The 72,089-nt window shown below is 37.0% G+C and overlaps 2 protein-coding genes and 1 non-coding gene across 3 annotated transcripts; 2 read left to right on the top strand and 1 right to left on the bottom strand.

The window, feature by feature from the left end:
• Positions 1-14,811: 14,811 nt before the first annotated feature.
• TRNAV-CAC lies at positions 14,812-14,885 on the bottom strand. Its single transcript has one exon. It is a non-coding gene; the product is annotated as a tRNA-Val (tRNA).
• An 8,024-nt stretch (positions 14,886-22,909) lies between these two features.
• LOC113274937 (myosin-11-like) lies at positions 22,910-28,418 on the top strand. The gene is made up of 9 exons (XM_026524359.1): positions 22,910-23,592; positions 23,875-24,075; positions 24,173-24,295; positions 24,452-24,489; positions 24,588-24,627; positions 24,707-27,319; positions 27,404-27,523; positions 27,706-27,767; positions 27,892-28,418. Exons 1-9 carry the CDS (start codon positions 23,515-23,517, stop codon positions 28,130-28,132), a joined length of 3,516 nt encoding a protein of 1,171 aa, XP_026380144.1. The 5' UTR covers positions 22,910-23,514; the 3' UTR covers positions 28,133-28,418.
• A 3,438-nt stretch (positions 28,419-31,856) lies between these two features.
• On the top strand, positions 31,857-34,441 carry LOC113273614 (low-temperature-induced 78 kDa protein-like). Its single transcript, XM_026523271.1, has 5 exons — positions 31,857-32,045; positions 32,138-32,356; positions 32,463-32,825; positions 32,913-34,139; positions 34,233-34,441. The coding sequence occupies exons 1-5, from the start codon at positions 31,964-31,966 to the stop codon at positions 34,316-34,318; spliced, it is 1,977 nt and encodes a 658-aa protein (XP_026379056.1). The 5' UTR covers positions 31,857-31,963; the 3' UTR covers positions 34,319-34,441.
• The last annotated feature ends 37,648 nt before the right edge of the window (positions 34,442-72,089 follow it).

Here is a 72,089-nt window from a genome sequence, read left to right on the forward strand (position 1 = left end):
AGATGAATTTAAAACCCTAGTTTTACTGTTTTTGGGGGAAATTTAGGGATTTGGTTTGTAAACCCTAATTGGGTGTCCTGGGTATAAATAGGGGATATGTATTATGTGTAGAAGGTGTTCTTGGACTAGCCAAGTAACCACCCAATTTGGGTTAGGTTCACTTCTAATTTCTAATTTCAAATTCCAAATCAATTTAGGGTTCTTGTTTCTAATTTCAGTTTTAAATTTCAATTTTACTTTCAATTTATGCGTGTTGTTTAATTTATATCATTGCATGTTTCAATTCAGTTTTAGTTTAAGTTAGCTTAATTTGCATTTTCAATTCGAAATTAAATTTTAGTCTGTGTTAGTTTAATTTAATTTGTTAATCTATGTTAGTTTACGTTTAGTGTTTCAATTCAGTAATTGTGTTCAAATGCTTTGTTTAATGTTCACTGTTTTAGTTCATGTTTGTTAGTATTGTGCCTGTTTTGTGAGTCATGTTTAGTGCCTGTTTAGGCTTAGTTTTGTGTTTAATCATGCCTTAAGTCACTGTTAGAGGTGGAATGTTAGGTTATAATTCTTGTAAATTGAGCTAATTGAGAAATGGAGGAATTTAGTGCTCATTAGCAAGCTTCTTCTCCTTCTATTCCATTTATGTATGCCCTGGAACATAGGCAGGCTAGAACCTCCACCTAGCTCCATTAGGGACAAGGATTTAACCAAAAACAGCCACTGCCTAGCATTTTTTTTCCTGCTCTTCTTTGTTATCTATCTGTTTTTGTGGCTTCTTATCACTGTTTTTATAACTGTTTTTATAACTGTTTTGTGTGAATGTTAGGCTAAAGCCTTTGAAGCATTGGATTGATTGAGCAGTGGGGAGAAACTAGTGCTCACTAGTGACTGTGAGCAAACTGGTTCTCTTCCCACTCTAGTAGTATGCCTAGGCTCCCAACTTTGCCTTTCATTTTTTTGATCTTGCTCACCTTCACCATCTCCACTGCCCTTGGCTAAAACAGCCTTGGTTTGTTCCATTTCCTCCATTGTTTCCTTGTTACTTTTGTTTTCCTCCACTGTCATTGATGTTCTTTGTTTTGTTTTCTTTGCTATTTTGTTAGTCTTCTTTACTTCATTGTCTTTGCTTCTTTACATTTTATTTATTGCATTGTCTTTGCTTCACTGACATCTCTTCTTTCTTCCTTGCCTTGTCTGCTGCTGCTCCAAACAGTTAGCTTAGCTCCCAAAAGCCTCTGAGGCTCAGTTCAATACCAAGCCCAGGTTAGAACCAAAAGTTGAAGCCCATTTCATCATTGGGTGAAGTTAAGCCCAGTCTACTGTGTACATAACTGAGGCCTAATTCCCAAAAGCCTCTGAGGCCCAGTTCAGTCCAAGCCTAGTCAAGCCCAACTCCAAGTCTGAGGTCCAGCTAGAGTTCTATTAACTGAGGCCCAAGCCCAGTTTATTGTTTAAAAGTTTAGTAGGTTAAGGGCCCAGTCCACATTTACTTCTTGGGTTAGGCTAAGAGTTCATAAGCCCAACATAAGGTTTTGAGACCAATAGACCATATTTTCATGTTCTCAACCTTAAGACCATAGTCCATTTCAAGGCTCAATAGCATTTTAGAGCCCAAAATAGCTAAACACTACAAAACACACCCAGTCTCTGTGGATCGACCCGTACTTGCACGAGCTACAACTGACGACCGTGCACTTGCGGTATTACTGTAGGCCCGCGTTTTCATTGCTCTTCATTTTTACGCACGTTCCCGGGTCCACCAGTGAACACGAGTTAGACAAAGTTAAAAGAAGAAGCAAAAATTGTTTAAGGGTTGCAAATGTTGATGTGTCGGCTGAGTCTTCACCAAGGTTCGAGAGTTTAAAAAGAAAAAGACGAGTCCGTTGTTGTGAGCAAGCATGAGGAAGAAAGCTATGTCGCTGCTGTGGTTGGAGTTTTTTCATCTCAAGTTTTCGGACATGAAGATGAACTGTTGTTGCTACAAGGTGAGGACGCTGGAGATATGGGTATACTGGAAGGATGTTATTTCGTTGCTGCTAGGAAATTGTTTGGAGACAGAATATGGAGCTTGTGAAAGCTGTTGTTGACATTGTCATCAATATCAGGGAAGAGGTTAGGCAGTCAGAGAAAATATAGAGTTTGAAAAAGAGGTTATTGCTGCTCTCTTAGAAAGATGAAGATTGAAGAATGCAGCAGGTTGGCGTTTCTCAAAAACTTTGAAAAGACGAAGAAGAACTGATACTGCCCTAGTTATTGTTCGAAAGTTTTAATGGAGTTTACATCTGTTTTGTGAGGAAAGTGCTGAGCTGATGCCATGATTTCTGCTGAGTGCTCTGGGTTAAATCAATGGCTTGAGTTAAGTGTTTTGTTGCTAGAAAGGTTACTGACGTTGTTGCAGTCAACAAGGAGAGGAATTTCAAATTGAGATGACGAGTTTTGAGGTGATTACTACTGTTGATTTCAATTGGGGAAATCAAAGATGGTTTGCTGCTGAGAAGGTAAGATGAATACACACATGTTTAGGTGTTGTTCTCGGAAGCCTGAGACAAAATTTGGAAACCAACAGGGACCGTAAATAAGGATGGTTGCTGTCACAATTTATGGCAGTGGTGATGAAGGTTGGTGATGATAACTATGGTTGATCACGATGGTGATTACAAAGAAGAGAAACTGTTGTTGAAGTTAATAGAGCTGGTTTTGCTGTTGATGGCGGTAATGGAGTTAGCCGCGGAAAAAAGGAAGTTCTGAGAGTTGGAAGTAACGCTGGGCTGTGAACAAAGGGCAGAGCTTGATCGGGTTTGTTCCGCATTAAAAAAAAAAAAAAAAAAAAAAAAAAAGGAAAGAAAGTGTTATTGAAAATTTGTAACAGTTTGGGTGTTACAAAGAAGAATCGTAACAGAAGCAAGTGTTACAGTTCTGTCAGAGGTATTGCAGAAAGCTGTTAAACATGTTGGAAGAAGTGAAGTGTGGTTGAAGAGTTTGTGGCAGAAACTTGGAGATCCTACAAAGTGTGGCAGACTTTGTAAAGACGACAGGATTGTGAGAGAATCTTGAAGAACAAAGAGGTGTGAAGGTTTCGCAAAAATAGCGTGACTGGAACAAGAGAAGAAGAAACAACATTCATGTTGTGAAGAAAGAAAAAAAAAAAGAGAAAAAAAAACAATCACAAAGAGGTGATGAGAAAAAGAACAACAATAGTAGGTTAAAATCCTATGAGTTGTCGAGAGAGTACAAAAAGTATTCTATCGAAGAAACCAAGAAACCAAGAGTACAAGAAGTATTCTACCAAAGAAATCGAAGAGGACCGAAATGTCCCTAAACTTCCGAAGATGGGACCGTAATGTCCTTAAACTTCCGAAAATGGGACCGTAATGTCCTTAAACTACGAAGAGGACCGTAATGTCCTAAAACTATAAAGGGGACCGAAACGTCCTTAAACTACAAAGGGGACCGAAACGTCCTTAAACTACGAAGATGGGACCGAAACGTCCTTAAACTACGAAGATGGGACCGAAACGTCCTTAAACTACGAAGATGGGACCGAAACGTCCTTAAACTACGAAGATGGGACCGTAATGTCCTTAAACTTACGAAGGGGACCGAAACGTCCTTAAACTACGAAGAGGACCGAAAGATGTCCTTAAACTAAGAAGATGGGACCGAAATGTCCTTAAACTACGAAGGGGACCGAAACGTCCTTAAACTACGATCTGAAGATATTTTTTTCACAAAAGTGTTGAAAAAAAAAAGAAGAAGAAAACTGAAGTTAAATTTCTTTTATCCAAGATGGGCATTCGTGATCTACATGCTCCATCTTGAGGGAGGGTATTAGGAAATAATATAGGAGTCTATATTTAGGAGATATACACTTTAAGGAGTTTGAGTTATATTAGGAAAGTGTCTATGTTTAGAGTTTGATCTTAGGTAGGAAAGTGCCTTAAGCGGTCGTCAAGTTTGTGAACAATATAAATAGGTTGTTAAGCCATAAAAATTATACACCAAGAATTATTATCAATGTAGACGTTCAATGCTTCCGCGTTTATGCTCTCCTCTCTCTTGCTCGATCCTTAACAAATACCAAGGAATGGGGAATTAACTATGGACTTGGAGTTTGTTTCTGAGATGATTAACTATGATGAGAATACATGGAATCTTACCATTCTTAATGATAACTTTTCCCAGGATATTGTGGAAAAGATCACTGCAATTGTTCCAAATGTGGAAGATGAGGATATCTTAACATGGAAGTGCACAACGGCAGGTAAATTCTCTACCAAGTCTTGCTATCATATGTTGGCAAATGATATTCCGGTATCATCAGCAATAAGTGAATTCCCTTGGAAAAAATTTTGGTCATTCACGGAAATCATTCCAAAAATTCACATATGTATGTTGAAACTACTGCATGGGGGTATAGCAGTTAAAGTCCATGTCAACAGATTTAACTTGCAGAGGGATAATTCATGCACGTTGTGTAAATCTAACGATGAAACTATCTTTCATCTTCTTTTTGACTGTCCCTATTCCAAGATGGTGTTCCTGCAAGTATCAATGGAGTTTGATTGTGCAGGATTTAATGATTCTCCTCTTAACATCATCAAATGGTGGATGGAACAGAACATTGATAACAACTTTATTCAAAGAGTTTGTATCATTTGAAATATATGGAAGTTAAGAAATGACATGATATTTTCTGGGCACGTCTTCTCTCAAGCAGTCATCATCCACAAAGCAATGTCGGATTTTAATCTCTGCATGGAAAACAAATTACCTTCTTCTATCATTCCTTCAAAAAATCTAGGGAATCAGCATTGGTCTCCTCCAGAAACAAATTTTGTGAAGATTAATGTTGATGCTGCATTTATTCCAAATAATGGAGCCGCTGGTGCAATTGCTCATGATTTTGAAGGAAGATTCCTAGGATGTGAAACATCGACGTTTTGATGTTACGTCCCTCTATTGGCAGAATCGATTGCTTGTAAGCTTGGTGTTTCGCTGGCAAAGAGTCTTGGTCTGCAAAAGGTGGTGATTGAAGGGGATACAAAAAACGTTACTGATGATGTTAATGGTGTCTCGAGGGAAATTACGTGGAGCATTCGATCAGTGATCCTGGAAGTAAAAAGAGATGCGTATTGTTTTTCCAGTATTAGATTTGAAAATGTTCCTAAGAATGCTAACTTTCTAGCTCATAATTTATGTCAACATGCCATGAAAGAAAATGTAAATTGCAGGTGGCATGCTAATTCTCCACCAGATTGTATTGCTTCAAACCTCAACTTTAATGAGGTATCTGAATAAAAGTTGCGGGCTTCTTTAAGCCCGTCCTCCCTTAAAAAAAAGGTATCAAAATGTATACAAGACAAAACAACCTTCACTAGAGTCACTACATTATTTATATCCTCTTAAGCAAATTAGTACCCCTATGGCAGCAGTTATGGCGAAATAAAACAAATAAACATGAGTAGGATAAAAGTCTCTTATATTCTTTTCAAAGAGATTGTAAACAAAGAATAATATAGAAAGATTTGGACTTGGAAAAAGAAAGAACTCGAATCTGATAAGAAAGGCACAACTATCTCTATAATAGTGTAAATGTTAATTGAATAGTAACTCGTCCCTCTTATAAATAAATAAATTGATAATCCATTTTATGTTGCTAATTATTTAGAGAAATTTGCGTCCGTCTAATGAATAAATTGATCATCTATAATAAAATAGACACGTGGATAATAATAAATAGAAAAGTGATTTTGGTAATAATTTTTAACAAGCATTTACAAATAATTGATTGTATCCTCTTTCTTCCTCTACACAGAACATTTACAGAAAGGGGAAAACCATCCTTCTCTAGCTTAACTGCCCAGATCTTTTCATATCTGGGCAGTACGTTTAGTTTTCCTTAATTATTAGTTTAGATTGATTGTGTAGAACAGAAATCAGAAAAGAAAAAAAATCTATAAACCTAAAATAGCCGCCATGGATTTAGCTTTCTTCACCGACTAAATCCCTGATCCATCACCCCTTCAAAGCCTATTGGGTCGCCTGCTTGCTGATTTTTGTGATATCCCCTTCTTTCCTGATGTTTCTATACTTGCTTAGATTTTGCTGATCGATGAGATTTGGATTTCGTGGAGATTTCTATGCCCTGAGCTTCATCGATATCATATGAATCATGGGTTGTAACCAATTTTATCACTTCTTCTCTTCATTAAGAGGTAATATTTTAGGTCAATACCCCCTCAATCTCCTCTTCAGAAAATTTTAAGAAACTTTTTTGCCATCTATCTCATATATGGATGCTAGATCTGTTAATTAAGCTATAATCCTCCCTGTTTCCCAGAGATTAATATTTTGATTTGCTGATTTATATAGACCCATTGAATTTAATTGTTACCGGACCTATATCTCAAAATAAACCAAAAATTTTCGTTTAACTAGTTAAACCTTGATTTTAAGAGCTTGTTTGCTGCTTTGATGTTGGTTGTAATTAGTTTCGTTATAATCAGTTTCAGCTTTTACTTTTGTTGCCTATCCTTCTTAGATTCTTTGGGTTAATGAAGCCTAGTTGTTGTTTCCTGTTCGGTTTCTTTTGACTGTTTTGAATGTTGTAAGGCATATAGCTCTAACCACCAGTTTAGCTTCAGTCTTAGAAGTTGGTTTAGTCATGTTGGTTTTCTTATCTATGCCATGTGTTGGTTTCTCCAATGTGTTTTTTGAAATTCTGTTCTGTTGCTAAGGTTTAACTGATTCTTTTGGTTTTTAGTTTTTCTACCATGGATATATTGTTATCCTGGTAGTTGTCTCTTCTGATTTGATTGGTCTTTTTGGGAGATAATTTTGAACTGGATTTTACCTTAGTCTCTGTGATAACATTTTTGAGATTTAAATTAGCATCCATGATATTAAGCTCAGCATATTTCCACTTTTTCACCAATGCTCGGAGTCTTCTTTCCTAAATATTTGGTATCCAACATCAGCTGGAAGTACATACTGCAACCTCACATTCACCTTCATATTCCTATGGCAGCAAGCACAAAATCCAATTGGTATGAATGGGTCGATGAATCCATCACCTTTACTTAGTTTTTGTTGGTCTCATTGTATTTTCCTTTCAGAAAAATATTAGTGTAGTCGAGTCGTATTTGTTTCTACTCCTTTCAGTTCAGTATCTTTAGTATCTATTTAGCAGTAACAGTCTTTCGTTGTATTTAATATCTATTCAGTTTAGTAAAATTTTGTATTAGTAGTACTAGCTTTTAAATCTAGATCCCAAAGGGAAGAAGTTTGGATACTACTTCAACTCAAATTCAAGACTAAATATCAGGTTGAAGATATGGATAACACAGGAGAACAAAGAGGTAGACAGTCCTCCTTCTCGGATAATTTGCATCGACACCGGTCACCAACATCCAAGCTCCGGACTCATATGGGTCCATCAAAAACACAACTTTTATTGTGGAAAGCATTCGTCGAAGGCCTACGAACTTTTGACATCCTCATCATCTATCCCCGATGCATTTATAAGCCGAAGAATGATTATCACATTTTGTTTCTCTGTCATGTTATCGTAATTTATGTATTCCAATCTTCGGGTATTTAATACCTTCTTGTAATAGACCCTTAGTAGATCAATAAATATTATGCTTCAAAAAAAAATTGATTGTTTAGAAGAACGAACTTAAAGATGAGAGAACATAACGATAATATTGGTCTTTATTTTCATTCCACATTGTTTCTTTGTCTCTCTAACAATTATTTATCGAAAAAATAAGAAGAAAAACATATCCAATTTTGTTAAGAAAAATATTTGATTATGATAATTATTAAAAACGACATTTTCCTATTTATAAAGGACAATAAAGAAAAATCAACATTCGCTCTCACTAATCAGAAACGAAGATCAACATTCACTCTCACTAATCCTCCCTAACATGGTTCCCATCTGAACCTAGTAAAAAGCTCGACTTTTATTTCTCTGTCTTTCCCGCCTCCGTCATTTCTTTTTCCGACTTTTTTTCTTTCTTTTCCTTCTTTACACCCTTCTGTTTAGTGATGGTCCGATTGAAAAATCCTTTTAGTTTGATTACTCCACAACAATACGTCTTTTCAAAATCACCATCTGTTTCATCAGAACTAGTTTTAGTTTGGATAAACCATCCATAGTAGAAGAAGAACTAGAACTAGACATGATCAGAAAGATGAAGTCGAAGAGAAGTGTGTTTGTGATTAGAAAAGAATTGTGTTTTTACCTATATATATATATAAAGAATTACATTCGGTTCGAATAAAAATCACATGAGACCATTCCGACTCATACATTTTGACCAACTCACACTTTTGGTGTGCATGCAGGCCATGCACATAGTACCATTCCAACTCGCACTTAAAATGAGGGATACACCCTAATAATCTCGCGATATTTCGATATCTAACCCATTGTTCAATCTTGAGGCGGAGAAGTAGAACCAAAACGTGCACAACAACTTACAAGCACACTAGATAAATCAGAGCCCAACGAAAATGTCGCAGAACGTATGAATTTCCATCCATTGCTCCGAGTAAATGATTGTTTGTAGTCTCCCACAATACGAGAGTGCCTGACAGTTTGTCATAATCCAAGGTGCTTTCTTTATGGACGCATTTGTTTTCGTATAATTAAGTGTTTCCCACCATTGCACCTCTCTCATCTCCACAAGAACATGGATTCATGGACCACAAATTTTACAGTCTAAATGAGACGATTAGCTTTTGTATATGATGAAGTGATCTTCAGAGATTTTGGTAGAAATCCATATATTATTTCTATGAAGCATTTTGGATGTCCAAAGGCCAATAAGTGAACTTAAGATGGTGAGGTTAGAGGGGGAACATTTTGTAAGGACCAAGCTTCTTTGTCTCTATAAAAATGCCATCCCCACATGCGTGATTTATCATAGCCATCATAAATCCCTCCTCAAATCCCAAACTACCCATTTTCCTAAAACAGTGATCCCCAGGCAAGTTTGATAATGTTTTAGGTTTCTCAAACTTGAACTTGTGCATGCCATAGTCTTGTGACCAAATCCGTAGGTGGTTCAAAAGAAAATGTCGTGTGCATCGATAAGCATGGTATAAAATCTTAAATGACGATATCAGTGACCCGAATTCAAACTCATTAACACCAAATTATTTACCGATCAAAATAATATTAGAGAAGTATCAGCACGATAGAATTCATTGTATGGAAAATCATGATTCAAGATTTGAACTGACCAAATTCTTTTGGTAACATGGATCAACCATTTGTCCACATGGTCAGCAGCTAAAATTCAACTTCTATTTTGGGTCCTTTTCAATTTATATCCACAAAACGAGTGTACCAATCTAAAGCTAAAATCCAATTTTATCAACAACTAGTTCGGATCGTGCGAACCCATCTGGTTGTTGTTACTTGTTGCCCTCAACGAACACTAAAACATGCTAGTATTATGATTAAAAATGCTTCGTCAGTGGACAATAGTTTTTGACAGCTATATACAACAACTACACAAAAACACACTGAGAATAAAATAGAGGGAGCGGAATTGGACCCACAGAAATATCTTGTTATTCGTGGGACCCATTTATGTATTTGTCAGTTAGAATTACAGTTGTACTCACGTGAAATGGCGGGTGTTTTTTCTTTTAGATATGCACAAAATTGGTTAAAAAGACCGAAATCAATAATTCATGTGTGAAATGGATAGTTAGATTTTGATACTGTTTAAATGGACAAAAATGTAAAAATAGCCAGGATGTAACCAGTTTCATCGTGACCATTTTTAAATATTTTTTCTTATTTTTAATTTACACAGGATGTATACATTTTCATCCTTACTACTTTTTCTTTGGCCATTTCACCTAAACTATTTTTTACTCGTACATTTTAATCGTGATTTAAAAATATTTGGACAAACGATTCATTTTCCGTTTGATATGTCGTCCATGTGAAGGTGCTGGAGGGTGTAATCGAAGAAACAATACTGTAGAAGGAAAGGAGATGCTCGTGGTGGTTCATAAAGACACCCCACGCCTTTGTGCAGTTTTTGCCAAAGACCAGCTTTTAAGCCAAGTTTGTACTGAGAAGAACATTGCCATGAATAGAAAAAGAAGCTCAAGGAAAGCTGTCTTATGTCGTGTAAGCTCTACAATAAATATCTTATGATCAAGAGATATGATTGTGACTAGATGGGTAGATACAAATCAACAGGTAATGGGCTAGTTGCGGTTATATATATGAACCTAGCTTCGAGTAACACTAGGTTTCATTAAGACTCCAAGGTGATGCCTTAGAATTAGCTCAAAAATTGGTAAGGAGTTCGCGTTGCAAGTAGATAACTCATTATGAGTAGTAGAACTCTAGACAACCAAAAAGGATTTGTTAAATCAAGATTGTTAATAGGGGTATCGGATTAGTTGGAGATGTACCAAAATTATAATAAGACAAAACAGATTTTGCCTTGGCTTGATACACCCCTACCAAACCTGACACCCCCATTAGCAGCCTTGTGTTAAATAGATCAAATTTTTTCGAAAGATAAATAAATCTAATTGAAAAAGATATAATATCTTTTTCCAGAGCTGGATAAATTATTTTTTTTTTAAAGATTATAAAAAGTTATTTTAATACGTTGTTTTCTATTTAGCTTTTCACTTTTCAACTTCGAAAAGCCACTTCTTAACCGATAACCAGACACACTCTTATAACAAAAAATAAATCCGCAAATCTAGGAAAAAGAGAGGTTTAAGTATAAGAAGCCTAAGACATATCAACAAATCTTTACTGGCTAAGTGGTACGGGAGATAAAAACATCATTTTGGAGAAAGATTGTTTGTGAGAAGACAAAGTCAGAGGAGTTTTGTTTGGTTCCTCTTCCAACTAAAGAATCAATGGAAAGAAGTATGTTGTACGATATTCTTAAAACTAACAAGGATTTCTATGAAGTTGTTACCAAAGTGAATAATGAAAGGAGTGTTAGGTTCTAGCGTGAATGGTGGATACAGAAAGGAGTTCTGAAGGATAAATATCCTAGATTGTATAAAGTTAGCAGGCAGAAGTTTGCTACACTGGCTGAGATGAAAGGAACTTTTCGGAACTTCATTTTCTCTAGAGAGTTGGATCCAGCGGAGCGTAGTGATCTGTTAGAAATTAAACATGATTTAAGAAACATATTGTTGGTGACAAGAGAGGAGGATATTATCGAAGGTTTGTGCACAACTAAGGTATTATTCAACAAATTGACTGAAGCTGAAGTTGACTGGGATCATGACAATATAGTAAAAAGCAAGTATGTTCCACCTAAAGTGCATTTTCTTATGTGAGATACTATGCATGATTCAGTTCCTACTAGGGTTATGCTTCAGAGCAGAGTGGTGACAGTGAATTGTAATATTTTCTTATTATGCAACAGTCAGGTTGAATCGCAGCTGTTTTCACTACATTGAGAGAAATATGGTTTTTTAGGAACATCCTGGTATTTGGAGAAGAAGTTGAAAATCTGGAAAATATTAAACAGAAGATTGTATTCTTAAATGGTGAATGTGAATTCATACTGAAAAGCTTTATGAAGAATGAGGATTATGATCTTCAAATTCTGAGCTTCTTTGGATTAAAATAAGCAAAGCTTATGCTGCTAAAGTAATGGAAGTTCATTTCACTTTGCCAGATCCTCCAACAATCTTAATCTGTTGTGATGGGACCTCTAAAGGAAACCCAGTTATGGCGGGCTATGAGTTTGTTGTAAGAAAAGGCATGGAATTTATTGTTGCAGTAGCAGATGGAGTTGGAATAGCTACAAATTTCTTTGTAGAAATCATGGCCATAATCTGTGCAGGAGAACAGACAGTGCAAAATAATCATCTGCAAGTATGTTTCAAATCATATTCAAAATCTGCAGTTCTTGACTTCAATAGTAAGAAACTGCCCTGGTTTGTTACTGCAAGATGGAATAAAGTATGTCCTAAGCTTAAAAAGTATGAAATTGAACACAGTTATAGAGAAGTAAACTTCAGTGCGGACAAGCTTGCAAAAGAGGGGAGCAGGCTTAATAAAAACTGTGTAAAGATCTATTATGAGTGTAGTACACTCACTTTAGAATCTCCTTACAAAACCTACTATAGATTTTACTAGGTTTCATTTGGAAATTTTTCCAATTTTGTTTTGATTTCAGTCCTGGCTTATTGGATATTATGTAAAATCCCTGCTCTAATAATAGTTAATAACACACATTTTTGATTGAGCAAAAAAAAAAAAGGTTGAATCGCAAGATCATCTTTTCTTACACTGCAGCTGGGAAACCACTTTTGGGCTACGTTTCTTAACTCTTTACAGGTGAGGTGGGTGTCTAATGAGTTTTTAAGGGGATACATGCAGAGCTGGAGATTAATGAGAGTTTCAAAAAAAGTGAAACTTGTCTGGCACCTCGTGCCTTTTACAATCTGTTGGGAGTTGTGGCTTGAACGAAATAGAAGAGTTCATGGTGGGAGGCCAAAATCAAAAGAATACCTTTTGTGTGCTATAAAACTTGATATTTGCTTGTGGAGTTCTTCATTTGAAATTTTTAGAGGCTACTCTATGAACCAAATCTTGTTTCAATGGGGAGAAATAACGGATTTGAGATAGGTCTTCTTTTTTTTAGTTGATACTTTTTGAAAATAAGGCTTATATTATTGGGCCTCCGTTAGTCTAGGGATTCAGTCTCTTCAGGGACAAACTCATGGTGAGTAGCTATTTCAATGACTGAATTTCTTAGATTAACATCGGCAGAAGGAATTACAAAGTTTTTTTTTTCTTTTGTTGATTAAGGAGTTCTTTTACTCCTTCTGTAAATATCTTTTACATATTTTTCTTTTTAATATATCTTTTCTTTTTCTCAAAAAAATAAATAAAACAGAAAACAAATCGGAAAATGGGTCATTTGTCCAAATATTTTTAAAACATGGTTCAAATGGACGAGTAAAAATTATTATAGGTGAAATGGACACCAAAAAAATAGCAATGATGAAACTGGATTGATCCTGACTTTAACTTAAAAAATAGCAAGGATGAAACTGGATGCATCCTAATGTAAATTAAAAATAAGAAAAAATATTTGAAAATGGGTAGGATGAAACTGTTTATATCCTGGCTATTTTTACATTTTTGTCCATTTAAACAATATCAAAATCTAAATATCATTTTCACCAAGAAATTGTTGATTTTGATCTTTTTAACCAATTTTATGAAATTAGAAGGAAAACAAAAAGTAAAAATGACGGAGCCGCGTTATGAATTCTCTATAATGTTGAAGAGGACTTTCGAAGCTTGATACTGCGGTTTTAGTATCATCGGAATGAACTTTGAAGCCCCTAATAAGGACCTAGTATTACAAGATGAGAGAATTGACTTTGAAGAAATTTAAGGTTCCGTGAATTTTTTATTTATTTGGCGCCATAATTACCATAATCGACGGCCAATTTAACATTGTCAGTGGCATCAATATAAAATAGAAATACTATAAGAGTATCAATGTGAGATGAAAGACATAAATGACACACTATTTGTCGTGCCGTGACAAGTGGTCGCCATTAAACTAATCAGAGAAATGCTTCGTTAGCTCTAAAGTACTAAGTTTGGTTATTTTATGACCAGCGATACCTTGTAGACAAAGCTATTTGGCATATCGAACATGCAAAAATGAAACCGTACGTCTATCTTTCTTTGTGTTTTTCTTTTCAATGTCTTTCCTTGAAAACAACTTAATTTTTGTTTAATCAGATTAGTTATATATCTAACGAACGCATATCAAAAATACGAGCTTTCTACCACCATTTCTATGTATACACCAAGCGTAACGTAAAGATATGTATTTGTGCATCATCCGACCAAAAAATATATATTTACAAATTAAAATTAATTTTTATTAATTGATTCTTCACGTTACTGTCATGAACCCACTGATTAATGGAAAAGCAATCCAAATTGGTGGAGCCGATAATAAAAAGATGCTCGGCCGAGGAGAAAACTTTTGAAACAAAATCTAGAACTGATTAAATTTTCATTAGAGATGTCACTGTTTAGCCTACATTGTTTGAAAGTTACAGCTTAATTTAATTTAATTTAATTAGGTCAAATATATCTTTAGAATTTCCTTGACTTGATTGAAAGAAGATATAAGAAGATCATGTATAAACATCAACACTAATTGTTGATTGATTATTGCATTGAACCTAAAATACTAGGGCCTGTTTGGTACAGTTTTGAAAAACAGTTTTCAAAAATAGTTTTCCACTGTTTTAAAAACATACCATTTTTTCCTTGTTTTCATTTTCTAAAAATTGTTTGGTAAACTGTTTTTGAAAACAAGGAAAACCAACTAAATCGGATCAAATGTAAAGATTCGTCTAAGAGATAGTGATATTAGCCATGACTCACTTGCAGTCATTCCCCATCTCTTACTTTGTTCTGAAAACAAGAAAAGAATAAAGAAAAGAAAAAAAGAGAAAACACAGAAAACAATAATTTGTTGTTTTCATTTTTTTGTTTTTAAAAACAGAAAACAGATATAAAACATTTTCTGAAAATGTCCTTACCAAACGCGTTTTCTCCTGTTTTCTATTTTCTCTGTTTTTAAAAACAGAAAACTAAAACTGTTTTTGAAAACTATACCAAACAGGACCCTAGTCTTTGGGTTCTGTTTTGTTATCTTGGATTCTTGTTGAGATACATGACTTTTAGGTCTTAAACAGTGGAGCAGGAATATGACATTTTGAAGCTGTGACAGCAGGCAAAAATAACAAAAAGAAAACAAAAGATAATAATGTCTGAGCCCAGGTTCGAACTGGGGACCTCTAGTGTGTGAGACTAGCGTGATAACCGACTACACCACCCAGACAGTTCGTTGAGCAATCTTAGCAATGGTGTTTACCTAATCTCCCTCCCAAACATCTCCTCCTTGAGTGTTTTACGCTTGGATGTGCAATTTTGTCACTTCTCCCCCACACACTAGAGCTGCTCGGCCACCGTTGGCAGCATATGGTATGCCTTTAATATCTGGACAAGGACAAGCTAATTGCCAAAATTTATGATATGGCAGGTCATTTTGCAATGTGTAATACACGAGTAAATGCCAAATCTGACTCGGACATCTTTCTCGAAATCAAAACGACTCAGTATTTTGTCTGATCTAGTCTTTACAAAAAAAAATGTCCCCATGATCAAAATTAATTGTCCACTAGGTCCTCACCCAGAATTGCAGTACTCAAAATGTGTGCACTGTGCAGCAAAATTGCCAATATGAGAAACTCTTGCTGCAAGTGTACTCCAAACATAGAATCAGTCAGCTAGGCTACAGTTGATCTCATACTATCCGTTTATCTGCAATTGGACTTCTTATCTTTACCAAAAGTGCAATCCTTTTTGGTGTTTGATCCGTTTGACATCAGTGTGTTGTCCTGGCCTCGTAGGGCAGAACCCGGTAGGGCAAAACTTTTAATGATGTAACATTGTATTTAAGGGGTATCTTTGGGAAAAGAAAATCCAAAGAAAATGGACAATTATGGTCTCATGAACACCAAATCCAAGAGGATGTGGTATGATAACCAAGAATTAGTGTAATGCCTAATTTGTGATGAAAAGAAGTATTCCCTCCGTTTCACAAAAATAGACTGATTTTATGTGTAATTTGTACATGAAACCAGCCTTTTTTTTAAACGGAGGTAGCATAATTTTTTTGCTTTAGAGTTTTAGTTTTTCTTATTTTCTTCCCTTTATAAATTTTATTATAGTATTTGCAGAAAAAAATAACCTCACGTCAGAAATTAGTTGGTTTTCAAAGTTTGAGAGTGTTTATTTTTTGCCGAGTCGTCATCTAAATCTGATTCGGCGCAAGTCAGATGTCAGACTGTTTGTTTATTATTTGAGTGAGATCTGACTCAGGCATAACACATGACTTGGACCTATTTGAATCGAGGGATAGAATGTTTCTGTCTTTCTGACGCATGAGACCAAACCACTGACTCACATATTTTTGAGTTAGATGAGTTTGGTCTGACTCAAAAAACAAACATATTGAGTCAGATCCAGACGAGTCATGTGATATTGTTGGAAATTTTGGGTTAAACAAGAGGATGAAAACAGAAACAGAAAATGGTGTACCCCTGACTTCAAGGCTCTTTCGATTCTTTTAGACAATAATTCGACCTTTCCCAATAAGTTTGGCGAGTACAAACGGTCTCTCGAATTATGCCTTCAGGATTCAATGAAGCCCTAACACCGTAATCGAATTCAAGGATTGTACTTCCTTGACCCGACCAAGAAACACACTATATAAGGTTCTGATGATGCTTTTTAGAGAAGAAGAAAACAGATTGTTTTTGATGTGTTGGAATGGGAGAACATCTTCGCTACTTATAGTGATATTCATGCCTGTTGGTAGTGTCGTTTCATCACCAACAGACGCTTCCAAAAGCCATTAATGGTGGCTTATGGGAAGAGACGCGTCTGTTCAATTTTGAATGGAAACTTCTAGGTTTTACAAAGTAAAACCAGAAAAAAAATTCCACGAGACGCTGTCTCGGACTCTGCTAGGGGGCGTTGCCCCTAGACTCCCACGACCTGACCGGTCAGGTCGATCACCGTATAACTCTGCGTAGCGGCAAACCTTGAAAGTATCCAACATTCTCCCCCTATTTCAAAAAAATGTGAAAAACACAAAAACACAAAGTAAAAAAAAAAATAAAAATTTAATCAGAGTGGCTGCATCACTAAAGTGACTGCCTACGTACCCGAGTGGGATCAAGCCAACGTAGTTCACGCTTAGTTTGGGAAATAAGCATCATCGTTGAAACCAATACATAAATGATAGGTATCTTTTGGATTTGAACCTTCACTTAGTGTAAGAAATTCAAAGCCTTATCGAGGTTCAGTGGTGAAACTAGTCTTGAACCAAGTACCCCTAATGATAAAACTGGAATTTCAACACATATTGATTTCTGAGAATAGTGTGTTCTGTAGCTCGCGCATTAATGGCCATGTGCTTAAATCCTGGATTCATGAGTCTTCTTTAGAGAACGGTCTTCTTCTCTTAGAAAACGGCCTGATTTCCATACTCATATAGGTAAGTCTCGAAGGTATTTCTGCGAGACACCTTGTGGTAAAAGTTAGACTTATTAAGGATTTTCATCCATCCTGTTTTCTTGCAGAAAACCAACATTAATTAGAAATGGGAAGTTTTGTATTAGTGCTCCATAATCACCTCCGTAACTTGTTGGTACCACATTGAACCTTGTTTATCCTTTCCAAAACATAGGTTGGGTTTCTGCTATGGGCAATTAAACTTCATTCACAGACCTTAGTCCCATTTCATTACACTTTATTGAAACCACTGCCTTTGGTAGACTTTTTGCAAATGGGTCTGCCAAGTTCTTACTTGTTTTAATATAGTTTACTGCAACTACTCCTCTTTTGAGTATTTGTCTTACCATTTGATGTCTAAGACTTGCATGTCTTGACTTTCCATTATAAGTCTTGTTAGAGACATTATAAATAGTTGCTTGATTATCACAATTAATCAAGACCGCTGGACATGGCTTCTTCCAAAATGAGATTTCAACAAGTAAGTTTCTAATCCATTCCGCCTCCTTACATGCATCGGTTAACGCTATCAATTCTAACAACATTGTTGAGTCAGAAATACAGGTCTGCTTCTTGGAACTCCAAGACACAACAGCACCTCCTAATGTAAATATCCATCCACCAATCGACTTGGATTTGGATTTTACATTGTTCCAGGTAGCATCACTGTATCCTTCTAATACAACGGGATAGCCGTTATAATGCAAACCATAGTCAATGGTTCCTTTCAAGTAAGCGAAAACTCTTGAAACTGCTTTCCAGTGTTCAACTCCTGAGTTACTTGAGAAACGACATAGCAATCCCACGGCATGAGCTATGTCCGGTCTTGTGCAATGCATAACATACATAAGACTTCCATTAATACTAGAATACGCAAGTGGTGCATGAGTACGCCCAATATTCTTCATTAACTTTATAGTAGGTTCTAAAGGAGTAGGGGCTGGTTTGTCATCAAAATGACCATACTTCTTGAGAAATTTCTCAATGTAATGAGATTGGGTTAAAACCAACTCATCTCCCTTTCTTAGGATTTTGATTCCCAAGATCACATCAGCCTCCCCTAAGTCCTTCATATCAAAGTTAGAGTTAAGAAACTTCTTTGTTTCTTCCACACGAGATATGTCAGATCCAAAAATAAGCATATCATCAACGTACAAACAGAGAATCACACATCCAGAACTATCATGCTTACTATAGATACATTTATCAGCATCATTTACAACAAAACCATGTGAAAAAACTACTTTGTCAAACTTCTCATGCCATTGCATGGGAGCTTGCTTAAAGCCATAAAGAGATTTTACCAACTTGGAAACCTTCTTTTCTTGTCCTGGAAATATGAAACCTTCGGATTGTTCCATATATATCTCTTCTTCTAAATCACCATTTAGAAAGGCGGTTTTGACATCCATTTGATGTATAATTAACTTCTGTGTAGAGGCAAGTGCAATTAAACAACGAATAGATGAGATGCGAGCAACATGAGCATATGTATCAAAATAGTCAATTCCATGTCGTTGTTTATAACCCTTAGCAACTAGTCTGGCTTTGAACTTATCAATGGAACCGTCTGCATTCATTTTTCTCTTGAATACCCATTTACATCCTATAGGCTTTACGCCAGGAGGTAAATCACAATATATCCAAGTACCATTAGATAAAAGTGAATGATTTTCATCATTGATAGACTCTTTCCAGAAAATAGCATCTCTGGAACTCATTGCCTCAGCATAAGTTTTAGGGTCATCATCCACATGCATTGCATATCTAGTCATACTAAGAATTTCATTCTTACTACCTTCTACAAGATATTGTACCCATTCTGGACCAAAGCTTTTCGCTTTCCTTGCTCTCTTACTTCTTCTAGGTTCGATATCTTCTATACTTTCAGAAATATCTTCTATGTTAGGAGCAGAATGTTCATCATTGTTATTAGTCTCTATATATTCTAGACTAGGTAACAATGGGTTTTCTATGGGTTGCATTTGGGAACTATTCCTATTCAAGTTCTCAAAAAATTCCACATCTACAGATTCTATAATCTCAAAATTGTCAAGGATTAAAAATCTGTAAGTAATATTGTTAAGTGAATAACCTACAAAAGTACATTTATACGCCCTATTTCCTAACTTAGGTCTTTTAGGATCAGGCTTCCTAACATATGCTAAGCAACCCCAAACTTTAAGTCTTCTCAAATTTGGTTTCCTATTAAACCACAATTCATAGGGAGAAACATTCTTCTTTTTCAAAGGAATTCTATTCAAAATATAGCATGCAGATAACATAGCTTCACCCCACAAGGAATTAGGCAAATTAGAACTAATAAGCATAGCATTAACCATCTCAACCAACGTTCTATTTTTCCTTTCCGCAATACCATTTTGTTGAGGTGTATAAGGTACAGTATATTGATGAATTAAACCATGCTATTGACAAAACAATTTAAATTCATTAGGAAAATACTCACCACCACGATCAGAACGTAAAATTTTAATTTTCTGTCCTAATTGTGTCTCTACTTCTGCTTTGTATATTTTGAACATATCAAAGACTTCATCCTTAGATTTCATCAAGTAAGTATAAGCATATCTAGTGCAATCATCAATAAAAGTAACATAGTATTTGTTTCCACCACGAGTCACATGATTTTTTAAATCACCAACATCACTATGTACTAATTCAAGCAAGGAAGAATTTCTAACTACAGACTTAAAGGAAATTCTATGTATTTTTGCTTGCACACATATTTCATACTTAGAGATATTATCAAAATTTCAATCAGAAATTAATCTTAATTTTCTCATGTTTCTAAGGGAACCATAATTCATATGTCCTAATCTACCATGCCATAGATCAACGGAGTCAATAGTATAAGCAGAACCATTATTTATTAAATTAAGCTTAATCATCCCATTACAAGCATATCATTGTCCAACAAATACACCATTTTTGGACAATACAAACTTATTAGACTCATAAGTCGTCTTGAATCCGGCCTTCATAATGAGGTCTCCAGAAACAAGGTTTTTCACAATGTCAGGGACATGTAATACATTAGTAAGAGTAACAATCTTTCCCGAAGTAAAGGAGAGATCAATAGTGCCTTTTCCAATCACTTTGCTGTGTAAGTTGTTAGCAGAGACAACTTCGTTTCCTTCGCCAGTAACCGATTCATATGTCTTGTAAAGATGCCTGTCTTTACAGATATGGACAGTTGAACCATTGTCGTACCACCATCCACTCTCATTGTTAGAAACGGCGTTGGCGGCTTGCAATACAATAACAAGTTTGTCATCGACCATATTTGCCTCCTTTTTCTGTCCTTGTTGTTTCTTTTTGAGACGACAATCACGAGCAATATGGCCGGGTTTATCACAGAAGAAGCAAGGCCCCTTCTTCTTACTCTTCTTGTTGGGATGTTGCTTCTTAAACTGAGTATCATTATTAGGTTTCAAAGCATTTGGTGTCTTAGAAAAATCTACACTGTTAACCTTAGAATGATCCTCAGTTTGTTGACTATCCTTAATTTCTCGTTTACGAGGGTCCTCTTCTATACGAAGATGACGCTGTAAACCTTCTAAATCATAGTCAGTCTCAGCATGCTTAAGTTTCTTCTTATAACCATTCCAAGAAGGAGGAAGACGAGAAATAATGACTCCGACAATAAAAGCAGAAACAAGTTCAATTCCAGCATCCTTAAGATGATTAACAATGAGTAAAAGTTCACTGACCTGGGAAATAATTGACTTACTGTCAACCATTTTAAAATCCATGAAGTTGCAAATCAGGAATTTCTTGTTGCTTGCTTCAGAAATCTTGTATTTTTTTTCAAGCGTAGTCCATAATTCCTTTGCAGACGAAATACTTCGATGGGCATTGTAAACACTAGTTCCCAGGGCGTTCAAGATATGACCACGACACATAAAATCATCTTCCTGACGCTTCTTTCTTCTGGCCTTCAAATCATCAGTGTCTTTGTCTGATGGTGCAGGAATTTCATCCAAACCGTCTTCAAGTATGTACCACAACTTGATGGTGATCAGGAAAAATTTCACAGTTTCTTGCCAACGAGTAAAATTATCACCATCAAAACGTTCCAATCGAGTTAGGGTTTGGTTAATCACTTGCAGAGATTGAGCAGTTACATTCGAATTTGAAGATTCACCCTCCATTGTCAGAAATTTATTGTCTAAAACTGTTGGAAATTTTGGATTAAACAAGAGGATGAAAACAGAAACAGAAAATGGTGTACCCCTGACTTCAAGGCTCTTTCGATTCTTTTAGACAATAATTCGACCTTTTCCAATAAATTTGGCGAGTACAAACGGTCTCTCGAATTATGCCTTCAGGATTCAATGAAGCCCTAACACCGTAATCGAATTCAAGGATTGTACTTCCTTGACCCGACCAAGAAACACACTATATAAGGTTCTGATGATGCTTTTTAGAGAAGAAGAAAACAGATTGTTTTTGATGTGTTGGAATGGGAGAACATCTTCGCTACTTATAGTGATATTCATGCCTGTTGGTAGTGTCGTTTCATCACCAACAGACGCTTCCAAAAGCCATTAATGGTGGCTTATGGGAAGAGACGCGTCTGTTCAATTTTGAATGGAAACTTCTAGGTTTTACAAAGTAAAACCAACTCTGCGTAGCGGCAAACCTTGAAAATTTCCAACAAATATGAGTCAGATCCAGACGAGTCAAATTCAGCCGACACAGGTGAGTCAGGAAAAAACAAACAAGGTGTTAATTAGGTCCTCATTCTGCTATGTAACTTCGACCCGATGGCTTTTTCATTAGTCCCTAATTTGTGTACAAATTAAGCTAATTTGAATCGAAACCCTCTATCAAAGTAACCAAATTTGGAATTGATTCTTCTTGTTTTGTTTCTCCGGTAGGTCTCTGTTATATGTTGTTGAAGTCATTTAATGTCACCTGAAAACAAACATAAATTCCTACTTAAAGAAAGAAAAATACTTAAGGCCAAACTTAATTGACTCACACTTACCTACCCAAAAACATCACAATGAAAATTACTTTGGGTTTCCATGGATTATAATGCTCCAACAGAGAAGCTTTTCAGTTTTTCACTAGGCTTTTTAACCACTCCGTATTTTGTTTGACATGGTGATTTACTAAAACATCCCTTAAAGAGAAACATACAATGTGCAAGATGGAGGCCCTCCTCACTTTCAGAGTTGCAGGGGACTCAAAATGTGTGAATTGTGCAAAGTTGAGAAACTCCATTTGCAAGGAAGGTATAAAGTGACTCTCTGCACAAAGAACTCATTATGTTGTAATCCATTTGACAACCGTGCCACACTTTTTGATCTGCATATGATTCACTTTTATCTATTAAGAGGGCTTTTTACAAGGCCAATGCAAGGTGATTATCAAATTCCACTGGAGGTTATCCATCCCTATTTAGCAGTCACTTTTCAATTATATGGAGTTTGCTAATATTCCGTGAAATTTAAGAACTCCCTGTAACAATTTTGATATTATTTTGGATTCCGAAAAGAAAATGTTGCTATATGCATTGATACAATCAGGTATGGGTAATTGAGGACAATTCTTCTCACTTGTCAACCGAATACTAGTCCCCAAAGTCCATTTATGCATGCTCAAAATCCTTCCTAAAATCTGCATCAATAGTCACAAAGCGAAATATATCTTTTTGGCCAATCCCATTTTCAATCCTGACTCCAGCATTGGATATATATGGATCAATATGAAAAAAATTCTACTAGTAGTTTAGAACTTTATAGTAACAGGCATGTTTGGAGAAAAACTCCCCAAAAAGTTGGAATTCTTACCTTGACAGCCAAACATGAAAGAATTAATATAAAAAGTTTTACTTTTGATCCTCTTCTTCTTCATCTTCTTAATAATTACTGTATGAGTGCTTTAAATATTAACAGAGAAGTTTCTCACTCACAGCTTTTATTAAATTTCTCCAATTTTTAATCCAACCTCTCCTCCATCAAATCCAAAACACAAAAATAAAAAACTGTCACAAACACCCAACTCATCAGATCTACTTGCTCCCCCCCTCTGTCTCCACTTACAGATTCTTCTATTTCTATACCTTCTTCCAAAAACAAGCCCCCTCTCTCTGAATCTATTCTATCTTGGGTTTGCATTGTTTTTACCTGTTTGATCCTCACCCATGATCTCTCATTTGGGTTCAAGAAGAAAAAGAACAAAAAGATTCTAGTTTTTTCTTTTTTTCTTCACTCTCATTGTTTCTCTTTAGAGTGGGTCTTGATTATGAGAAGTTAGGATATGTTTTTGACAAATTTGGATTGAACCCACATTGGATTTTTAATGAATGAGATCTTATTGGGTTTGGGTTTTTTAAATTGAAGAAGAAGTGAGAAGCAAAAATGTTTAAGTCAGCAAGATGGAAAAGTGACAAGAACAAGACTAAAATTGTTTTTAGATTACAGTTTCAAGCTACTCAGGTATACACCATTGCTACTGTAATTTTTCTTTTTCTGGAAATGCTTTTTTTCTAATGTAATGCAAGTCAAATTTGATAGAAATGATCAAAAATTATAAATTCTGTTATCAAATCTGGAATGGGGTTGTCATGATTTTTTCTGTAATTCAATGGAAGTTGGAATTTTTTTGGTAATGTAGTTGAGTAATTTGAGATCTGTTGAAGTTTGAAGGAAGATCTTCATACTTTAGTGTTATGTTCTTACATTTGTTTGTTTGTTTGGTCATTTCTTTGTTTTTGGTAGGTGCCTCAAGCAGGATGGGATACTCTAATGGTGTCTCTAATCCCTGTGGATGTTGGAAAACCAACTGTGAGATCAGAGAAATGCTCAGTACGCGATGGAACGTGTCGGTGGGATAATCCGATTTATGAAGCAGTGAAGTTCACTCAAGAGTCAAAGACTGGGAAATTCACTGAAAAGATTTATAAAGTCATTGTTTCAAGTGTAAGAAATCAATGAATTCTGATGGTTCTTTGGCATTGTTATTGAAGTTTGGTAGATTTGGTTGCGTCGGCGTTCTAATTCTTGTGATTGCTTACAGGGATCGTCGAAATCTGCTATTCTAGGTGAAGTCACTGTCGATTTCTCGGAATATGCCGAGGCAGTCAAAGCTACTTCTGTTTCATTACCTCTTAAGGTTTCCAATTCTGGTCCTCTTCTGCATGTAAGTGCATCTTATTGGAAGTCAATTCTTTGCTGTTAGATCTTGGTTTGTGGTATGTGCTTCATTGCATTATACTGCACTTTTGACAGATTTCGATAACTCTAGACCAATTGGGTTGTTGACATTATGAATTGTGTGTGTTGATTCTTGGAACAGGTCGTTATCTATCGAATGCATGGAGATGCCGAGAAAAGGTGCATATGAGTGATGAATTTATTCACTTGTTTGAGTCTCTACATTGTGTTTTCTGTTGGTTTGGAATTTTAAGTTTGTTGTTTTGATGATTTTACAGAGAGGTCGAAGAAAATGGAGAGTTCATGGCGAAATCCCAAGTAAGATCTCCTCATTTCCTCTATGAAGGTGATTTATTCATGTTCTGGTACTAATATTGGTTGTGTATTTGTTTGGCAGGATGGGTCTATTAAAACAACTGCAGCAGTTGAGAATGTTGAACCCAATGGCAACCTTGTCGTATCTAGAGGTTTTGAAGCTACATCAACATCAGGTTCCGAGAGCAGCTCTGAACGAAATACTCCTCGAGAACTTGGTTTGAAGACTTTGATGAATAACAATACCCATCAAGATCCTACTAGTTTTCTGTCTTCTTTGAGCCGTAACACTATGCCTCATAAGAGATCAAGCACGGACTGGTCGGTTGGTTCTGTTCCGGAAGAAAGTACGGATGACTCAACTATTAGTTCGGAAGAAAACTTAGCGAAAGAAAGGTTGACACAAGTTTCTTCTGAGCTTTCAGTTGAAAAGCTCAAAACTGATTTTGCTGTTTTGGCAAGGCAAGCAGAAGTATACGAGCTCGAATTGCAGACGCTAAGGAAGCAAGTTGTGAAGGAGAGCAAGAAGGGACAAGATCTTTCGAGAGAAGTTGTTACTGTAAAAGAGGAGAGGGATTCACTGAAGAAAGAATGTGAACAACTCAGATGTTCACAGAAGAATGTTAATGGGACAAAAGTTGCAAGCAAGTTTGAAAATGATCAAGGTTCAACAGCTCTACTTAGCGAACTGAGACAAGAACTGAATCATGAAAAAGACTTGAATGCCAATCTGCGGTTACAGTTACAAAAGACACAAGAATCCAATGCTGAGCTAATGCTTGCCGTGCAAGACCTTGATGAAATGCTAGAGAAGAAAGATAAAGAAGATTCTCTTGTATCCAAAAAGTCTGCAACAAATGAGAAGCAAGACACAGTCCCCAGCACTGAAACGAGTGAGGATGAAGATCAACAAGCTATGGAGGTCATACTTAAAGAACGTGGTCATGGCAAGGATGCTTATATGTTAGAGAGAAAGATTGTAGAACTCTACAGTGAAATAGACGTATATCGAAGAGACAGAGATGAGCTAGAGATGCAGATGGAACAGCTTGCCCTTGATTATGAGATTTTGAAACAGGAAAACCATGATCTTTCTTTCAAGGTAGATTCTAACCAGCTGCAAGATCACTTAAAGACACAATATGAACTTGAAACCCAAGTTGAAAACTTAGAGAAAGAAGTGAAGAATCAAGAAAGAGAATTCTTAGCCTCTTTGGATACCATCAATGAACTTGAATGCCAGGTTAAGATATTGGAGGAACAGCTGAGGAAGCAAGGAGAAGAATCCTCAGCAACTACCGAAACCATAAATGAGCTTGAAAGCCAGGTTAAGACCTTGGAGGAACAGCTGAGGAATCAAGAAGAAGAATTCTCAGCATCTACCGAAACCAGAAATGAACTTGAAGATCAGGTTATGCATTTGGAGGCACTACTGAGTAGTCAAGAAGAAGAATTAGCAGCATCTTCCAGGACCGTACACGAACTTGAAGCTCAGGTTAAGCGCTTGGAGAAACAACTGAGTAGCCAAGAAGAAGAATTCTCTGCATCTTCGGGAACCATAAATGAGCATGATGCTCAAGTTAAGCGCTTGGAGAAACAATTGAAAAATCAAGAAGAAGAATATGCTTTATCTTTGGCTACTGTCAATGAACTTGACACCAAGGTTAGGAACTTAGAGAATGAACTGAAGAATCGAGAAGAAGAGTTCTCAGCGTCTTTGGGTACCAAAAGTGAACTTGAAACCCAAGTTGATAGCTTGAAGAGAGAAGTCAGGAATTATGAAAAAGAGTTCCTGGTCTCTTTAGATACCACTAATGAACTGGAGACGCAGGTCAAGACTTTGGAAGAAGAGCTTGAGAAGCAGGCACAGGGATTCATTGCTGATCTAGATGAATTAACGCGTGAAAAAGTTGAGCAAGAGAAAAGAGCAATCCAAGCAGAGGACGCTTTAAGGAAGACACGACGGGCCAACGCAAACACCGCTGAGAGGCTACAGGAGGAATTTAAGAGACTCTCAGTGCAAATGGCATCTACCTTTCATGCAAATGAGAAGCTGGCACTGAAGGCAGTCGAAGAAGCTAATGAAATACGTCTTGAGAAAATTCGTCTTGAAGAACTGCTTGAAAAATCCAATGAAGATGTTGGGTTGGTTAAAGATCAATATAATGAAAAACTGAAAGATCTTTCCCACCAGATAACTTTTAAACATGTACAAGTCGACAAGCTGTTGTTGGAACTTGAAGATAAATCAAAGAAGCTTGAAAACCAACAAGATCAGGAGGAAGAAATTCGACAAAATTTCTTGAAAGAGATTCAAACACTTAAAAAAGAGATTGAGAGACTTGAAGCTGAGAAAAATGAAGTCACTGAACTGGAAGAACAGAAGCACAAATTGGTTCAAACTGGAAATGTGGAAAAAGAAGAAATGGAGAGAAGAATTGCTTCAGTAAGGAAAGAAGCAGAAATTTCACTGGAGGAATTGAATACTGTGAGGTCCTTAAAGAACGAAAATGAGACAAAGATCGGCATTCTACAATCAGAAGTGGAAACCCTTAGAACTCAGTTGAATGAGTTGAAGCATTCTTTGCTTGAGAGCGAGACAGAGAAAGAAAACCTGAAACAACAGGTATCTGATCTAAGGAGAGATCTGCTACAGAAGGAAGACATGCTGCTGGACGAAATAAAATTGCTTAAGGTAATTTCTCAGCTTCATCGTTATTCTGTTGTAGATTGAAATCTCATTATTCATGCATGAATTGATCTTTTGTGCATTTAACAGATGCAGATGCTGGAAAAGGAAACTGCACTGAGAGAATCAACCAATGCGTTCTTGGCGAAAGAAAAGAGTCTCCGCAACAATATTGAAGAACTGGAAGAAGAGCTCAGTCAGACTTATACGGTAAGTAGTTTTGTAAATTGGGTATTATATGTATTTGGCTTAGACATTTAAGAATCACTGTTTATGGAAGAACAGGTTAAGTTCCAATGTTTCATGTCAGAGTCTTAGTATCCATTTCTTGATAACATCTGAATATTATATAATGTGCAACACCTGACATGGGTCTTGTCTTGGGGATTCAGGAAGTGAAAGATGGTGACAACATGACCACTTTGAATGGCAGTGCAATTGAACCGGTCAAAAGGTATGTTGTTTTTGCTCGCTCAAAAACTCAACCAAAAAGAATATCATTTGCATGACTTGCAAGTTCATTTCTCCATCATTTCTCTACTGGAAACTTATTCCCATTGTGCTTCTTATATTCACAGGCAAAATGAAGATACAGAACAGACAGTCTGTTCCTCCCCAAACGGCTGTCAAGCTAACCTTGATAAAATGTCAAGTGAAATGGAATTCCTGAAGACAAGAAATATATCCATGGAAAGTGAGTTAAAAGACATGCAAGAAAGATATTCAGAAATAAGTCTAAAGTTCGCAGAAGTAGAAGGTGAAAGACAAAGACTCGTAATGAGAGTTCGTAACCTTAATGCAAAATCATCAAGAGTCTGAAGCAGATTGATCTTCCAAGTAGTTGGTTCAGGTTTGGTGTTCAAATTATCGATAGCTTTCGTCTTGAAAGAGTGTAGTTATGTATATCAGTAATTGTATTCTTTGTTTTATGCACTTGTTTTCTTGTCTTGTTTATAGTAATAAGGAAAGCAGTTTTCTAGGATTTTTAGTTCAATTTGTTTCAGCGGTTTACATTCAGGTCTTGCAGTTCCACAAAAAAAAAAACAGAAACAACAAAAATGTAACATAACTTTCATTAATATATTCTTTCTTTTCTTTTGTTCTTCACTGTCAAAAGATATATGGATTGCCTATTGAAACATTTGTTCTCCATCTGGCCCTGTACTGAAGAGAAAGGGAAGTTGTTGCATCACTAATTTTGGAAAAGCTGATCTAAGTTGTTGCCAGTGAGATTAGTCTGGCTTGGGGTGTCAGAAATGAGCTGAAAAAGCTTAAAGAAACACTGGAGCTGATTGCTGCTAAAACATCCGATGCTGAGAGGAAGCAACTGAATGATGCTGAAGTTTCACTTTGGATCAGTAGGCTGAAGCAAGCTGCTTACGACGCCGATGATGTTCTGGATGAATTTTCCTATGAAGCAATGCGTGGATATGAAAAGAGCAGTAAGGTAAAAGGTTTTTTTTCATCCTCCAACAAAGTTGCCTTTCATTTTAAAATGGCTCACAAAATCAAAGCTATCAAACTGTTGAGAGACGTAAGCGGCTAACTGCTTCATTCTTTGGAGATGATTTAAAAATGGTAGGACGAAATCATGATAAGTCAGAGATAATAAGACTGTTAACATCATCATACTCTGTGAATTCTGATGAACAGGAAAAAGTCTCAGTCATATCCATAGTGGGTATGGGGGGACTAGGAAAAACCACTTTGGCTCAATCCATCTACACTTCAGTAGCAAAACACTTTATGAAATCAATATGGGTTTGTGTGTCAGATGAGTTTGATGTTTATAAAATCTTACTAGACATTATGGAGTCCATTACTAAATCCAAATGCAAGAAATACTCAAACCTTAGTATTGGTAGAGATAGTTAAAGGAGAATTGGAAAATAAACGTTATTTGCTAGTACTTGATGATTTGTGGAATGAAGATTTCATGGAATGGACCAAACTTAAGAGTGTCCTAGACGTCGGCGCTGTTGGCAGCAGAATTGTTGTCACCACCCGTAAACAAAAAGTTGCATCTGTTGTACGTGGTAGAATTCCTCCTTACAATCTAGATGTGATATCAGAAGTCGAGTGTTGGTCCATTATCAAGAACAAAGCTTTTTCTCCAGGAGGAGCACATGAGACTCCAAATTTGAAAAATATAGGAGTGCAAATAGCTAAAAAAATGTAGAGGTTTGCCGCTTGCGGCAAACTTTTTGGGCGGTCTTATGCACTCACAAAATGAAGAAAGGCATTGTTGTCTATCAGAGAGAACAAAAGCTTAGAGACCCCAGAAAGCGGTGGAATCATACCTATACTAAAATTGAGCTATGATAATTTACCCTCCCATTTGAAACAATGTTTTTCGTATTGTTGTTTGGTTCCTAAAGATTGGAAATTTAATAGAGAAACATTGATTCAACTGTGGATGGCTGAAGGGTTCTTACATGCACCTAATGGAGGAAAGTCAGGAAACTGAAACTCACTCGAAGATATTGGTCATGATTATTTCCTTAGTTTGTTATCTGATTCTTTCTTTCAAGATGTGAAAAAGGATGTCCTAGGTGACATTCAAGAGTTCAAGATGCATGATTTAGTGCATGATCTGGCACAAAGTGTCGCTGGCCGTCATGAAGTCATGATTTTGAATGCAAGTGAAATGGAAAATGACGTCCCTCAAGTTCGTCGCTTACGGTTAATTATGGAAGGAGGAGTGTCAGAATCAGTTACTAATGTCTTGATCCATGCAAAGAAACTGCGTACAATTTTTTGTGCAGAAGGGCGCTTAATTTTTCTGAATCCACTTAGTAACAAGCGTTTACGGGTAATATATCAGCTTAGTAATGGTAGTCTGAAAACTCTATCTGGCCCTTATATACACTTAAGGTACCTTGACCTCAGTAATTCTCAAATTGAAGACGTTCATGCTGTGCCCATTAGTAAACTCTACAAGCTGCAGACTCTCAACCTCTCTAGTGCTCGAAACGTTCAGTTGGTTCTCAAAGGAATTGGTTCTTTGAAAAATATACGGCATCTTGATCTCTGTCGTTCCGATGTTGAAGTTTTGCCAGATTCTGTATTTAGCCTCACCAATTGGCAGACCTTGGATATTTTTTCAAGTTTCCCAAAGATATCAAAAATTGGACGGAACTGAGATATCTCAAGTACTTTGGAGAGACTAGAGGTATAGAAATGCCAACTCGTCGGGAAACATTAGATTCTTACTCTGTCAGAAAAGAAGAGGGCTGCACTTGTGATTCTAGTGGTATAGGAGAATTAGCAAACTTGAATTCCCTGTGCAAGTTGAAGATTGAACATCTGGAGAATGTGAGAGGTAAGATAGACGCCGAGAGAGCTAAGTTAAAAGAGAAGCAATGCATTCGAGAATTGAGTCTTCGTTGGAAAGAAGAAGAATTTGCAAATGATAACTCTGACATGGTGTTAGATGGTCTCCAACCTCACCCAAACTTAAAAGAACTGACAATAGATGAATTCTCTGGTTTGAAGCTTGCCAAATGGATGGCTTGTCTTCCAAATTTAGTGGGGCTATATTTATTAAATTGCAATAGATGTGAGAAGCTTGCTGCATTAGGCATGCTCCCATGTCTTAAGGTTCTTTGGATGGATGGAATGAATTCCGTCAAGTGTTTGGGTGATGAGTTTTATTACCAAGAAGAAGAAGAAAGCAAAAGTTCTACAAAAACTACTACAACAACATCATTCCCTTCACTAGTTGAGTTCAGAATCAAGGATATGATAAAGTTCGAAAAATGGGTTACTCACTTACTCTGCTGCCACCTGACAACTGCTTTCCTAACCTTGAGAAGCTGTCTATAAGTGGGTGTTCTATATCGACCTCCGTACCAGATTTTCGAGCATGGACTTCTCTCAGTGAATTAAGTATCTCCGGTTGCTTAAAATTGAATGAGTCAGTACCATATGATCTGAAGAAATCCCTCAACTTTATCAAAGAACTATATGTTGATGACAAGCTCAATACAACAGGTCTGTGTTTTATTTTTATCTTTTCAATTCTAACATTATGCTGGACATAGGTCTCTAGCTTCATTTCTTAAAAATCTGATCTTGTGCATTGTTGTGATTTCTGTAGGATTCAACTGGGATTCGTGGTAAACTAGATTTTACTATTTGTGTTAAAATTCATATGGATTTTACTATTTTAATCAGCAAGAGATGAGATAAAGATGACTGTAGATAAACCAAAAAACCTGTCCCAACAGCATCACACCACGTTTACATACAAACTTTTCCCCCATGTTTGTCTTTCAAGCTGCAAACATTTCAAAAACTACACTCTGAAATTATTTAGAGAAAGAAACTCGAATTCTTCTACACGTTGCATGCCATGTGTACCATACATTGTTAAACAACTGACACGTATAGCACCATTTTGTATACGTGTCCGATAATATTCAAAAAATATTTTTGAAGTTAATGAAACCTCTTAGCCTCATCAATGAACCCCCATTTTCCACACCTTTATTATAAATTATAACCCCTTTACATTACTTTCTCATACAATACATCTACAACTATCTTACTCATCTTCGATAGATTTTAAAGAGAAATTCTGCGACTACAATTTGAAGTTTGTGTTGTTACATTCTGCGATATACTGGTTGCTAATTTTGTATTTGAACAATGAATACTCAAATGGTTAATCCACACAGCCATACTACTTATGAACAAGACCAAGGAATTGGAGGAGGACTACATTCTGCAGGTATTTGCAACACAAAACTTGTTTTCTTCATTTTGCCATCTATGTTTGTTTTTTATTTTTTTAATTTTGTTATGTTGTTGGTGGTAATTAAGGTGGTCATCATGAACACGATGAACATCATGAGAAGAAATCAGTTATTAAGAAAGTTAAAGCTAAAGCAAAAAAGATCAAAGATACTATTGGTTCTAAGATACATGGTGGTCATGAGCACGAGCATGAACACGACCGTGAGCATGATGATCAAGATTTGGATGAAGAAGATGACTTCGATGATGAACTTGAACAAGACCCAGAAGTTCATGGAGCACCTAGTAAGTGTTATACTCGTTTGTGTTGTCGGCAAGCTTATTTACCGTTGCAGAATCGCACTTTTGTTTCATTCCGGTCAATCGACTGATAATATACCTTCTATTGCAGTGTATGAATCATCTGCTGTTATGATGGGAAACGAAAATCTGAATTCTGGACCAACCCATTTGAATGCGGTAGATAAGGGGAAGACAGGACCAGCTGGGATCAATTTTGGCGAGCAGGGAGTTCCTGGACCAAAGCGGACAGATTTCGGCATGAAGTCAAGTACTAATACCGGTCCCACCAAGGTTGACCTTCATGATAAAGCATATACAGGACAAAGTAGGAACAATTTGGGAATGTCAAAGACAGGAGAATCCAAGACTGGTTTGGGTTTGCACACACCGTTGGAGACGGATCCAAATGCACCGTTCGGTTCTGATACATCGGGGAATTACCAGTCTAAGGTTACCGATCCTACAGGCGGAGGTACAGAATGGCAATTATAACATTTCGGTTTAGCATTTTGTTTTTTTATGAAGAATGATGTATTGATAATTGTTAATGGATTAATAGGTGCAAAGGAAGCAGATGTGGAACCGATGATACGGTCATTTGGGAAAATGGAGTTCACTAATGAACCAGGAGAAAAGCCTGCCTTCACTGGAACAGGAAGTCATGACCAATTCTCTCCTGATTCGACTGAGACTAGAGCAGATGACATGAGTATAGATAAAGAGTCGAACAGAAATCCTAGTTACACTGAAAAAATTACTGGTGCAACATCTGCTATTGCTGGCACTGCGGCCTCAGCTCTTACTGGTACAGCGGCTTCTGCTAAAAATGTTGTTGGTTCTGCTGCATCATCTATTACGGGTACTGCAGCTACCGCTAAAAATGCCGTTGCTTCGAAACTTGGGTATGGTGGAGATTACAATAGCAACATCTCCGTGCAGGACACTCATCCGACTCACACTGAAGGCACACACACTGGTACTGATCAAACCAAGTCCACGACTGCAGCGGTGGGTGATTATGGAAGGAAAGTCGCTTCGACTATTACAGGAACTGCAGCTACCGCTAAAAATGCTGTTGCTTCAAAACTTGGGTACGGTGGAGGTGACAATAGCGACATTGCCACACAAGACACTCATTTGACTCGCACTGAAGGCACACACACTGGTGGTGATCAAACCGAATCCACGACTGCAGCGGTGGGTGATTATGGACGGAAAGTGACTTCAACTGTGTCTGAAAAGTTGGCACCTGTTTATGGTACAGTTGCGGGAGTTGGAAGTGCAGTTGTAACACCTGTTTATGAGAAAGTTGCTGGAGCTGGAAGCGCAGTTGCATCCAAGATTCAAGGCACTAGATCTAACACCAGTACTGGAACTGGTACCGGGGCGGATGCTGGTACTGGTACTGGGGGAGTAGGCTTTGTGACAGAGCAAGACAAAGGGGTATCAATGAAAGATTATTTAGTACAGAAGTTAAGTCCAGGAGAAGAAGATAAAGCATTATCTGAAGTGATATCAGGAGTTATGCACAAGAAAAAAGATGAATTTCCAGCAACAGTTGCCGAGAATATGGATAGAGTTACTGACTCACCACAAGTAGCTAGAAGTCTAGGAACTGGTGAGCATGAGTATCAAAAGGATGGTGGTGATCAGGGTTATGGAAATGATGGGAGCAGTGTTGCCAGTGGTGGAGGTATTGGGAGTCCTAGTGGGAAAGGAATGGTGGATAGGGTTAAAGGAGTGGTTAGTTCTTGGTTTGGCAAGGGTACTGGTGATCAAATTTATGGTACGTCTGTCCTTGTTTCGATAGCAATATTCTTATGACCTTGTTTAATGCACCAAGTGCTAAGCTTATTTTTCGTTAATTTTGCTTTTGCAGCTGATGAACAGAGATCTTCTGGTGGTGGTATGGCAGAAAGGAAGGATGAAAGCCATGGAACTGGTAGTACGGGGGTTGTGCATTAAGAGTCTAGTTCTACCATGTGGTGATCAAGCCAGTCAAGATAGGATAGTGAAGTATCCTATTGTTCGAGTTTTCTTTTTCCTTTGAAAATCTACTTTGTAATCATGTAAGAAAGAACATTAAAAAAAAATGCAAGCTGGTTAGAGATGATGTTTATGTTTATGCTCTTTGTTTCGTTGTACTTGAAGAAATCTATGTGAATACACTTGTGATTTTTTGTTTCAGCATAATCAAGGTTCGTTTAAGCTACTATTAAATTTGAGGTTGCAAGTTGCAACCATTTTTGCAAGATTTCAGTGACACTGGGAGAATCTCAAATTGCATATTTGAGATTGAGATCCCATGAGATGTTCCGACTGCCTCATGGTGCAATCAGATAGATTATCCGTACTGTGCGTAATTTAAGCACAATACCTTTTTAGATTGAACCCAACTTCTTAAAGCCCATGATTTAACAGACCCAACATTGTAAATATTGGAGTTGATAGCATTTTTGGTGAAGAACAATTGACCCAAAAGGGGAACTTAGGCGCAGGCCCAGAATTATTTTTTTTCTTGCCGCCAGGTTCAGAATTACTTTTCCCTACAGTCGCGCCCAACATTATTTACCCTATAGTCGCGCCCAACATTATTTAAAATCATTAAAAACGTGCAGAGTTTCTCAATTACCCTTCAACGATTTTATTAACTCCCAAAAACAGTCGGAACCATTTCTTTTCTCTTCTTCTCATTTTTTCTTCATCCGTTTTTCTATTCCTATTCCTCCATAAACACTGTAACGGATAATTGATTATTGAAGTTGATCAAACCCTAAAAATCAATTTCAAACTCTAAAAAACATTAACCCTAGAATTCAGTAGAACCAAAATGGATGAAACACCGAAAAAAACACGTCTTCAGAAATCAAAAGAGAAGAAATTAGGTACTAAAACTAGTTTAATCGTTCTTATTCTTGCATGCATTCGGTACATTTGATTTTATTGATTTTCGATTTTAATTTTTGTTCTTGATGCTTCAGATGAAAAAGGAAAAATGAAGTCGAAGAAACAGAAAAAACCCGATGAGATTTATCATTAGCTTCATCTGTCAGTGTTTGATTTTGTTTTTTTTGAATTTTTTTTTTTAATCTTGAATACCCATATATTTTTTGAGGTATCACTTTATTCTTCTTCGATTTTAACATAATTTTCTCCTCAATGTGATTTTACCTTCTGATGTTGAAGATGAACAAGAAGAAATTGATAGTGTCGAAACACTGAAGGATATGCAAATCAAGGCAAAGAAAGCAAAGAAAGCTGCACCAAAGGAAGTATTGGGTGATGCAGATAATGAGGATGATAATACAAATGATGCCGAAGATGGTAAGATTTGCTTTGAATCTAATAAGCAATGTGTTGTCTATAAACAAGGTGCGTTGAATTCCTTCCTGTTCTTGTTATGCATCAGTTATGCACCTTAACAAATCAATGCATGACATATTATTCAGTTCCAATATTAAATGCATGACTAGTTATGCACCTTAATAAATCAATGCATAACATGTTATGCAGCCCAATATATGAATGCATGACCGGTTATGCATTTTTCAATATTGAAAAGGAGTTAAGCAGAGTTGTGTTTTTAAATGCATAATAAGTTATGCACCTTAACAAATCAATGCATGACATATTATTCAGTTCCAATATTAAATGCATGACTAGTTATGCACCTTAATAAATCAATGCATAACATGTTATGCATTGTTTAGACTTGCTGCATCACAGGTTATGCATATAAAACAATGTTGTTATATTTGTTATGCATTCCTTTGTTGTTCTAAATAGCAGTTCTAAAATGCATTTTTTTGTTCTTTTTTATACGCAGTTAAACCTAAAACCAAATCTACAGTTCAAGGAGGTACTTATAGAGCAGGTTTCCTTAGGGTAGGTCACTTGTTTAGTAAGATAAAAGACAGAGGTGGTTTGAATCCGTTGCAGGCTAACATGATGAATGTGTGTGTGTGTTTGGAAAGTTCTATAACTGGTTATATGCTGCAAACATGGCATACTTAGATGGTAAGAGCAACAAGCTGATGGATGAAGTCTTTCTATCATATGACCATGAAGAATTGAATCAACATTCATTCAAGTTGTCTGAAAACAAGTCCATAGCATCAACGTTTAGTGAGCTTGATGTTACATTTCTGATTCCAAGAATTGAAGGAGACAGAGGAAATGATATTCTGACTTCGAAGGCAGAGATAGAGATGACTCAGTCACATCCCCTCGTCAAGAAATTCCCATTCAAAACAAAGCCAAGATTTATCAGCAAATATCCCAAAGCACGGGTAACAAAGGTGTGGATAGATGATATTGAAAGTCTGGTGTTGGAAAAACTTGAAAAGAAAGGTCATGAAGAGGAAGTTGTCTGCCTTATCTGCCTTTACATGCTAGTCGTCTTGTTCTTTTGTCGTTCAAGTGGAGACAATTTAGATGTCTCGTATGTTGGTTTGGTTAAGGATTTGGAAACCATGGACTCTGTCTCTTTTCCTGATCTTATTCATGAACACCTGATGGAGAGCATCAAGACTGTCAAAAGAAACAATCTTCATATCAGGAATTGCAGTGGTTGCACTATATATTCTCTTGTGAGTTAGTTTTTTTTTTACTTTCATAACATCTGTCAATAAATATTACTTTCTTGGATACATAATATCTTATTAGTTATTATTTTTTGCAGCTTTGGTTGGCTGAGCATTCTAACATAGATGAGATATCATCAGACATCGTCAAGGTCATTTCCAATGCTACACCGAGAGCTGCGAAGTGGGACTTGGCAGCAATGAAGAAAGCAATGCTCAAGAAGAGTATTACGTTCTTAAAGGTACCTGTTTGTGAACATTTCATGATTTATAATTGACCTTCATGCATCTATGACTGTATCTCTAAATTCCTTAAAAATGAATGCATAATAAGTTACGTTAGCAAAAAATGATAACTGCATAATAAGTTATGCACCTTAATAAATCAATGCATAACATGTTATGCATCCCAATATATGAATGCATGACCGGTTATGCATTTTTCAATATTGAAAAGGAGTTAAGCAGGGTTGTGTTTTTAAATGCATAATAAGTTATGCACCTTAACAAAAATCAATGCATGACATATTATTCAGTTCCAATATTAAATGCATGACTAGTTATGCACCTTAATAAATCAATGCATAACATGTTATGCAGCCCAATATATGAATGCATGACCGGTTATGCATTTTTCAATATTGAAAAGGAGTTAAGCAGGGTTGTGTTTTTAAATGCATAATAAGTTATGCACCTTAACAAATCAATGCATGGCATATTATTCAGTTCCAATATTAAATGCATGACTAGTTATGCATTGTTTAGATTAACTGCATCACAGGTTATGCATATAAAAAATGTTGTTATATTTTTTATGCATTCCTTTGATGAGTGTCATTAATCATGTTGCAGTATAATGAGAAATTTAGAGATGAGTACAGTGCAATGGGGATTGAATTCTGTGAACCAAGAAAACCAAGAAAAAGGAAAGAGATATATGATCTCGTCGCAATGAATCTTGAAGAGAACAGGGACAAGTATGAAGAAGCATTATTGGATGCGATTAAGATCATTGAACAAGAAACGTGTCCACCCGATTGTGCTGAAGCAGGTTGCAGATCATTGAAGCAAAGCTGAAAGACATGAAGCAGACTCAGGAGAGGAATAGACAGAGTGAAGTAGAATTCAATGAAAAGTTGTATAATTACGTGAAGGAATTGCTCGTTGATTGTGGAAACATAGAAGTGCAGGAGAAGTCGTCAGGTGGACCTAGTGTCAATGTATCATCAGCTGAGCCAAGCGACCCACTAAGCCAAAACTTTCCAAGGAATGAGACTCTTGTTGAATTGGTATCTTCAACTGAACCACCTACACAAGAATCAGTTCCAGAAGTTATCAGACTCGATAGCCAAGACCAAACGGCTAGTCAAGGTATCCAGTCTTCACCTTTCAAGTTCATGGACATGGAAAAAGCTGTTAATCTCTCCAGCGACGACAAGGAAACAGAAACTCAAGTGGAATTGGAGACAACACCAAATATAGCGACAACACAAGAAAGACTTGAAGCACAGGAAAGAGACTTTTTGGCCGGTGGTGATGATGACATTCTTCCAGAAACTCAGAAGAAAGCAGAAGAATATGTGGTGCCCACATTTAATCTGCATTTATCACAACCTGCTGCTGCAATTAAAGATGATGCTGGTGGACCACAAGAGCAAGCTGAAAATCTGCAACAACCCGTTGTTGAGATACCACAACATCAAACTGAAGAACCACAACAACCAGAAGAGACAGTGGCTGAAAAGCCACAACAAGTAGTTGTTGAGATGGTTGTTGATGCAGAGAAGGAGATGGTGGTTGAGAATCCTTTAACTCTTGGTGCCACACAAGATGCTGAAAAAGAAAAAGGCTATAATGAAGATGCTGAGATGGAGACCGTTTCAAAAAACCTGGTACCTAAAATATAACATATTTTATTATGGTATTTTTATTAATGTCAAATCAACTATGTACTACTTATTATTTTTAGTCAACTATAAACTATTTACTATATTGTTGTTTTGTTGTTTAATCAACTATTTACTTAATTTCATGATAAACTGTTTATATCTAACACATTTTGGTTACATGAATCTCTAGGAAGAAGACGTAGGATGGGAGTTTGTACCAAGAACAGAATTTTTGAAGAGGTCTCCATTGAAGAAAAAGTCAGTATTGAAGCGAAGGCAGAAGAGGATGGGAAGCAACCAGGAAGCAAGGTAAGAAGAATCAAGGAAAGGACAACATGGAATCAAAGGACAAACAATGTACTACTCAAATATTGTGATCTAGGGAAGCAGAAGAAGCAAAAAGACAAGCCTGATGAGAATAAAGTTGAAGAAGAAAATCCCCGTACGTCTGCTGGCTTGCCGTTCAGAAAATTACCTCCGCTGGAAACAATGGAATGCTTTCAAGATTACAAGGATACAATAGAACCATCCATGATGGAAGTACTGGAGACATACTTTGAGAATGCCAACAGCCTGTAAGTACATCAAAATTACCTTTATGCTTGTTTACATAATATGTCATGCAGCTCCCAATGTTTAATGCATGGTTAGTTATGCATTGTTTAAAATATCTACATCACATGTTATGCAGCTCCAATGTTTAATGCATGTTCAGTTATGCAAAAAATGTTGTTATATTTATTATGCTTGTTTAAGAAATCAATGCATTACAGGTTATGCTTCTTATGAAATAAATGCATAACAAGTTATGCTTAAAAAAAAACCCATGCATAACACAACCCTCTAGTTTATGGTTCTGCCGCATGTCACTTGAATAAAACATCTCACCAATTGTGTCTTATGTCATCTGCAGAAATTCGGCTTGGAGTATCAGAGAAGGAGAAGACCTGTACTTGTGGGATATTCGGATTCACGGAGATATAATAAGGCAACTAATGAACAACGAATACTTAGAAGACCAAGTAGTACGCTACTACAGTTATAGGTTGTTCAAGAACCGGGAAAATGAAAATATGGCTGATAGTGTTGAACATAGGTATGCGGAGTCTGCATTCATGACGCCAGATGCTTGGGTAAGTCAAGAAAATAAAATCATTTTGTTGCATAACAAGTCATTCCTGCATATTATATTATGCCCATATAATTACTTCAGCATAAAATGTTATGCAACTAGATTGAACTGCATAACAAGTTATTCAGCATTGTTTTCTACACCTGTTGTGCACCCTTTCAATTGCATCCACTAACTTTTTTTTCCTAAAAAATATTTCTTTTGCAGTTCTTTTTTAAAACAAAGGAGAAAGATGGGATTGCCAAATTTGTTGGAGAATTCATCTTGAATCTCCCTATTGAAGTTGAGAGAATTTTCATTCCAATGAACTATATGACAAAGGAAAACCCTGCTGGTACACATTGGATATTGTTAGAGTATGACTTTTCAGAGGGTGAGTGGAACTACTATAACAATGTTGAAGGCTATAAATCTAACTGCAAGAAACAAGCTCTCATAATGGCAAAGGCTTGTATGCCGTATTTGATCCAAAAATATGATGAACTGAATCTATCACCACAAATCGTGGATATAAAGCGGGAACCGCTTGTATACAAGGATATTTTTACCAACATTGTTCCTGAACAAGGTCATCACCCCGACTGCCTCATATTTGTATGCTATTGTATGAAGATGAGCATGAAGTCTCAAGTCAGGGACAAATGACTGAAGTTGGGAAAGGAAGATGCAGTAGAAAAAGCCAACAAGAAAAGAGTAAGTCTGGTATTGAAAATGCTGACGGATCTTAGAAACAATTGGGCGATATATTCCAATGAAGACATCTGGGATGATATTGCGCGTCAGTGTGATGAAGCTGAGCGTCAAATGTGAAGCTGTGCATAATAGAAAGGCTCAAACATAACTTTGTTTTAACAACCTGTGTGTTGTTGGTAGGTTGAGAAATTTAACTTGGGAGTGAAAACTAATGGGAAAGTAGTTAGTAGTTCTTGTCAGAAAAACTTATGTTATCTTGTCGATGTTTATATATATATTTATTATATATCAATGTTGGTTTCAGTGCTTCTATTTGCTGCAATCTTATTTCATTTAACTGTACTATGATATAAATCTTATAAGGAAAATGAAGGAACAACAGGTTACATATAAACATCTAAATAACAAGTTATGCAACAAAATAAACCTGAATAACATGTTATTCCTAATAAAATAAATGTGCATGACTTGTTATGCGGACGCATGACTTGTTATGCAGATTCAGATGCATGAAGGAACCACATTTGCATGAGTCGTTGTGACGCCATCTTTAAAAGAATAAATGCATAACAGATCGTGCATCGTCAAAAAAAATGCATAAGAGATTATGCATCTTCAAAACAATAACGCATAATACGTTATGCATCATAAAAACTAATGCATAACAAGTTATGCATCATCAAAAACTAAAGCATAATCCATTATGCATTTAAGAATAAAAATGAAAACATTATCTGATAGAAGCAGAAAAACACACAGTTAAAAAAAGTATTTTTCATAAAACCAATACAAAAAAGAAACTAAGTACAGAAAAAGTACTTGTTCATAAAAACTAATCAGAAACTAATGAAATAAAAATGAATAAGGTTCAAACATAAAAGTAATAGTCTGAAGAAACAAACAAGATAATTGCTCTTCTTTAACTTCCCTTAGGCTGCTTCGGAGGCTTCTTGTAACAGGTAGGATTCGTACATGTTTGCTTGTTATGATGACCAAGCTCAAAACAATTACCACAGCGAATAGCTCTCCTGGGCAGCTTCTCATATCTGCTCAAATGCCTATTAGCCTGTGGTCTCCCTGGCGGCCTCCTAACATCAGGTACATCGATAATATCATTACCTTCATAAACTTCAGGCCTGTTATAGTTCGGAATAGGATGAATTGCATGACTGTAGGCATTATTGAAGTATGAAGTAGTGATATAAGGTTCAACAAAATCATATAGATTAGAACCAGACGTTGTTATCGATGCGAAAGCATGCACATATGGAAACCCATAGACGCGCCACCTCTGACAGGTACATGTCATTGCCTCAAGGTTAACACTATGAGAACTGTCCCCTCCTTCCACTTCATAAACATGAGTATCGGACTGTATAACCAGCCAGGTTAAACCCCCATCAATAAGAGCCTTCATCTTATTTTCATTCTTCGGTGTGAGAATTATTATGAAACTATTACCCGTATTCCGCCTTTCTGACATCATACTCATCACATCCTTCCTTATCTGATCCATAAGAGCATTTGCAGGGAGCTTCTTGTGTACCTTCATCCAACTATTGAAGGATTCAGCAAGAGTAGAAGATGTCCTACCATACCTACAACCCTGGAAAAAGGCATTTGACCACTTCTCTGGAGGGATATCTTCAATATAGTCGGCAACCCAACCACAACCAAGAACCCTAATAGTAGCGATGGAAGTTTGGAAACCTTCGCGACTAAGAGCATAAGCAGCAGCTTGAAATGAATCAATAACTGCACCATACCTTTCGTCAGATGCATTAATAGGTAAGTTCATCTTAAGATGATAATAGCAGAAACTATGGAAGGCTCCAGGAAAGTAAAATGGAATCGCTCTCTTTAATCCTTCTGCACGGTCAGATAAAAATGTGATTGGCCTTTGATCATGATCAAGAACATTACTCAAATTCCTCATGAACCATTCCCAGTTATCATTATCTTCACCAGGTACCAGGGCCATGGCTAGTGGGAAGAAGCCTGCACAGAAAAAAATATAAAATCAAGCCAGCGTCTACATGAAGTATGTGCAGCTAAAAAAATGCATAATGGCTCATGCATCTAAACTAAATAATGCATAAGACATAATGCATCTAAAACAGAAAATGATGCATAACCAGAAAAGTGAAAACAAATAATGCATAATGTCTTATGCATCTAAACTAAATGATGCATAAGACATTATGCATGTGCATAAAAAGGATGCATAAAATCAATAAGTGAAAACCATAATGCATAAGACATTATGCATCTAAACTAAATAATGCATAAGACATTATGCATCTAAAACAGAAATGATGCATAACCAGAAAAGTGAAAACAAATAATGGATAATGTCTTATGCATCTAAACTAAATGATGCATAAGACATTATGCATGTGCGTAAAAAAGGATGCATAAAATCAATAAGTGAAAACCATAATGCATAAGACATTATGCACCTAAAACAAAAAATGTATAATGTCTTATGCATCTAAAACAGAAATGATGCATAACCAGAAAAGTGAAAACAATAATGCATAAGACATTATGAAGCAAAAATAAATAATGCATGAGACATTATGCACATATATAAAAAGAATGCATTATCAGAAAAATTACCATTTTCAGCATTGATAGCGGTTGCAGCCATGAGGCATCCTCTATATGTCCCTGTAAGAAAGGTAGCATCGACATAAACCATGGGGCGAAGGTAACGGTAACCATGGATGCATGCCTCGAAAGCAATAAAAAGACGCAGAAACTTATTTGAAGGTGCCTCATCTTCTAATTCAGCTGAACTATCCTCGTTCGCTTCAGGTTCATCCGTTTGAACTTGAAATCAATCCAACTCCCAGGATTTGTGCTGCGAATGGAATCTACATACCATGAAAGATGCGAATACGACATGGCTTCATCACCAAATATATCCTCATACACTTTCTCTCTTCCGTTGTAAGCTTGGTAGCATTTCGCATTGATCTCGTAGCTAGTTTTGAAAAACTTTGTCAAATCAGATGCTTTGAAACTCGGATCACTTCGGATTTCATCCTTGATCAGACTAGAAACAAATTTACTGCTGAGCCTGTGGAAAAGCCTTTCAGTTCCAACCCCACAGGTATGACTGCTCTCATATTTCTTAACCTTAAGCATCCTGTTTTCAACATCAACAACACAAACCTTATACTCCCAAGGGCAATTTTCTTTGGAGCATTTTGCATAGAACCTTCTAGGTTCATTCTTCTTATATACAAGAACACGCCCAACTTTTAACTCGTATTTCTTCACTACGAAACGTACCTCTACTACACCTCCAAAAAACACTTTACCAACTTCACCAAGTAATTTATCCCAACCTTCAGTCCTAAGAACCTTGTTAACAGGCACAAAACCATCTTCAAGGAAATTCACCATAGCTTGTTCGGGTTCAGGTTCTATTACACGACTACTTGAAGATCTACTACGACTTCTGGAATAATTACAGCCAACTTCGACAAGTAAATCAAAGCTCTTCTGACCTTTACAGTGGCAACGAGATAAAAAACATTGAAGCAAAATATCAGAATCAACTCGCACAAACTTTCTTCCATCATTAAAAGAAAATCTGACATGATGCGGTAATAAACGAGTCCAGTTCTGGCAAACGGATGTCTTCAAAGACTCCAAAGTTGTGTTAACATCAACAAGATGTGCTAAGAATTCACTGAAGTAGTGAATTACAGCTAGTGCACTACCAACAGGCATTTTCACCCTGCAAAACACAAAAGAGAAAAAACCAAACATATATATCCTGCATATTCCTTCACAAAAATTCTTACTCAAAATTAAAAGATCAAATCAACAACATCAAACAATCTACATTAACAAAAATCAGATGAGAAATCAACAGGATATCAAAATCAATAACAGATAACAGATCAAAAATAAGAATGGAAAAACAAATCAAATAAAAAATCCAACAGAACAGAAGCAAAACCTAGTAAATTGGTATGTCAACATCGGAACATGAAATCGAAACAAAAAAATTTAATCGAAAAGATCTACATTGATGTTAACAAATTCAAAACCTAGAAAATAAACAAAAATTCAAAAACAAGCTTAAAAGATCTAAAAAACGATTCGAAAGACTAAATTAAGCTTCGGAAACCTAAATAATAGATCCTAATCTTACAGAAACTAAAACATAGAATCGAATCAAGATTAAACAAAAATCAGAATCAAAGATTGGAATAAAAATGAACGAACCTGAAGCTTTGCTGAGTAAATTGAATCTCTCTCGGTAATCAAGGACAAGTGAGGCTAAAGCTTGCTGAGTAAATTGAATCAATCTCTCGAAAATAAACAGGATATATACTGAAACTGAAAGTGAGGCTAAACTGGGAAATAAAAAAAAATAAACGAATTTTGAAAACTCTGGGCCTGCAAATAATTTGTTGGATGCTTTTGGGTGCGCCCGTGAGATTTTGTGAGGGTGGGTTTCACAGTAGGAAAATGTGTAAGAATGGGTCTCCCTGTAGTTTTCACAAAAAGAAAACACAGGAAGAATATCAGCGCCCCAGACACGTATCTAACTAAAATATGACCCTCCAAATCCCCTCAATCGATCTAGGTTAACGACTTAGAGACTTCATTTTCCGAAGCCAGGCCCCTAGAGACTTCATTGGGATTCCGAAGCCAGGCCCAACTATTTTCTCTGTAGTTGCGTCCTCTGATCTTACTTTGTTCTATCGTATTGAGTACTATCTTCTCTAATATTTGCTCGAGATTTAATCTCCGATAGGTAAGATAAAAAGTAATCACAAAACTCTTCGTCTCATTCTTTGTGATTCCACAATATCTTGTTCCGCTACCATACGGTCAAGATTATTGTAAGGTGATTGATATTACTATGATGTTCTTCGGGAATATAAGTCTGGTATAAGAATTGGTTCCTGTTCACCTTGATTTATCAAAAGACAGAACAAAAACTCGTAGGTATTTATGTGAGAGACAAATTTATCTATTCAATAGACTTTTCTGTGTGAGTCAGATTTGTTTATCAAGTCTTCGACTTTGGGTCGTAGCAACTCTTGGTTGTGGGTGAGGTCAGCTAAGGGAATCAAGTGCGTAGTGTCTTGCTAGGATTCAAAGACATAAGGAACGCAACTGTACCTTAATCAGTGTGAGATTGGTTAAGGCTCAACTATATTCCAGTCTGAAGTTAACTTGTAGTAGGATAGAGTCTATAACGGCTTAATACAGTATGTTGTTCAAAGCTGGACTAGACCCCGAGGTATTTCTGCATTTGCGGTTTCCTCGTTAACAAAATTTCTGGTGTCTGTATTATTTATTTTCCGCATTATATTTTCTGTATAATTGAAATATCACAGGTTGTGCGTAGTTCAATCAATTGGTGAATCCAACCTTTGGTTGTTGATTGAAATTGATTGACGCTTGGATATTGGTCTTTAGTACCATCCAAGTTATTTCTCATATTAATCTGGCTCACAGATTTCTATCTGTTCGATTGAAGATTGGTTCGAGAAATTGAGATATAACTCTTGAATGTATTTTCTTGATTGAGTCTGACTGTCTAGTTGATTATCTTGGAAATATATTGAAGTTAGTCCATACAGATTGCCTAAAAGAAATATTGGGTGTGGTTGTTAGACCTCCGCTTTTTCACAAAGCGATATCACTCCACCATTAGATGGTCTTAGATTTTACACACAAATGAAATATACCTTCATTTAAATATGGGTAGCCGTACCTAAACGTGTATATTGAGTTGGCTCAATAACAGTTAACCGAAGTTAGCCATATGAACACTTTTGTCTTAACCACATTCATCTAACACTTCTAGATCAACTATGATGATCAATCAATTATGAAAGATAATCAAATGAATCTAATTGTGTTCCACATAGAGTTTTTCAACTGTTCACATAAATATATATGAACCAATTGAATTAAAATCGGATTGATTTGTAAGAATCAATTCATGAACATTAAGCCACAGTTTGCAAAGATTTGCATTCCTTAATTCATAAATGTATTTGTTCATGAGTGTGAAAAACATACTTAACCGATTTTAGAACTTTAACCACTAAGTTTGCAAACAAGTATGCAAACTATAACTTCCGGACTTTGGTCTTGTCCGGCAGTTTGCAAACGGGTATGCATATTGTTGTGTCGGACCTTAACTCAGGTAGAACTGTTCGCATACTGGTATGCAAACTCGGTTCCCGGACTTTAACAGTTAAAACTGTTCACATACTAGGTATGCAAACAAGGTTCCCGGACCTAAATCACACCAAAAAAGTTTGCATACTAGGTACGCATACTTTGATCTATCCATACAATGGTTAATTGTTCTAAACTCCCATTTCAATCATTGAAACATCCTTAGAAGACGACAATAGCTGTCGCACACAAACTATTAGCTTATAAGTAATTTTCAGGTGATCGAATGATTAATACAAACATTTCGAGTCGACATCAAATGATTGTCTCACACAAATCATGTAAGATGTTTCAAGGAAATTTCCACATGATCATCTTTTGACTTATTAATTAGTTTCCAACAAATAAATTGTTTCCAACTAAACTCGTCAAGAATATGATGAACGTAGCTAAAACAAAAAGCTTCCGACACATATTTCGAGAAATAGATAACCGAGTTAAACTCAGCTCGAAATATCAAATGTATATAATATAAAAGTCTATATAGCTATACAACTTAGTCTCGTTAGAAGATAGAATAGAATAGACTCCTGTGATAGATAAGTTTTAGTCTCCACATACTTTTTGTTGATGAAGTTCCTCCAAGCTATCCTGAGTAGATATTCATCTTCAATGGATGAACGTCGTGAAGGCTAAAGCTCAACTACACACTCTATCCTAATCTGAGACATATCTATAAGTAGACTATAAATCAATACTTATAGTTTTGATCAACTAAATTTGACAAACAAGCTTGAGATAGCAACGCTTGCGAGTTCGACCGAGCAGTGCTCTAACATAATGATTTTCCTTTCGATTCACGGAAACAAGTTCATGAATGTTACTCCTTTAAACGAATGTAAAATATTGTTTCCTAGGTTGAAATCTTCACCATAACCCATTCACATAAACATAACATTATATACAATATTATGCCGATGTCATATCTACGGAGTTCAAAAGATAAGCGTTATACTTCGTAGTATAATTCCCTAATACTATGATTATACAATTATGACCATGTCACATCACTAGAGTATTATACAATATGTACAATATATAAAACAGTTCAAGTCAATATTACTAACCTCAAGTGGAAGGATGGTGGCATCGTTGTAGTTCTCTACTTCTTCATATTGTTCGGGTCTTCGGAGTAATATATACTTGTATGTATCAAAATTCCTAGAGTTTCTAGTCTAGCCTAAACGAAGTTGACTCTAGTATTTAATCAAGCGACTTCATATGAGTTTTGACACACTAAAATATGACAACCAAACTTGACATACCAACGCTTGGTGAGTTCAACCGAGCTATGCTCTAAAAATAACCCATTCACATAATCATAACAATATATACAAGATTATGTCAATGTCATATCTACAAAGTTCAAAAGATAAGCGTTATACTTCGTAGTCTAATTCCCTAATAGTATGACCATACTATTATGGTCATGTAACATCATCAGAGTATTATACAATATAGCACGACTTGAAAGATACGTTAACGAAACAGTTCAAGTCAATATTACTAACTTCAAGTGGAAGGATGATGTCGTCGTTGTAGTTCGGCACTTCTTCACATTATTCAGGTCTTCGTAGTAATACTTGTATGTCTCAACATTCCTAACTTTTCTAGTCTAACCTAAACGAAGTTGACTCTAGTATTTAATAAAGCGACTTTAGATGAGTTTTGACACACTAAAATATGACAACCAAACTTGACATTCCAACGCTTGGTGAGTTAAACCGAGCTATTCTCTAACACATCTGAACTGGTTTACTCCCTGCATGTTCTTGAGCAAAGTAACAAGATATGGTGACAAGATTATCATAAAACCCAACAATTTCTTTGCTAGCACCAACCTCCATCTTCTTGCTATCTTCCTTTGTGTTGTTTGACATCTCATAAGTATCTATAACTTATAATTGTTCACGAGTTATTGATGAGTGCCAAATAATGTATATATTTATCCCTTTTTGTTGGCATTTAACTCATCTTTTGTGCATTAATTCTACATTTTATCCCATATTCTGTATTTTCATTGTTTTCAAGAATAAATATTTTTCTTACTTAATTTTGCATTTTTAGGTAATAAATAAAGTTCGGATGACTTGCGGAGCGAAAAGAGCAGAAAAGTGGTGAAAAGCCGGGAGAAATTACGCAAGGAAGCCGCAAAGAATGGAGCGCACGTCCAAAAAGCTGGAAATGGGCTCAAGAAGAAGAAAGTTGTTCTTAAATAAGAAGTGGGCTCAAGGTTTTCCAAGCCCAAACTCATTTCCCAAACCCATATTCTATACCCAAAAGCCTAAAACCCAAATCCATACCCGCTTGCGTCTTCAGCCATCAGATCAGTTCTCAGAAGCATCCGACGGTCGCTCCCTTGCTGTGCATCGAAGTTTGATATCGCCGCCTAACACTACAAAACCTAACTCCATCTGGCGTCGTTGATTTTGTTGTATTATATAATCCAGCGGTCGCTACAAGCTTCACTTCATCTCACCGTCAGATTGATCTTTCATCTCCCTATCCCACGGCTCAGCGTCGCAGATCATCAAACTCGATACGCCCGCCTAACACGCAAGTATCGAACACCTTACCACCTAACCAAACACCCCCCTTCTTCCCAAAACAGTCGATCCCCTCTCCACCATCTTCCCCCCCTCTCTGCAACAGTACCACCATGTCCGTCTCCATCACCACCACCTTACCCCAAATCACTCCACTATCTTCTCCCCAACTCTACTCTACCTAAGCCCATCATCACCATCACGTACTATCACGTTTTACATCAACTAATCTCCTCAATTTCTCATCTCTGCTCACTGACACCCTAGGTGAGAAATTGGGGATATTAGTGATGATTAAAGCAACAATTGGAGCATGAGAGGAACGAGAAGAAGCAGAAGAAGAGTGGGTCGACGAGATGGAGTGAGTATCTCATCAACAGTAGGTAAATCAATTTCACCTAATTTCACTGTTTTGGGGGAAAATTGGGGGAAAACCCTAAATGGGTAATTGGGTATAAATTGGTGTTGTGTGGAGTGTGTGAAACACACGGTGTATCTCTCTGGACTAGCCAGTAGAGAATTTGTCACAAAATTTTAATTTCAATTTCAGTGCTTATCAGTGAACAGTTGAACATTGCATATGTGTTTAGTTATCTCAAATGTTGCTAGTTGTGTTTGAATTATCACTTATGATGAATGTTATTGCTTTATCCATGTTTAGCATGAGCTAAATAGCACTAAGCTAAGGCTAAGTTGAAGCCTTGTGTACTGTCTTTTGACAGGTTGTTAGGATAGTTCTCCTGTTGCCCTGTTTTGCTTGAGCAAATGGGAGATACCAATGCTCATAGTGCCTGTGATTGGCTGTGCTGTCAAAAGACAGCCAATGCTAGGGGCAGACTAGTGAGCAATTTGGTATTCTTCCATTTCTAGATGTATGCATAGGAACAAACACAACCTAGAAACATGTCATTTGATTAGGACACAAGGTGGATCCTAAGCCTTGGCTTACCCACCAATTCCCTCTCTGTCACTTACATTTTCAGTTCTAGTTTGCTTCCTGATCAGTTATTTTCCTCACCTGTTTTTCTTGTTTAAATTCCTGAAATTTGTAGCTTCTGTGCACTGAAGTCAGTGCACAATCCTCACCTTGCCCTTGGCTTCCAAGCCTTGGTTCTTTGCTGATTTACATTGTCTGTTTTCCTTGCTGCTGTGGTTCTTTACTAGGTTCTTTCCTTGCTGCTGTGGTTCTTGTCTGTATGCCATATTGCTTTGCCTTGTTTTACATCATTTGCTAGCTTAGGTTTTTCTTGTATGCTCCTCTCCCTGTGGACAAACCCCCACTCATCACTATATTATAAATCTTGACCTTGTATACTTGCAAGTTTCTGTGTGTCTTTGCCTGTCACACCAAGTTTTTGGCGCCGCTGCCGGGGAGCTGGCTGCCATATTTTTGAAGTTTTCATAGCTGTTGTGGCCTTGTTGTGCTTGCATAGTTGTGTGTGTTCATTGCTATCTTGTTCACTTGCTAACTGCTGCTGGAGCTGTGCATTATTTGTTGTTGCTGCCAAGCCTGCTGCTGCTATTGCTGCTGCTGCTGCTGTTGCTGTTGCTGCTGCTGCTGCTGCCTTCTCTGCCAAGCTGTGCTGTGCTGTTGCTGTCAAGCCAAAGCCAAAGCCTGCTGTTGCTGTTGCCAAGCTGCTGCTGCTTTCTCTGTTGCTGCTGCTGTTGGTGCTTTCTCTGCCAAGCTGCTGCTGCTGCTGTTGCTGCTGCTGCTGCTGTTGTTGCTGCCAAGCCTGCTGCCAAGCCAACTGGGCTGCCAACTGAAGCTGTCAACTGGGCTTGTGCACCCTCTGCTGCTGGGCTTGTGCAACCTTTCTTGCTGGGCTTGAACCAACTGAGCTGGGCTTAGTAACCTCAATCTCGCTGGGCTTGCAACTTCTGCTCTTGGGCTTCGCTGCAGATTCTGCTGGGCTTGGACGTGAGCTGCTTAGGACGATCCTAAAGCCCAACTGGGCTGTGCAACTAAAAGGGGACTAAAAGCCTATTTTTGGGCTTCCCTCCAAAAAACAAGTAAGCCTAACCCATGAGTTAACCCACTTGGGCCTCATTTAAATTCAAATTTGGGCTTGTAATAATTAATTTAATTATTTATTTGGGATTGTAATAATTTTTATTTTCTTTTTTTTTTTATATTTGGGACTGTTAATTTTTTTTTTTTTTTTTTTTTCTTTATTTTTCTTTATTTTCTTTTTTTTTTTTTTTTTTCTTTTATGGGCTTGTTTAATTATTATTATTGTTTTTATTTTCTTTTATGAGTTGTGATAATTTATGCTAGGTTTAGTTAAAATTTTTTTTCCAAACCCAAATTTTTAAACCAAAAACAAAACCCTTCTTTAAACCAAAACCCATTCAAAACCAAATCTTCATAACCCTTGTGGGCCAAATTGTTTCCGATTGCTCTGTCTGACCAACATGTTAGTTAAGGTACCTACTAGGACATGATTGTGACCTACAGAGACCAGACAAACAGACTTGTTAGAATTAACCCAGACGAACCTATCGAAATTCTAAGTTCTGAGGGAGACAGTCCAGATCAACCAGAAACAATGGGAGAACCCCGTACCCTCAAGGATTATATGTACCCAACTAGAGCCAGTCAACCTTCTTGTATTTTGCTGCCCGAGGCTAATGGCCATTATGAGCTGAAATCAAGCACAATACAGATGCTTCCTATTTTTAGAGGTGTTGAGAATGAAAACCCGTACCACCACGTGAGAGAATTCGAGGAAATTTGTGGAACTCTGCGTTTCACTCAAATGACCGACGAAACCCTGAAGTTAAGGCTTTTTCCTTTCTCCCTGAAAGATAAGGCAAAGGCCTGGCTCTATGCTTTACAGCCTCAATCCATCATGACATGGGATGACCTCATAAAGGAGTTTTTCAAAAAGTTTTTCCCGAACCACAAGACTGCGACAATTCGTCAAAGTCTGAATAGCTTTGTGCAATTAGAAGGTGAGACCTTAGCTAGATACCTGGAGAGATTCAATGAATTATTGCTCCAATGTCCCCATCATGGTTTTGAAAAATGGAGACTTGTGCAAATTTTGTATGAAGGTCTAGATGTGTCCACCCGAACAACGGTTGAGTCGATGTGTAATGGTCTATTCGTAGATAAAACTGCTGACGCGTCTTGGGACTTCTTGATTGAAGTAGCTGAAAAGACGCAACAGTGGGAATCCATCCGTGAAACCAGAAAGACTACATCCGAAGCAAAGGCTTTTAGGATTGAAGCGGATTTTGAGGGAAGAGCAAACATGGCATCAATAGTTAGGAGATTAGAAGAGTTAGAACTACATAAAAATTCAAAACCTTCCACCACTACTCTCCGAGAACATGTCGCTTCGTCTGTTTGTGCTGCTTGTAACGACCCCAACCATCAATTCCAAAATTGTCCGATTTGCTTGCAGTCCAGGAGTCTAGGCTTGAACAGGCACATGCCATGTTTCAAAAACCAGAGCATAACCCTTATTCACAGACCTACAATCCAGGATGGAGAAACCACCCTAACTTTTCATGGTCAAAAGGACCCACTCAAGGAGGACCATCTCAACCCAATCAGAGCTATCAAAACAATCAGGGATATCAGAACAATCAAGGTTATCAACACCCGAGAAACCCTCAACAACAATCAAACTCTCAACAACAATCATACTCAACACAATACGACAAGAGATTATCCACCCTAGAGGAAATGTTCCAGAGTTTGATGCAAAGTCAGAAAAATCTAGATCAAAAGATGGATCAAATATGTGAGAGAGAAAAGGGTAAACTTCCGAGCCAACCCCAACAAAATCCAAAGAGGATATTTCAAACAGGCACAACATCCTGCACTGAAACCTCACCTGATCAAATCCATGCCATTACCACCCTCCGAAGTGGTAAAGTCATCGAGAACAACGTAGGCGAACCTAATGAGTCTGATACAAATTCCACACTGTCTCCACAACCCCAGAAAACCAAAGAATCTGAGCAAGTTGGAAAATCTGACAATTCTACTGCTGTGAATGTCCCTTTGCCAACTCATCTCCTGTTGCCCATTTCCTCAAAGATTGATCTATCAACAGAAAAGTACCCATTACAATGAGATGTTAGATCTGTTCAAGAGAGTCAACATCAACATTCCTTTTCTTGAAGCAATCAAGCAAATCCCTGCTTATGCCAAATTCCTCAAAGACTTGTGTACTCAAAAGCGCAAGCTCAATGTGCAAAAACGTGCTTTCTTAGCTGAGCAGGTGAGTTCCATCATTCTGAACAAAACTCCACCCAAGTTTAGGGATCCAGGATGTCCAACAATTTCTTGCACTATAGGAGAACACACGGTCAATAAAGCGTTATTAGACCTAGGTGCAAGTGTTAACCTACTGCCATATTCTGTTTATGAGCAGTTAGGTCTTGGGGAGTTGAAACCAACATCTATCACTCTACAACTGGCAGACCGATCTGTCAAGATTCCTCGTGGAGTGGTCGAAGATGTTTTGATCAAGGTTGACAAATTCTATTTTCCCGTAGACTTCATTGTCTTAGACACTCAACCTGTACAAAACCCAGACTGTCACATTCCTGTCATCTTAGGACGTCCTTTCTTGGCTACGTCCAACGCGATCATCAACTGTCGGAATGGAGTGTTAAAACTGTCTTTTGGTAACATGACGGTAGAATTGAATGTGTTCGATATTAGTCAACAACCTGTGAATCTTGATGATGATGATGTGCATGAAGTTAATATGATTGAAGGATTAATGCAAGATTCGTTGACTAACATTCTATCCGTCGACCCCTTTCAAGCATGTATGGAGAACTTTAACCCTGATTCCTATGATGATGCATACTGTAGTGACGTCCTATCTCTGCTCGAATCTGTACCTCAAATGGACGTCACTGAAAGGAAATATGAAGTGGAACCACCCTACTCTCTGATTCCAAGCTTATTCCATCCATTGTTGAGCCACCCAAGCTTGAATTGAAAACATTGCCTAGTACGTTGAAGTACGCATTCCTAGGTTCTTCTGATACTTTACCTGTCATTATTTCATCATGTTTAGACACGGAACAGGAAAGTAAGCTTTTAGAAGTACTTAAGGAACACAAAGAGGCCTTAGGATGGACCATCTCAGATCTCAAAGGAATTAGTCCCACCATTTGCATGCACCACATTAACCTTGAAGAGAATGCCAAACCATCGAGGGAAATGCAAAGGAGACTTAATCCTAACATGAGAGATGTAGTCAAAGGAGAGATCCTGAAACTACTTGATGCGGGTATCATATACCCAATTCCCGATAGCAAATGGGTTAGTCCCATTCAAGTTGTGCCTAAGAAGTCAGGCATTACTGTAGTTCAGAACGACAAGAATGAATTAGTCCCTACTCGTACAACCACAGGATGGCGAGTATGCATCGACTACAGGAAGTTGAACACAGTAACAAGGAAGGATCACTTCCCGCTCCCTTTCATTGACCAAATGCTAGAACGTGTGTCTGGACACAGTCACTACTGTTTTCTAGATGGCTTTTCCGGTTATAACCAAATTCACATTGCTCCAGAAGATCAGGAAAAAACTACATTCACGTGTCCATTTGGGACGTTTGCTTATAGACGTATGCCCTTCGGGTTGTGTAATGCACCTGCTACTTTTCAGCGTTGCATGATGAGCATTTTTTCTGACATGATAGATAGTTTTCTCGAGATCTTTATGGATGATTTCTCTGTTTTTGGTTCCTCGTTTGACGAATGTTTGAAGCATCTTGCCCTCGTGATATCCAGATGTAAAGAAAAGAACCTTGTTCTAAATTGGGAAAAATGCCATTTTATGGTGAATTCAGGAATAGTTCTAGGACACATCATCTCAGAAAGGAATTGAAGTGGATAAAGCTAAAGTTGACCTCATTCAACATCTACCACAACCTTGCTCTGTGAAGGAGATCAGATCATTTCTAGGTCATGCTGGTTTTTACCGGCGATTCATCAAAGATTTCAGCAAAATCTCCAGACCTCTGTGCAGTCTTCTCTCCAAAGATGTTGCCTTCAATTTCGATGCTGCTTGTGTGAAGGCATGGGAGGAATTAAAAACCCTTCTCACCACCGCTCCTATAGTCCGACCACCCGATTGGAAGCTTCCGTTCGAACTTATGTGTGATGCCTCTGATTATGCTGTTGGTGCTGTTTTAGGACAGCGAGTTGATAGACTACCATATGTGATATACTATGCTAGCAAAACCCTTAATGATGCCCAACTCAATTATTCAACTACCGAGAAGGAATTGCTTGCCGTCGTTTTCGCATTAGACAAGTTTAGATCTTATCTGATAGGGTCTAAGATCATCATATACACAGACCATGCGGCTTTGAAGTATCTTCTTTCCAAGAAGGATGCTAAAGCTCGCCTTATTCGATGGATACTCTTATTACAGGAATTCGATCTCGAAATCCGTGATAAGAAAGGTTGTGAGAATGTGGTTGCTGATCATTTGTCTAGATTAACTTTAGAATCCGGGCAGAGATTAAAGCCATTCCTTGAGCCATTTCCACCCGACATTGAAACAACCAACCTGGAGGACCCAGTCTATGTGGACTAAACTGGTCCACTCTTTCCCTAAATAACCAAAAAGTTTTCCAAATCTTTCCCTAAAAACCAAAATTTTTCGTTTTCCCATCAAAACCAAATGTTTCCCAACAAAACCAAATTTTTTCCAAAAAGTCCAATCCCATTAAAAACCAAAATTTTCTTGTAGATAATGTGTTAGTTAAATTTCCTTTTGTGTAATTTTGGCTCATCCATTGTAACTGCCATCTGATGGATTTTTGCCTTGAAATGACGGAGTTTTAATCGAGCTACCACCGTACAATCGGGTATTCTCTCTCCTTTTACTCTACTCAGCATGTTCCTCTTCATATAGTGTTTTATAATTCTTTCCATATTTTGAAACATTGAGGACAATGTTTAGTTTAGGTTTGGGGGTATAGAGTAGATACCATGATAATTTGCCATAATTGAAAACGAACTCCTTCTTCTTTTTGAAAAAATTGAAAAATTCCAAAAAAAATTAAAAAATCAAAATTCAAAAAAATTAAAAAATTAAAAAAATCATAAAAAATGGAGCTCATTTACCTTGAAATGTTGACTCTTGTGCAAATATGTATTTTTATTAGGAGTCTTAGTCTAGATATTTAGGCACCCTGATTCTAGCACAATTCACATTGTGATAAGAAATTTGCACGCGCACGATCTACCAATACATGTATGGCCTCGATCTTCAAGGTGTTTGATAGGAAGTTACGATTGCCAATCACTTTAGAATACTGAACGAAACTTGACTAGCTTGTTCTTTGGTTGGTTGGGATAGAAGGTGGAGGTTACATTAAGAAAGACAACCATCGAATTTAACTGGGTGCATCAAAAAGGGATACCTCTTGCAAAGTGTCATGTAATATTTTGTTTCCTTTTGTTTATGTATCAAAAGTGTTTCCTAGTGTAAAAAAAAAAAAAAAAATCGATGTATATATTCAGAAAAAAAAAAAAGAAGAAAAAAAAATATATATCAGAAAAATACAAAAAAATCAAGTATTTATCAATTCCATCATCTCTTGTTCCAAAAATAAAAAGAGAATAGTCAATGTAAATAAGAGTCATGTAAATTGTCATTTTGTTGTTTTTTTGTAATAAGCAAGGAGGGTGTATGCCATTGATGTACAACGCGAGTAATTGTGAAATACCTCCAACTCATTCACAATTCTCGTAAAGTCCGGACAACTAGCTAGATTTCGACCTCAGTTCTTAGCCTGAGAAACTATCTCTTGGTGATTAGTAGTCATGACTTCAGATCTTTCTTTACACATGTGTAGATACACTTTACACTCTTATCACATGTCTTTTTTTGTTATCAGTGCTAGGATTGTGCCTTCGATAGCTAGATTGACATCTCCATTTTGCTGTGAGCTTAAACTGTTTTGCACATGTCACATTTGATGGAATCTGAGCTTATTTTTTGACCTAGAACTTTGTAGGTACGTTCTAAGCAAACCTTCACGAGACTTAACTCGTCCACTAGGGACACTTAGTGGTTTAAAAGGCTTAGTGCATACGCTAAATGCATTCGAGAGACCAGCGACAGTGGTATAGTTAGGATTTACTTAGTTTTGTTTTACTTGAGGACAAGTAAAATTCAGGTTTGGGGGTATTTGATGAGTGCCAAATAATGTATATATTTATCCCTTTTTGTTGGCATTTAACTCATCTTTTGTGCATTAATTCTACATTTTATCCCATATTCTGTATTTTCATTGTTTTCAAGAATAAATATTTTTCTTACTTAATTTTGCATTTTTAGGTAATAAATAAAGTTCGGATGACTTGCGGAGCGAAAAGAGCAGAAAAGTGGTGAAAAGCCGGGAGAAATTACGCAAGGAAGCCGCAAAGAATGGAGCGCACGTCCAAAAAGCTGGAAATGGGCTCAAGAAGAAGAAAGTTGTTCTTAAAGAAGAAGTGGGCTCAAGGTTTTCCAAGCCCAAACTCATTTCCCAAACCCATATTCTATACCCAAAAGCCTAAAACCCAAATCCATACCCGCTTGCGTCTTCAGCCATCAGATCAGTTCTCAGAAGCATCCGACGGTCGCTCCCTTGCTGTGCATCGAAGTTTGATATCGCCGCCTAACACTACAACACCTAACTCCATCTGGCGTCGTTGATTTTGTTGTATTATATAATCCAGCGGTCGCTACAAGCTTCACTTCATCTCACCGTCAGATTGATCTTTCATCTCCCTATCCCACGGCTCAGCGTCGCAGATCATCAAACTCGATACGCCCGCCTAACACGCAAGTATCGAACACCTTACCACCTAACCAAACACCCCCCTTCTTCCCAAAACAGTCGAGCCCCTCTCCACCATCTTCCCCCCCTCTCTGCAATAGTACCACCATGTCCGTCTCCATCACCACCACCTTACCCCAAATCACTCCACTATCTTCTCCCCAACTCTACTCTACCTAAGCCCATCATCACCATCACGTACTATCACGTTTTACATCAACTAATCTCCTCAATTTCTCATCTCTGCTCACTGAAACCCTAGGTGAGAAATTGGGGATATGAGTGATGATTAAAGCAACAATTGGAGCATGAGAGGAACGAGAAGAAGCAGAAGAAGAGTGGGTCGACGAGATGGAGTGAGTATCTCATCAACAGTAGGTAAATCAATTTCACCTAATTTCACTGTTTTGGGGGAAAATTGGGGGAAAACCCTAAATGGGTAATTGGGTATAAATTGGTGTTGTGTGGAGTGTGTGAAACACACGGTGTATCTCTCTGGACTAGCCAGTAGAGAATTTGTCACAAAATTTTAATTTCAATTTCAGTGCTTATCAGTGAACAGTTGAACATTGCATATGTGTTTAGTTATCTCAAATGTTGCTAGTTGTGTTTGAATTATCACTTATGATGAATGTTATTGCTTTATCCATGTTTAGCATGAGCTAAATAGCACTAAGCTAAGGCTAAGTTGAAGCCTTGTGTACTGTCTTTTGACAGGTTGTTAGGATAGTTCTCCTGTTGCCCTGTTTTGCTTGAGCAAATGGGAGATACCAATGCTCATAGTGCCTGTGATTGGCTGTGCTGTCAAAAGACAGCCAATGCTAGGGGCAGACTAGTGAGCAATTTGGTATTCTTCCATTTCTAGATGTATGCATAGGAACAAACACAACCTAGAAACATGTCATTTGATTAGGACACAAGGTGGATCCTAAGCCTTGGCTTACCCACCAATTCCCTCTCTGTCACTTACATTTTCAGTTCTAGTTTGCTTCCTGATCAGTTATTTTCCTCACCTGTTTTTCTTGTTTAAATTCCTGAAATTTGTAGCTTCTGTGCACTGAAGTCAGTGCACAATCCTCACCTTGCCCTTGGCTTCCAAGCCTTGGTTCTTTGCTGATTTACATTGTCTGTTTTCCTTGCTGCTGTGGTTCTTTACTAGGTTCTTTCCTTGCTGCTGTGGTTCTTGTCTGTATGCCATATTGCTTTGCCTTGTTTTACATCATTTGCTAGCTTAGGTTTTTCTTGTATGCTCCTCTCCCTGTGGACAAACCCCCACTCATCACTATATTATAAATCTTGACCTTGTATACTTGCAAGTTTCTGTGTGTCTTTGCCTGTCACACCAGTTATACAAGCTGAAAAAGAGGGGGTCTAACAACCACACCCAATATTTCGCTTAGCAATATGTATGGACTAACTCCAATATACTTTCAAGAGAATCAACTAGACAGTCAGACTCAATCTTAAGAAACGTATATCAAAGAGTTATATCTCAATTACTCATTTCAATCCGCAATCAAACAAATAGTAATTTGCATGCCCGATTGAATTAGAGTTGGACAGTATCACAAACCAATACCCAAGTGTCAATCAATTCAATCAACAACCCAAAGGTCGGATTCAAGAACCGATTGAACTTAACGCATAACCTGTGATATTTCTATTATATGACAAAATATAATGCGGAAAAGAAATAACACAGACACCAGAAATTTTGTTAATGAGGAAACCACAAATGCAGAAAAACCCCGGGACCTAGTCCAGATTTGAACACCATACTGTATTAAGCCGCTACAGACACTAGCCTACTCCAAGTTAACTTCAGACTGGAATGTAGTTGAGCCCTGACCAATCTCACATTGATCAAGGTACAATCGCGTTCCTTACACCTCAAGAACCATGCCGGATTCTGCGCACTTGATTCCCTTAGATGATCTCACCCACAACTAAGAGTTGCTACGACCCAAAGTCGAAGACTTGATAAAGCAATCCGTCTCACACAGAAAAGTCTATTGAACAGATAAATCTGTCTCCCACAGATAAACTTATGAGTTTTGCTCCGTCTTTTGATAAATCAAGGTGACAGGAACCAATTGATATACCAGACTTATATTCCCAAAGAACAACCTAGAAATATCAATCACCTCACAATAATCATAATTGTATGGTAGAAAAACAAGATATTGCGGAATCACAAACGATGAGACGAAGATGTTTATGACTACTTTTTATCTTTCCTATCGGAGAATCAATCTCGAGCAAATATTAGAGAAGATAGTACTCAATACGATAGAACAGGGCAAGATCAGAACACGCAACTACAGAGAAAATAGTTGGGTCTGGCTTCACAATCCCGATGAAGTCTCTAAGTCGTTAACCTATAGGGTTTCGTGAAAAACCTAAGGTTAAAGGATAATCGACTCTAGTCGCAACTAGTATCACACAGGAGGTGCGGGGATTAGGCTTCCAAGTTGCTAGAGTTCTCCTTTATATAGTCTTCAAATCAGGGTTTGCAATCAATGCTACCTTGGTAACAAAGCATTCAATATTCAGCGTTAGATGAAAACCTGATTATACTCAAGCTAATATATTTCAACCGTTAGATCAAACTTAGATTGTTACACACATATGAAAAGTGACTTCATTTAGATATGAGTAACCTTACCTAAACGTGTGCACCTTGTTGGCTCAACAATAGTTAACCGAAGTTAGCCATATGAACACTTTCATATCAACCTTATTCATATTTACCACAACTAGTTCAAATGACTCAAATGAAACTATTTATAGAGTTGTTCAATTGTTTATATTCTCATAGAAGTATACAATACACAATTGAAGAAAAATCGGTTTGATTCACTCGAACCAATTCATGAACATTATAGCCACGGTTTGCAAAAGATTGCATTCCTTATTATATAATGTATTAGTTCATGGCACAACAGATTCTAGAACTTAACCCACTAAAGTATGCAAACGGGTACATACTTAAGTAGTCGGACTTGGACCGTGTACGACAGTATGCGAATGGGTACGCATACTATCACACATCCAAAATATCTGTTGAATTCAGTACGCGTACGGGTACACATACGATAGTTCCCGGACTTCAAATGAGTTCTCCAGTACGCTTACAGGTACGCATACCAAGGCTCCAAAACTTCACCCGACCTCGCCAGTAGCCATACGGGTATGCATACTATACCGGTCTTGGATCAACATATATGAAAGTACGCATACTATGTCTATAATCCAATTATGGTTAAGTGTTCTAAACTTTATTTCAATCATTGAAACATTCTTAGAGGATGAAACTAGTTGTTTTTCACAAACTATTAGCATCAAAGCTATTTTCAGGTGATTGACATAATCAATACGAAACATTCCGAATCTACATCAAATGAGATGTTACAAGGCGATTTTCATATGATCATCTTTTGACTTTCGTCAAGAACATCAGATGAACTTGGTTAAATCGAAAGCTTACCAACAAATGTTTCGAGAAATATGTAAGCGAGTTAAACTCAACTCGAAATATCAAATGTGTATAATTGAAGTCTATATAGCTATATGACTTTTGTATCAAATAGGAGATAGAGTCGATAAACTTTTGAGTGATAGATTTATTTCAAGTCTCCACATACATTATGTTGATGAAGTTCCAGAAGCTCCCCTTAGTAGTTTTTCGTCTTCAATCGATGAATACCGTGAAGTCTAATGCTCAACTACACTTTCTATCCTAATCCGAGACTTAGCTATAAGTAGACTAGAAATCAAGACTTATAGTTTTGGCAACTAAACTTGACAACAAGCTTGAGATAGCAATGCTTGCGAGTTCGACCAAGCAGTACTCTAACAATCTACCCTTTTGTCAATTTTAGTGACAAAACTATCAATACATATGGAATACAAAATAAAAAACTTTGTAGCTCTCAATCCAAATGCTTGATTTCCTTGGTTCTTCAACATTACTCGAAATCTTTGTCACTTCCAAGTACTCCGCTGATTCTGAATGTGTTCAACTCAGCATCATAGTTGTTGAAGATCTGTAGCTATAACAACGAGAAAATAGTTGTTCTCAATCCTTGTTATACAATGTCATAGTATGATTACATAGCATCAAAGTCCAATTGTATCACAACTTTGACAACAATACTATGGTGATATGTATCACTCCCCCTTAGTCAATACTTCATCTCACATGAAAACCACTCCCACTTACATAATGATCCGTAAACCATATGTATTTGTAGTGTGAACTACACATTAATTCTCCCCCTTTTTGTCAATAAAATTGGCAAAGGTACGAAAACTAGTGGGATCCTAATGAAATTTCCATAGAGATACTTCATGATCAAAAGAGAAATAACCTGTGATATTTTAATTATATATCAAAATATAATGCGGAAAAGAAATAACACAGACACCAGAATTTTGTTAACGAGGAAAATGCAAATGCAGAAAAACCCCGGCACCTAGTCCAGATTGAACACCACACTGTATTAAGCTGCTACAGATACTATCCTACTACCAATTCACTTCGGACTAGACTGTAGTTGAACCCTAATCAATCTCACATTAATTCAAGGTACAGTCGTGCTCCTTATGTCTCTTATCCCAGCATGATACTACGCACTTGATTCCCTTAGTTGATCTCACCCACAACCAAGAGTTGCTACGACCCAAAGTTGAAGAATTGATAGACAAATATGTCTCACACAGAAAAGTATATAGGATTGAATAAATCTGTCTCCCACAGAAATACCCATGAGTTTTTATTCCGTCTTTTGATAAATAAAGGTGAACAGGAACCAATTGATAAACCAGACTTATATTCCCGAAGAACAGCCTAGTATTATCAATCACCTCACAATAAACTTAATCGACTAGCGAAATAAGTTATTTTGGAATCACAAACGATGAGACGAAGTTTGTTTGTGATTACTTTTCTATCTTGCCTATCGGAGATATAAAATATCGAGCCAATTATTTCAATTGCACTCAACATGATAGAAACATCAAGATCAGATCGCGCAACTACAAAGATAATAGTTGGGTTTGGCTTCACAATCCCAATGAAGTCTTCAAGTCGTTAACCTACAGGGTCTCGAGAAGAAACCTAAGGTTAAAGGAGAATCAACTCTAGTTATACAACTAGTAACACACAGGAGGTGTGGGGATTAGGCTTCCCAGTTGCTAGAGTTCTCCTTTATATAGTTTTCAAATCAGGGTTTGCAATCAAAGTTACCTTGATAACAAAGAATTCAATATTCACCGTTAGATGAAAAACCTGATTCAACCAAGCTAATATCTTTCAACCGTTAGATCGAACTTAGCTTGTTACACACAAATGAAATGTTCCCTCATTTAATTTTATGTAACCGTACCTAAACGTGTACACCAGGTTGGTTCACAAATAGTTAACCGAGGTTATCCATATGATTACTCTCATGTCAACCTTATTCATCTTAACAATAACTAGTTCAAATGACTCAAATGAAACTAGTTAAGAGTTGTTAAATTTTTTATAAAATACAATTGAAACCAAATCGGTTTGATTCAACTTGAATCAATCATGGACATTATAGCCACGGTTTTCAAAGATTGCATTCCTTATGATTTAAATGTTTAAGTCCATGAACTGACCGATTTGACAAAGTAACCAGCTTAAGTATGCGTACGGGTATGCGTACTTAAGCAACCGGTTTTGAGTTTGTAAAGTTTCCAAACTCAGCAGAAATTTTCGGTTCGAAAATTTCCGTTAGTATGCGTACGGGTACGCATACTTAAGGTGACTAGTTAAGAGTTTGTCAAAAACCAAACTCAGCAGAAATTCTCGGTTCAAGAACTTCCGCCAGTATGCGCACGGGTACGCATACTTAACCTGTCTCCTTCACCAATTTCGTATACACACATATGCATACTCTTGGCTTCCGGTTTATGGATTTATACACTAATGTGCGAACACACTATATATGCTTATATTCAAAGGTGGTTACATCATCAACTCTTTGTTTCAATCATTGAAACATTCTTCTATAATGACAATAGCTGTTTTCACACACTATTAGCATCAAAGCAATTTTCAAGATATTGAAATAATCATTATCGAAACATTCCAAGCCTACATCAAATGATTGTATCACATAAACCATGTAAGATGTTACTCGGAAATTTTCTCATGATATAAGATGAACTTGGTCGAAGCGAAAGCTTACTAACACATATTTCGAGAAATATGTAAGCGAGATATACACAGCTCGAAATCTCAAATGTGTATAGAGAAAACTATATCGTAACACGGTTTATGTCTCAAATAGGAGATAGTAGAAATAGACTTTCCAAGTGATAGATAAGTTCAAGTCTCCACATACCTTTTGTCGAAGAATTTCCACAAGCTCCCCTTAGTAGTTCTTCGTCTTCAAGAGATGAACGTCGAGATATCTAAGCTCAACTACACTATCAATATCCTAGTATGAGACATCTATAAATAGGCAATAAATCCAGACTTATAGTTTTGATCACTAACATTGACAAACATGTTTGAGATAGCAACGCATGCGAGTTCGACCGAGCAATGCTCTAACAGAAACATAGCAATATCTAAAGGTTTGGTGAGAATATCAGCCAATTGTTGTTCGGAAGGCATAAATTCCATATTGATAATACTATTTTTCATAGAGATCTCTGATAAAATGATACCTTATGTCAATGTGCTTAGTTCTTGAGTGCTCAACAGGATTCTCAGTGATGCGAATCGCACTTGAGTTATCACAAAAGATCTTCATTACTCCAGTATCAATTCCATAATTAGCAAGCATTTGTTTCATCCATAGAAGTTGAGTACAACATGAACCTGCAACAATGTATTCTGCTTCGCATGTAGACATGGATTGTGAGTTTTGTTTCTTTCTATGCCATGCCACAAGATTTAACCCGACATAGTAAAATCCCCCCGAAGTACTCTTTATGTCTTCTACACATCCTGCCCAATCAACATCTGAATAGGCAGTAAGATCAGTGTTAGTATCAAAAGTATAGGATAGTCCATACCCGCTAGTATGTTGGATATATCGCATGATCCTCTTCGCAGCTGCAAGATGAGATTCCTTCGGATTATCCTAAAACCTAGCACAACACCCAACACTAAAAGCAATATCAAGTCTAATAGATGTAAGATATAAAAGACTTCCAATGATAGATCGATAAATCGTTTGATCCACATTTACTCCTTTCTCATCTCTATGTAGTTTACCAATAGTGGGCATAGGCGTTAGTTTTGGAGTTGACTTAACAAGACCGAACCTTGATACAAGTAAATTCCATATGTTGCTGAATTTGTAATCCTAAAAAGAACTTTAATTCACCAATATTGCTCATTTCAAATTCCTTGCCAAGAGAGACTTGAAAGTCTTTTGCAAGTTTCTCAGAAGTTGAACCACAGATGATATCATCTACATATACTTGAGAAACGACTACATCTTTCCCACTCCATTTGGTAAACAAGGTTTTATCAGCTCCTCCTCTCGAAAAGCCTTTCCTAAGAAGAGAGGTAGTTAGTTTTTCAAACCACGAACGAGGTGCTTGTTTTAACCCATATAATGCCTTTTTGAGCTTAAGGACATGCTTTGGAAATCAGTATTTTCAAAACCCTTAGGTTGAGCGACATAGACCTCTTCCTTTAAATTTTCGTTTAGGAACGCGGATTTTATGTCCATTTGAAACAGCTTAACCTTAAGAAAACAAGCATGAGCTAATAACAACCGAATGTACTCTAGGTGTGCCACAGGAGCAGAAGTTTCGTCAAAGTCGATACCTTCAATCTGTGAATATCCCTGAGCGACAAGTCTTGCTTTATTTCTGACAATGGTGCCAAATTCATCAGACTTGTTCTTGAATATCCATTTAGTACCAACAATTTTGATATTGGAGGGACAAGGTACGAGCTCCCATACATCTTGTCTTTGAAATTGATTTAACTCTTCATGCATTGCATTCACCCAAAAGGGATCGCTAAGAGCTTCATCAATATTTTTCGGTTCTACTTGTGATATATAACAACCAAAATTGCAAATATTTTGAAGTTGTCCTCTTGTCTTAGTAGTAGAATCTATTCCTCCAATAACACTGTTGGGATCATGATTCCTTTGAACAAAGAGGTGTCCAGGAGGGACATGTTCTTGTTCGATAGGAGTAGCCTGATCAGTTCTCTTCTCCTCGTCACTAGAAATATCAGGATCAGTAACCGTTGGGATGACTTCAACTGATTCTGGGATTTCCTTGACTTTCTCAATTGTCTCAATTGGAGGCAATTCAGCAGGAGGATTATCATGGTGAAAATTGCTCAGATCATCAATGATAACATTATCAGATTCCATCATAACTTGGGTTCTGAGATTAAATACTCGAAAACCACGACTATCAGAAGCATAACCAAGGAAGATACTTTCATCGATTTTAGTATCAAATTTCCCTCTCTGTTCTCGATCTTTCAGAATGTAGCACTTACTTCCGAACACTCTGACATAATGTAAGTTGGGTTTCCTACCGTACCACAACTCATAAGGAGTGTTTAGGGATTTAGACCGTAGGTGACACGGTTGATCAGATAGCATGCTGTGAAGACAGCTTCTCCCCAAAACCTTAACGGTAAGTTTTTATTATGGAGCATTACCCTAGACATTTCATGAATATTTTCTTATTCTTACTTTCTGCAACTCCATTAGCTTGAGGAGTAATGGGTGGTGAATATTGTTGAATAATCCCCAGTTTGTCACAAAATTCAAACACCTTAGTGTCCTTGAATTCAGTTCCACGGCCGCTTCTAATTTGATTTAGTTTGAGACCTTGTTCATTCTGGATTATATTAACAATAATATTGAATTCATCAAGGGTTTCATTCTTATGAGCTAAAAATTCCACCCAAGTGAATCTGGTGTAATCATCTACCATAACTAAAGCATACTTCTTGCCAGCAACCGTAGGTTGTTGAATAGGGCCGAAGAGATCCATATGAATTAAATCAAGTGGAGCTTTAGTAAGAATATCTCGAGATGATTTATGGTGAACTTTCGTTTGTTTACCCATTTGACATGCACCACAGACACCCTCAATATTTGCATTAATTTTGGGAACGCCTCTAACAAGTTCTTTGTTAATGATCTTAGTTAGAAGGCGGTAATTGATGTAACCAAAACGCTCATGCCAAAGATGTGTAGATTCCACTTAGTCAAATTGCAACAATTACTAAACTGAGTATCAAGAAGATAACAGTTGTTATTGCCACGAGTACCCTGAAAATTTAATTTTCCAGTTTTATCAACAATGTCACATCTGTTCGCATTGAAGACACATTTATGGCCTTTTGTCACAAATTTGACTAATAGAAAGAAGATTTGCAGTCATACCTTTAATATATACTACATCATGGATTTCAGGGATTGCCAGAAAGTTTGATTGTCCCCTTCTTGCTTATGTAGAAACAACTCCCATCTCTGAAAGTTACAGGACCTCCTTCAAAGTCGCTTGAATTCACAAACCATGAGAGATCACCAGTCATATGTCGGCTACATCCACTGTCAAGAAACCATTGAAAGGGCGATGTTGATTTTAGAGCAAAAGCTCCCATACTAACACTACTATCCCGTTTAGGAGTTCTTGTTAGATTTGTACATCCTTTTAGGGAAGTAAACATTTGTTCAAATTTCTTACGAAGATTACTCACAACTTTTAAACTTCTCCTGAAAGATGTACATGTATGTTGAAAAAGATTGTGAGAATCACAGAACATACATGAACCAACATCTTTAATCTTATTTGAGTATTTCTGAGTCCCATCAGGTTTCACAAAGCCTAAACCTCGCTTATCTCCTGACTTGCGACAATTCTTCAGAGAAGAATTAAAGGAGTTATTCAAATCCATTGAAGGAACTTTGACATACTTCAAATCCTTATACTTTGTAATTTTTGCAATAAGATCAGAATTGATCTTTGCTCGTCCAACTTTTTCTGGAGAATAACAACCTCTTCAGAACATTCTCTAAGATCATAGTTAAATCCCGGTGAAGCGTTTATTGAGACTTTACTGTCCATAGAGTCAGATCGCTACAAACACAGACTTATGAGGTCTTAAATGTGTTTGCCTGCTCTGATACCAATTGAAAAAGCGGGGGTCTAACAACCACACCCAATATTTCGCTTAGAAATCTGTATGGACTAACTCCAATATACTTTCAAGAGAATCAACTAGACAGTCAGACTCTATCTTAAGAAAAGTATATCAAAGAGTTATATCTCAATTATTCAATTCAATCCGCAATCGGTATCACAAACCAATATCCAAGTGTCAATCAATTCAATCAACAACTCAAAGGTCGGATTCAAGAACTGATTAAACTTAAGGCACAACCTGTGATATTTCAATTATATAACAAAATATAATGCGGAAAAGAAATAACACAGACACCAGGATTTTGTTAACGAGCAAACCGCAAATGCAGAAAAACCCCGGGACCTAGTACAGATTGAACACACACTGTGTTAAGCAGCTACAGACACTATCCTACTCCAAACTAACTTCGGTCTGGACTGTAGTTGAACCCCAATCAATCTCACACTGATCCAAGGTACAGTTATGCTCCTACGCCTCTGATCCCAGCAGGATACCGCACACTTGATTCCCTTAGCTGATCTCACCCACAACTAAGAGTTGCTACGACCCAAAGTCGAAGACTTTAATAAAAAAAATCTGTATCACACAGAAAAGTATAAGATAATAGATAAATCCGTATCCCACGAATATACCTACGAGTTTTGTTTCGTCTTTTGATAAATCAAGGTGAACATGAACCAATCAATAATACCAGACTTATATTCCCGAAGAAAAACTCAATATTATCAATCACCTCATAATAATCTTAATCGACACAGCGAAAAGGATATTGCGGAATCACAAACGATGAGACGAAGTTTGTTTGTGATTACTTTTTATCTTGCCTATCGGAGATATCAATCACAAGCCAATTATTACAATTATATTCGTACGATAGAAACAACAAGATTAGATCACACAACTACGATAAAAGTAGTATCGGTCTGGTTTCACAATCCCAATGAAGTATTTAAGTCGTTAACCTGGTTTAGAAGAAGAAATCAAAGGTTAAAGGAGAATCGACTCTAGCTTAGCACAACTAGTATCACACAGAATGTGTGGGGATTAGGTTTCCCAATTCCTAGAGTTCTCCCTTATATACACTTTCAAATCAGGGTTTGCAATCAATGTTATCTTAGTAACAAAGCATTCAATATTCACCGTTAGATGAAAACCTGATTAGATTCAAGCTAATATTTCTCAACCGTTAGATCGAAAAGTTAGCTTGTCACACACAAATGAAATGCCCAATTTTGGGTTTATGAACCGTACCCAAACATTAACATTTGTTGGTTCAAAAATTCAACCAAAGGGTTAGCCATATGATTACTCGCATATCAACCTTATTCTTCTTCACCATAACTAGTTCAAATGACTCAAATGAACTAGTTAGAGAGTTTTTCAATTGCAAGGAAATCTTATGTAACTACACAAGACACAATTGAAGCAAAATCGGTTTGATTCACTCGAATTGGTTCATGAACTTTATAGCCATGGTTTGCAAAAGCATTCCTTATTTTATTTAAACATTAGTTCAAGAACAACCAACTTTAAATATAACCTGCTCAAGTTCGCGGACTGGGTTCGCGGATTTAAGCTCATGGAAGGAGTACACATACTCTAGCAAAAAATATCGGGCCGAGAAGTTCCGCAAGTTTGCGGACTGAGTTCGCGGACTTGGATCACGCCACTTCCATTTCTCTTGATCAATAAAGTTCGCAAACTTTAGTTCAAGTAATAAGGACTTATGCATATATGTGTTTCCACAAAAATGCTTATATCCTACCAATGGTTATGTAATCTAAACTCTCATTTCAATCATTGAAACATTCTCAGAGAACATTATATAACCGTTATTTACAGACCATTTTTCGTCAAAGCAATTCAAAGTGATTGAAACATAACATGACTTTCGTCACTTGGTAAAGAATGAATTAGGCTAAAGCGAAAGCTTACCAACACACATTTCGAGAAATAGATAGGGGAGATAAACTCGGCTCGAAATAGCAAATGTGTATAATGAAAGTCTATATATCAAAACGACTTTTGTCTCAAGAGTAGGAGATAGAGTAAATAGACTTTTGAGTGACAGATAAGTTCAAGTCTCCACATACCTTTTAGTCGATGAAGATCCACCAGTTCCTTGAGTAGTCCTTCGTCTTGTATGATGATTTCCACGGAGTCTTGAGCTCAACTACACTTTCTATCCTAATCCAAGACCTTAGCTCTAATAGGCTAGTAATCAAGACTTATAGTTTTGATCACTAATATTGACAAACATGCTTGAGATAGCAACGCATGCGAGTTCGACCGAGAAATGCTCTAACAACTAGTTATAAAGTTGTTCAATTGTTTATATTCTCATAGAAGTATATAAGACACAATTGAAGCAAAATCGGTTTGATTCACTCGAACCAATTCATGAACATTATAGCCATGGTTTGCATAAGATTGCATTCCTTATTATATAATCTATTAGTTCATGGAACAACCGATTTTATAACTTAACCTACTCAAGTATGCAAATGGGTACGCATACCTAAGTAGCCGGACTTGGACTGTGTCCGACAGTATGTGAACGGGTACGCATACTATCACACATCCAAAATATCTGTTGAATTTAGGTTTCATACGGGTATGCATACGATATTTCCCGGACTTCAACTGAGTTCGCCAGTACGCTTACGGTTACGCATACCAAGGCTCCCGGACTTTACTCGACCTCGCCAGTACGCATAAGGGTATGCATACTATACCGGTCTTGGAACAACATATATGCAAGTACGCATACTATGTCTATTATCCAATTATGGTTAAGTGTTCTAAACTCTATTTCAATCATTGAAACATTCTTAGAGGATGACAATAGTTGGTTTTCACAAATTATTAACATCAAAGCTATTTTCAAGTGATTGACATAATCAATACGAAACATTCCGAGTCTACATCAAATGAGATGTTACAAGGAGATTTTCATATTATCATGTTTTTACTTTACTCAAGAGAATAAGATGAACTTGGTTAAAGCGAAATCTTACCAACACATATTTCGAGAAATATGTAACCGAGTTAAATTCAGCTCGAAATATCAAATGTGTATAATTGAAGTTTATATAGCTATAGGACTTTTGTCTCAAATAGGAGATAGAGTAGATAGACTTTTGAGTGATAAATGAGTTCAAGTCTCCACATACCTTTTGTTGATGAAGTTCCACAAGCTCCCCTTAGTAGTTCTTCATCTTCAATCGATGAACGACGTGAAGTCTAATGCTCAACTACATTTTCTATCCTAATCCGAGACTTAGCTATAATTAGACTAGAAAACAAGACTTATAGTTTTTGCAACTAAACTTGACAACAAGCTTGAGATAGCAACGCTTGCGAGTTCGACCGAGCAGTGCTCTAACGCCATCACATGTATATACTTAAAAGTAGGCGTACCTTAAGTATATATATATATATATCACAGTTTTTAGGTCAAGGAAACTGAAGAAAGAGGGATCATTTTCTAGAATCTTCTGAAGAGTATTAGCTCATTACTCACACGGGTTTAAATCAGTTATGGGACCCACACGGTTACAGGTTCGTGAGTTCATGAAGTTCGTGACTAAGTTAATTCCCAAGATAGGTTATATAGAAAATATCAACATTTTTAATATCTCAATAAATTGAGATTTCGAGCACAAGGTTTAATTGATATTTACATCAGGACA

This window comes from Papaver somniferum, chromosome 4 (genome assembly GCF_003573695.1).
Source record: "Papaver somniferum cultivar HN1 chromosome 4, ASM357369v1, whole genome shotgun sequence".
NCBI lineage: Eukaryota > Viridiplantae > Streptophyta > Magnoliopsida > Ranunculales > Papaveraceae > Papaver > Papaver somniferum.

Excerpts from the sequence above, each read along its gene's own strand:
- LOC113274937 (XM_026524359.1), top strand. The coding sequence starts at position 23,515 with ATGTTTAAGTCAGCAAGATGGAAAAGTGACAAGAACAAGACTAAAATT. Across the intron at positions 23,593-23,874 it reads TACAGTTTCAAGCTACTCAG|GTGCCTCAAGCAGGATGGGA; the intron begins GTATACACCATT and ends TGTTTTTGGTAG. Across the intron at positions 24,296-24,451 it reads ATTCTGGTCCTCTTCTGCAT|GTCGTTATCTATCGAATGCA; the intron begins GTAAGTGCATCT and ends TTCTTGGAACAG.
- LOC113273614 (XM_026523271.1), top strand. The coding sequence starts at position 31,964 with ATGAATACTCAAATGGTTAATCCACACAGCCATACTACTTATGAACAA. Across the intron at positions 32,046-32,137 it reads AGGAGGACTACATTCTGCAG|GTGGTCATCATGAACACGAT; the intron begins GTATTTGCAACA and ends GTGGTAATTAAG. Across the intron at positions 32,357-32,462 it reads AGAAGTTCATGGAGCACCTA|TGTATGAATCATCTGCTGTT; the intron begins GTAAGTGTTATA and ends CTTCTATTGCAG.